We start from the raw sequence: 72089 nt of genomic DNA on the forward strand, positions 1-72089 counted from the left end.
GAAGGTCTTCGTCTAACCAAAGAGGATTAGCGTTGGAGTGATTTCTTAAAGAATAGCTTGGTTGCTTGAATTTCGAGCATTAAAGTCACCCATTCAAAGGATATTGCCTTCATTCCTTAGGGTAGAAATATCATTCTCTAAACCATTGTAAGGACTACTTTTATCTAAATTATTTTTCTTATAGAAGTGAAAATTGATGGGGGGGAATAACAGATTGCTATGTAGGTCTTTTTATCATAAATGTCAGTAATTTATATCCAACTATATTGGTTGTAAGGGTCATTTTTATAAATCCTAGCATGGGGAGAGATGTCCTTCTTAATGTAACAAGCTATATCCCCAATGCATCTACGAGAGGATCGCTTATTCCAGGTAGACCATAATTTAAAGCCATCTATGTTAGGGACCTTAGATTCTTCGTGCTCCCAAGTTTCAACAAGCAAAATAATATCAACATCATTCGAGATCCAACTTAGCTTAGGGCCTTTGTTCCATGGAAGACCTTGACAGTTCCAAGAAAGAATCTAGAACATGTCAAATTACTATTTATTATTATCTTTTTGGTTCTTATCTCGAATAACAACTTTTCTATTTCTCATTATTGCCCATTTTTCTTCCTTCCTAGCTTCCTTTACCTTTTGAACCTCCTTTCTCAATTTTTCTTGATCTTCTAGAATGAGATCTTCATTTATAAATATTCATGTTCCTTTTATACTTGAGGTTTTACTAAGTATGTCATACTTATGGTGAGTAGATCTCACCTTTATTCGGATCAGCCTTCCTTTATTCTTAGTTAGTTTTCCCAACCTTGTTGCTTCTGTGAGACACATTGTTTCACTTTGTAATCTGTTATGTAATTTTGTCCGGGCTATGGCTAAAGTATCCTCATCTACATCTTCTTTCAAACCAAAGATTATAAGGTTTAAAGCCCTTTTGTTACGCTCATGGTCTAATTCTATCAATTTTTTCATTTCATTTTAAATTGGTTTGATATCTAATTCACCTATCACACTATTTAGGGTGAAGTGGCTATTAACTTTTTCTTCTAGCTCTTTAATCATGTCCTTCATTTTAAGACGCTCTAAAGTATCAGCATCTACTTGCTGGGATATTTGGTTCATATCTTGGTTTTGTTTTTCTATCACCTGCAACCTAGTCTCCATTGCTTCCATCTTATTCTCCAATATTTCTATTTTATTTTCTATTTGTTTTTGGATCTTCTCTTCAAGAGATGTGAGTTTATTTTCCAGTATGGCTGCTAACTCTGTTTGTAGCTTGACTTCTCTTTTTTCTCTACGTTTCTCTAAAGACTCTATATACTCATAGAGGCTTTGTAGAGTAACTGTACAAGGTCTACCTTTGGTAATCTTTGGTAATTGTGGTGAATTATTCATACTTGAAAATATATGAGTAGATATGTATTAGAAAAATATAATGAATGTGTGCACCTGATATCAGTAAGCTGGACCACAAACGCATGTGCCCCAAATTGTTTTTCTAATACTGCAGAGAGATCGTAAATACATAGCCCTAAATTATTATAAAAATTAATAAATTAATAAATTTTAATAAATTTAATTATAAAAAATGATAAATATTAATAGAAAATAAATAATAATAAGTATCTTAAATTGAAAATATGGAGAAAAAAATATAATTCATGGAAAAATAATAATAATAATAATTGATTAAAAAAAATAAAAAAAAATAGTAACTAATAGAAATGGAAGTTACTAAATAACCCATCATAAGACCTCAACCAATTACCTTACAAATAAATAAATTTGAATAATAATAAAAAATAACAAAAAATGAATTCTCAATGTTAAACTATGGATAAATGGTTGGTACTAGCTACTAGACAATTGAATGTGTAAGCGCTACATAGTAGCTAGTACCTACAGCTTAGTTTAAATATAGTTTAATTAAAAAAATAACTTAATTAAACTAAAAAAACAATAAACACACAATTTTTGAATGTCATCATGAAAAATTAAGAAATATGATTAACTAATATTGTTTATATTATACTTGCGGCCAACATGGTAACTAATATTGTTTATATTAACATATATAAACTTTAATATATATGTTTATTATACACAGGCATGGTATTCCGCATTCAATTTTCCTTTGACTTGTGTATTAGTTTCTCTTTCACCCAAAAAAATGTTGTTTATCTATAGTTTAATATTAGGAATTCAATTTTTATTATTATTTAAATTTATTTAATTGTAAAGTAATTGGTTACGGTGTTATTATGGGCTCTTTAGTAACTTCCATTTCTATTAGTTACCAATTTTTTGTTTAAATTTATTTCATTTTTATTTATCTTTTATCTTTTTTATTTTTTCATTTTCTTATTATTTCCATTTTCATAAATTATAGTTTTTTCTCCATACTTTCCATTTAAGATAGTGTATTATTATATTAAAAACATATTTTAGTGTTATATATATATATATATATATATATATATATATATAAAGAATATTAGTTAATCATATTTCACAATTTTTTGTGATGACATTTAACAATACAACATTTTATTAGTTGTTTTATTTTTGTAATCAATTCTTTGTCTCTATTAATTTTTAGTTTAATTAAGTTATATTTAAGCTAAGCAACTATGTCCAAGCATGGTATTACGCATTCAATTTTATTATGTATTAGTTTGTCTTTGACCAAAAATTTATGCCATTTATGCATGGTTTAACATTGGGAATTCAATTTTTGTTATTTTTTATTATTATTTAAATTTATTTATTTGTAAAGTGGTTGGTTGAGGCCTTATTATGAGCTTTTTAGTAACTTCCATTTCTATTAATTACCATTTTTTGTTTTTAGTTTTATTTCCTTTTCATTTTAATTTTTTTCTTTTTTCTATTATTTCCATTTTCGTGAATTATAATTTTTTCTCTATATTTTTAGTTTAAGATCACGTATTATTATATTAAAAATAAATTTTAATAAATTTAATTATATATACATTAAAAAACACAAAACATATAAAAATAAAAATAAAAATGTATATTAAAATGTATATATGTTAATATAAAGAATATTAGTTAATTATATTTTTTATTTTTGGTGATGGCATTCAACAATACAACATTTTATTATTTGTTTTATTTTTATGATGAAATTGTTTTCTTTACTATTTGTAGTTTAATTAACCTATATTTAAGCTAAGCTACAAGTACTAGCTACTCTGTAGCTCTTGTTATATGTTTGTGTTTTATTTTTTATTAACATATATATATATATATATATATATATATATATATATATATATTTACCAAAAACGTTTTTAATATAATAATAAGTAGCTTTAAATAGAAAATATGAAGAAAATATTACATGTCATGAAAATGGAAATAATAAAAAAAAAAAAAAAATTAATAAAAATGACAAAGGTAAATAAAAAAGAAATAAAATGAAATGAAAAATTAGTAACTAAGACTTGAAAGTTACTAAAAAAATGAATTCTTAATGTTAAACTATGTATAACATAAAATTTTGATCTAATACCATAATAAAATTTTTGGTTTTAAGCTTTTTCCTACACTTGAAATCTCTAAACAAAATTAAAATGAAATATATATATATATATATATATATATATATATATATATATATATATATATATATTAATTATTCTGACCATTAAAAATAATATTTTTTTCATTAATCATATCATTTCAAAAATAGATATGTTATAAATTAATAATATTATTATAAAATTAATGTATTTATAATTTATTTATTGAAATCTCAACTCTATGATAGTTACTTAGATATTCCATAAGCATGAAAACAATGCAATATAAAAACAAAACAAAAAATTAAAGAATAGAGAGTTGTTATACATAAAAATCTATCATATTTATAGTTGGTATATGTAAGAAGATCATAATGAATATGTTTAAATTAGCTTGTTTATTTTGGAATAAGTTTTTCATAATTTCAATTTAATTATTAATCATTGTTAGGTGGGTGATAGAGATATAACCTTCGTGGATTATTTGGAATAAGGTTCCCATAATTTTAATTTAATTATCAATCATTATTAGGTGGATGATAGAGATATAGCCTCCGCGGATTATTCTAGAATATTCCGAGTAGTATTCCCAACTATCATATGAAATGAATTATCATTTTTTGGGCATGTGGTATTGGTAAGTCATGGTATTGGCCATGGTAATGTAAGAAAATTTATTATGATGATAGGTATGTCTATTTTCGAATAGGGATTCCATAATTTTAATTTAAATATTAATAATTAATAGGTGGATAGTAGGGATTTAACCTCCATATAATATTATATAATATTCTTAGTGGTATATAGAAATCAAAAGCTGATATTTATTTTCAGAAATTAGTTGTGTTTTCTCCCTTTTAATTAAATTCATTACTTAAAAAAAATTCATATGAAATGAATTATGATTTTTTGGACATGTGATATTGATAAGCCGTAGTATTGTAACAAAGCTCATTTAAAGATTAAAAATTTGATCCAGATTTAAGCAAGAATGAAATGAAATACAGATTCAAACTAAAACATAGATATACAATGAAACATAATTTCAAGTAATGAAATAACAATTGTTGAAAATTGTTTACGTACATAAGAGAATCAAACTAGTTCGGGTAATGGTAGTTTATCTCTAAGAATATATGTGACATCTACATGCCTTCTAAATTGTGTTACAATGAGGCTCAAATGCTTTTTCTATTATTGGGAAACAATGGAATAACCTAAACATCCAAAAACCTAACACTAAGAGATGAAGCGACACAAATTTGTCGGCCCCGTTGGGATTAATTAGAATGCCAATTTCTCGGCTTCTTAATTTTGGTGTATGATCTTTGTTTGGCACACAAGATACCTCATTAGAAATATCTATCCGAGGAAAACAAAATTTCCTAGCAAGCCCCTTCCCTATATGCTACAAGTTTGGTGCATTTTTCAGAAAATGTCGTTTAGGGCCTCAAATAGCTTCGGAAAGGACCTGAAAAACTATCAAACATAGAAAGTTGTGCTAGAATTAAGGAAACTGAAAGGAAATGTTATTGGGGATCCAAGTGGAATAGGCAAGTCACCACCAATATCCACCTAAATCAATTCTCCTACCTTATGAAGCAATGGTCCCCATTGTTTTGAGTGCCTTCATGAAATGGGAAAATGTCTATTGAACTTGGTCCCTAGTGAGCAATTTGCGTGGGTCCAAGAGCTAAACATATTTCAAAACCCAATACAGTTAGATCCTTTATTGCTGAGTGTTCTTAAGTTGTGTGTCCATGATCCAATCGGTCGTGGCATATTCAATAGAATCTGAGTTAAGCCTTGTTGGTGGCAATTCCTCAAAAATATCTGATGTGTCTAGAAATGGTGGAAAGTATGGTTGAAGGTGCTCCACATTAAACATTAGGTGCAATCCAAGGAATGGGGGAATGATGAGCTCAAAATAATTATCACCCATAGCCTTGGTGATGGTGTAAGGCCCTATTGTAATGGTTGCAACACCCTCCAAACTTTTGGGCTACACTCAAATTTTGGAGCCTACAATGGATCCTATGATCAGTCATTCCTTAGTCACTTATTGGTAAGTTGATGATTTCAAGCTCCCTTCTTCGATCTCAAGATTCATTCATGTTTTTGTCTTTATATAGCAAGTGTCATCTTTGGGCATGGGAGTTATTGCTTGTCATGCAAATGGAAGTTTTGGTTTGCTTCAAGAGGAAATATTTCTAGAAATGAGTTGTTCTCATCATATAGACATTTTTCGCACTCATTTCCAAAGTTTCATGCACTATGACACAAGTGTCGTCATTATCCTCACAAAGTCTATCATTGGAACCACACTTATCGTACGCTGCCACAAAGGTTGTTGCATTAAGCGAAGTATGTTCTCATATGTTCTGGATGATCTATGTTGTGTCACTAAGTGTCCAAGTGTGTGGTCACAATCAAGTTATATCACTATTCACATCGATTCAACTGATCCCACACTTAGCCAAGTTCTGGAGGATTCCTCGCAACCTAGCCTCATATAACCTTCCTAAACTACACACTTTTCATCTGCAACCCTCAAGATTTTTTCTTGCCTGCTAAAACTGCATAATGTGTGGAAATACCAACATCCCTTGGCATCCAAAACTATGCAGAGGCTACCTCTAGTGACCTTCCCTCAATTAAAGCTCACTGCCCTCAAGAACTAAACATATTTTTCCTATAGGCCTCTCTGCTACCTAGTCCCCCTTGCCTCTAAAAATTATGCAAATCTGTCCTCTAGGGCCTCATCCTACAAAATCCACTACTTACTTGAACTATGCATTTTTGTCCCTCAGTGGGAACTGCACAATTTTCTCCCTCAGTGGGCACTGTGAAGTCTTATTCCTCAGTCCAGCCTAGTCACTGAGCCTTCTCCCCGCTGACCCAATTCCAGTTCTGGATCAATCAGTGGATTATTCTACAATAGATTAGACTACGGGTTTATCAGACTTATGTCCTCTTGTCATGAGTGGATTACATATGCATGAATTCTACCAGGCTATGGAAATATGATCAAGAAGGAGATGAGGAAGGAGGAAATTCTACATGATACTTAAGGAGGTGAGTAGAAAAGATAGTTATTAGATAAGAAGACCAAGGAACCTAGGGTACGATAGAAGATTAGGACTGCATAAAGACTCCATCTGATTCATAACCCTTTGGAGGGTAGGTACAAAAAACAAAGCACATATTTCATTAATTCAAAATACACCTCTTAGTGTATTTTGATCCTTAGTGTATTTTCAGCCCTCATTAATGTGACCTTTCCACTTGGAACTATGCATTATGCAATAAACTTCCTCTAGGGTTGTTGATTTGCATAATTACTTAGTTTAGTAGCCTTCCTTGACCACCAAAATTATGCAGTTATGCCTCCTAGTCTACCTTAAACTGTGCACTTTCCACTTTCAATCCTCAAGATTTTCCCTTCCCTGCTAGAACCCCATAATACATAGATATCCCAACCTCCCTTGACCTCTAGAACTATGCAGATGTGTCCTCTAGTGACCCTACCTTATCTAGAGCTCAATGTCCTCAAGAACTATGTAGTTTGGTCCTCCAAACCTCTCTGCTGACTAGTCCTCCTTGCCTCTAGAAACTGTGCAAATATGTCTCCAAGGGTCCCATCCCGCATCATCCATTGTCTACCTAAATTGTGCAATCTTGAGCCCCAGTGTCCACTGTGCAATTTTCCTCCCTGGTGAGGATTGTGCTCAAAAGTTCCTCAATCAAGCCCGAGATGCGCTCTACTTAGTCTCAGTGACCAAGCTCTCTCCCTGCCAACTAGAACTGCACAATGCACAGTAACTAAGCCTTGCCTCCTAGCCTGTGACTTGTCCCAATCTCAGTTCATGGATAATAATACACCATCTTAGAGTAGTGAGTTTTCAGATTGATGTCGTCCCATCATGAGTGAATTTTTAGGAACAAGTACACTATCTAGTCATGGAGAGATGATGAAGAAGGATAAGGAGGGAAGCATGCCTAAAGAGTCATCTGTAGCTGAATGGGTGAGTGGACCTACCAAGAGCCAACAAAGGGACATAAGTTTGCAACCCCCTTTCCAAGACTGGAGAGCATTGAAGACCCTGCATCATCAAGTTATGCAAAGGAGAAGAGAAAGCATATCCAAGAACACATCAAGCACTCAGCAGCAACAGTGACTTGACATCACCACATCATCAAGAAAGTCTATATCAGGAGTATCGTGTCAAGTCATGTCATGAATTTTCATGTGCCACATCACTATTGTGGGCCATGTATATTGTAAATCAAATGTATTGTAAAGTGAAAGTCCAATGGACACACCAGAATATGAAGAGTCATCAAAGTTGAAAATTCATAAGAAGTTGAATAGTCGTGAGGATAGTCAAAGAGTCACAAGGGGAAGGCATCACCCTTGGTTAGATATACCCCCCTCATAGTATGAGAAAAGGAATTTTCACCTTGGCTCCCTTTGCAAGGCATTAGAGAGACCAGCTAGTTCTTTGAGGAGCAAGGAGTGGCTCCAATGTCCCACTACTAGGGCTCGTGATGTACATGTGAATATGTGTCTTGGAACTTTTTCTTAATAACAAAAGACTTTTAAGCCAGCACGTCCTTCATGTGTGACTTACGAATGTTTGTAAAACTATTTTGTGGACATTTTTATTTCATGTTTTCTTTCACGTGTACTAATACATTTGAACTATTTCATTTATTTTGGTGCTTATCTTATTGAAAATGTGTTGTAATGGTTTGTTATCTCATCCTTATGGAATATTTCGTAGGATACTAGACATACTTTTCCTCGCTTATCAGTTATAATGACCGTCACATCCAATGTCGACTATTCTATAGGATGTTAGATGGATCTTCCCTTGTTCATTGGTTGTAACAACTGTCGCATCTAATGTGGACTATTCTGTTGGATCTTAGACAAGTCCTTTTAGTTCATGTGTGTCTCTTCTTGGGTGGTATTATTACCTCTCACTCACAGGCTCACTTTTCTTCCCCATTTTGTAGTAAGATAACCTAGATAAAGTTACATTGCACACTCACCACACACACTCACCTTGTTCTTCGAATATACCATTACATCACTGTCTTGTCAGTACAGCTAGAGCTGAGGCAGATCCTTAAGGATTTGGAAATAGACCCTTTATACTGGATGGGACTCTTACACTAAACAGTGTGAGGTCTGATTGGGACTTCATATTGAGGAGATCCCATTGGTTGATGGATTTCTAGCACCGTTAAAAGACCCATATTAGAGCGGTTGAAGCTTTCAATGGCCTCTAGTAAGGTGTTCCTTCTGCAAATGCAACCAATCATTATCGCCAACTTGAAAATTATGTGGCACCCAATGCAGATCACGACATTGTTTGTACTTAGCATTGGCTTTATCTAGGATGTCATTGACTTTTTAGCGGATGTCTTTTGGATGCATTTAATAAATCGGGCGAATTTTTTAGCTTCTGACTAAACATGTGCATATTATGTTGGTGTAGACAAAAAAAAGATTTGCAACATCAATGAGACATAATAGTTGAAATCCCATGCCCACTTGAAAGGGGTTATGGCCACTTCAGCTATGAAGGCTTTATTATAACTATGTTTCACATAAGGAAGACTCTCATCCCATGTTCGTGGATACTTGGAGTTTCATATGTGTAGTTTTTTTCTCTATCATCCAGTTGAAAACTTATTTATGGCAATCAATCTGAGGATGGAATGCAATCAACCTGGTGAGATAGTGTCCACAATGACCAGAGACTCAATTAGAATGTGCTCAAGAACCTGCTATCTCAATCTAAGATAATTTGTCCAGTGGGATCCGAAAATTTTCCTACACTCGTTTGAAGAAGAGTTTGGCAGTGTCTTCTGCTACGATGCTCTTCTTGCAAGTCATTAATATAGCCATTTTAGAAAATTTATCAACGACCACAAATACATAATAATTACCATGTTTGGTAGAAGGAAATCAATACATATATTCCATGGAGATGCATTCCCATGGCCGAATATGTATAAATATGGTGATAGAATTGCAACTACTCAACCAATTTAATCGAGATCAAGAGACACAATTATAATATACTGATGTGCAGAAATTATTTTACAATTTAGAACAACATTCACAAACATGTAAAAATCTCATACAAAAGTACATAGATGTATCTAGGGGAAACCATATGGTAAAACCCCCTCAAGCATTCTTGCATTAATCAGATGAATAGATAATCTATTACTATTTCTAGCTCCAGCTGTGAGCTCAACCTGCAAAAGAATAATTGTTATCTCTTCTCAATGAGAAGCCCTCACCTAGACTTAGTCAATCTTTTCACAAATCCTGAGCAAATTAGACCCTCTTCTTTAATAATTTCCTCCAAAATGATTGCGCAATTCCCAAGGATTTATCATTGATGCATGCAACACTTGTAAACTCAAGACTAGTCTACAATTGACGTTATAGTACCTTGGAATCTCCACCACAGTTGAGAAATTTGAATTCCTTGCATGCATGAGCTATTTTTGGTTGATTGATCAATTAACTAGATGATCTTCGAGTTAGATGATTATCCCACTACACAACTAACCTCCAACTAGTTCTATTAAATGTTAGAACTATTTTACCCAAGTACAACTGGAAATAAATAAACTGGATTGCTACAAATTAAAAATCAACACATGCAAAATGAACTCCTATCCCTCTAACTCAAATTTAATGAGCTAACTGAGTGACAAGATCCATGTCATCTTAGTGCCTCCAAGTTGTTTGTTGATGTGTAAATTATGAATTTTCTCAATTTAACCAAGACTAATTCAAATTGAGTATTTCTTTCTACACTTCTCAACACCCCCTCTTAGCAACAAAAGGATTATTAACCACCCTTATCCTCCACCTATGGAATTTGAACTTCCCTCTTGACAAATCCTTTGTCAAGATTTTAGCATCTTGTTCCTCTATCGAAATGTATTGTAGCAACATTATCCTCCTCTGCACATAGTCTCATTAATGATGATACTAGATATCTGTTATAACACCATTTACTGCACTTGGTATATATGATGCTTTGTTTATGGCCTAGGGAAACCCCTCCTTCCAGACTTAGTCCAAATATATAAAAAAACAATGTTTTATTCACTGTACGCTACTTTGCCCTGAGCTAAAAGTGTGTACACACTGGTCAGTCAATACCCAACCCACGTATATGTATTAAAACACTTTAAAAAATTAAATTTCCTTAATTTTTGGCAGAGTTCACGAGTTTTACCTATTGATTACCTCCTATTTCTCATGGCCCAACTATTTCCAAACTAAAAAACTAATTGGGAGAGGTATAAATACACCTCTATGGGAAGGCCGTAAGGAGAGGACAAGAGATAGAGTTATTAAACTGAGGTTATCCCTAACTAAGTCTGATGAATCCATGTGCCTCATGCACTTCCCCAAGCTTCAGGAAACCCTTGCTTCCTTGATTATAGATATCCTTCCTTTTGCTTGAGATATCATAGGGTTGGTGATGGAAGAAGATTTTTGAAGGCTCGAATAGGAAGAATCCGAAGGATGGTTCTGGTTGGATCTAGAGAAAGACACAGGTGAATTCTCTCCATGTTATTTATAGCTTATTGCAATAAAACAAATGTTGTCTTGTTTCCAAAATTAATTATGTCTATGCATCAAATTATGTTTTAATTCATATATGAATGTTGTTTTGATGTATGATCAATCATTTGTTTATATGATATAAAGTCAATTTCATGAATATGCTTTACTTCTATACTGCTATGTATGTTTAAATTGAATGATTTTCAAGTTTGAAGAACATGAGGAGTTGTAGAGGGTCTGAACCCTGCGGGACCTACTCAAATGAAGGAAATCTAGATATGGTCACTCTTACGTAGTTTTATAATATAAGCATCTTGCCTGAGTTGTTTGATTGTTTCTTGTTGTAGTTTTCTTCTGCTCTGTCGGGGTTCTAACCCAAAGCCCTAGGGTGCTTTCACCCGAAACAGAATTGGCAACTCCATTGGGGATAACAATCTTGTTATTCCTGGTTTGGGTTGTTCATTCTCAATTAGGGCTTAAATTTTGGTTTTCTTACAGTTATAGTCTTATTTGGTCTACTAGAGTCCCAGTTTTTGTTTGCTTATAGTTACAGTCTTATTTGGTCTACTAGAGTCCCAGGCCTCAAGTCTGATCTTTTGGATCAGACTTTGTTTTTATTTTTTCTTGCAAATCTTTGTATACGCTCTCTACTTTGTTTGCAGCCACGTATACACGCTTGTTTCTGTAAAGTGAACTCGTGTATATATGATTTTCTTGTGTCAGGAGCATGTGTGCACGCCTCTGTGTTTGCACACAGTTGCGTATACAAATTTTTGCATTGTTTTTTCAAATCTTTCTGCCCAGATAGATTTGTTTCCTGGTCTTTTCAATCTCTATGTGGTCAATTGTTGTCTGAAGAATTTAATTATTCTGCAAGCTTACTATTTCAAAGTCTCTTCCTCATTGAAAAGATTTGGCCTAGGTTTGCTTCTTCAGTGAGTTTGTAATTTTTGTTTTGGCTCACAAGACTTCGTCTTGAAGTTATTGATTGTTCTGGTCCTCCATAACATGAGATTGTTTTCAGTTTCAGTGTCAAGCCCAAATTTCAAATCTACTTGCTTTGCTCTCCTTTGTTTTGTAGCCTCATAGATTTTCTTTCTTTATGAAAGTATTTTTGACAAATTTGGAAGTATTTCTTTCCTAGCTTCTTGGGTAGTTTGTCAAACTCTTTTCTGCTATTTGGGTCATTTTGTACAAGTTGAAGTCTTTTTGCTCAAGTTTTCGTTCATTTTCAAGTTTGTAACTTGCAAATACTCCTTGTGCTTTTTTTTTTATCTTTTGAGTTTTAGTAGCATTTTGGTCATTTCAAAAAATTGTTTTGGTTGCTTCTTTAAAAAGGAAAAGGTCTCAAAAAACTTTGTTTTTGTTTTTCTTTTTCAAAGTTTGGTTTATGGTTTATTTTTGTTGGTGAAAGTGAATTGCGATCTTTTACAATTTCTCCTTCTTGTTTGGAGAGAATTTTATGTTCAAAATTTGTATCCTCTTGAGTACTTAAGTTGGCTCACTATTAGTTATAAACAATTGCTTTTGCTTTTTGAGTGTTATTTAGAATCTTGCATCTCCATTATATCTTGCATTACAGTCGTTTGCATTGTTAAAGCATTCATAGTCTTTTAGTTTTTGGGTGTGTGAAGTGTGTTTCAAGAAAAGAAGAGAAAAAGTAATTTGCTTTCTAGAAGTTTCATACAACCCGTATAGAGATCTCTTTTCATCGAAGAAAAAATTACTACATTAATATAGTTAGTTTTTCATTGATTTATGTTGCGTCATACAAACACCATTGGTTTCAATCCCATCTTTACCCTTGACTTAAAGAACAACCATTAAAATCAAGTGATTAATTAAAATAAACTAGAACTTTTATGTCTTCATCAGAATACACCAACAAGTTTAGGTCTATTAGGGCCTTGGATTAGGTGAGAGGAGAGTTAACTCTCCAAGGTCGATCAAAATTACAAAACATAGAAGTTTTATTAATGAGCGAAATAACAATATCATTAGGGAGACTGGGAAAGCTTTGTAACTAGGACTAAAGCACGAAGGAGAGTGAAGATAAGGACGAGAGATACCCCCTCTCTTACTTGTTAGATCCCACCTCACGACTGTTCTGCTCGGCTTCTGATATGAGTTGGTGACCATAGTTGCCTATCCTAGGGATCACACAGGTGGCTGCAAAGGGGAATCCCGTGGCACCTGAGGCTGATGTTGCATCACATTCAACAGGACTTCTGGAGGGTACCCTTGCTAAGCTTAGGTGCTTGCATCGACAAAGGTTGTTGTCTGGAGGTCAGCGTAACTGACTTTGATACCTTCACTAGTAGGCCTAGGGCGTAATTACCCTAGTCTATTTTTGGAAGGCCCTTGTTATTAACTTTATTGTATTTTGGTGTCTGTTCCTAATCACCCGGAGCATAAATACTCGAGAGTTGTTTGATTGTTGATATCTTTAGGGACTTTTTATTGAGTGTTCTTTGCTCCTAGTTAGCCTAGATTTATAATTTTTTAAGTCTCTAAGTAGATCGTTTAAATAATTCAACGTGGTTGATCGACCATCTCGACGGTCTAGAAGACTTCGTAGGCTATCACCTATGAGTCCTGAGCCTTCTCCTAGAAGGCGTAGGAGAAATTCTGCCACTGGTTTTCAACCAATGGTAGCAGGCGCATCGGAGATTGATCCTCTACTTCGGGTCATTAATTCACAAGATAGATGTGACACGAGTAGAGAGTTAGAGGGGAACATACTAGTTCTTTCTCGAGTATTTTTTCAGTTAGAAGATAATATCGAAGTTTAATAGCTTTCAGAGTTGGTTGTGGCTCTGAATTCTCCTCTTCCTCCTAATCATCTAGACGTTTTATTGTACATTGGAACCCCGACTCATAGGCCTTCGAGCCCAGGCTTACACCCATCTATTCCTTCGATGACCACTGCTAGAAGCATGGCATCTACGATGAGTGTTGAGAGTGTGCAAACTACCATATCTGTACAAGGAGGAGGAATTATTTCCATCCCTTGTATTACTCCAAGCACGACTATATTTGGGTCTACTTCTATTTCATCAACAAGTGGAAGTTCTCAGGCTACTGCATCCGGTTTTGGATTTATCCCTTATGGAACGCTGTCTCATGGGATTCCTTTAGTTCCTTTGAACATACCACCGCCTACACATCCATGATGAGTGGATCGACTTATTTTTAGGGTTTCCCATTTGGAAGTGGTCATATACGACACTCAAATCCCACAGTAGGGTTAATGCCCTTTTCCTTTAAAGGTCGAGGTAATAACTCGTTCCAGAGTTAAACAAACCCTGAAGTTAGTGGGATAGGAGCTGGGAATCAATCTTTTTCCATCCAGCAAGGGAATATACCGTATTCTTCAGTTAATTCATTTCAAAATTTTCCACCCTTTGCTAATGCATGGAATCCTTATTAGGGGCTATTAGCTCCTTTTAACACTTTGTTAGGGGGTAACTTCACTAGGTACGAAGGATTTTTGGCAGGAGTTGGTCAAACTCCGAATTTTGTTGGACCACAAGGATCACCTTTTGGTTCGGTAGGCTCTACAAGTTACTTCGAGCAACCTATTGTTTTTCAAAATCCAAGTCATTCTTTTCAGACCTTTGGGAACCTCGCCTACACTGGATGGAATTCCCAAGGTCCACAACAACTCCCTTTTCTAGACACGTTGAACCTTCCAAACTTAACTAAATTGACAAATGATCTGATTTGATACAATCCAGCTTGTCCTCCAGTTCCAACTAAACTTCCCTCGGATATCCCAAAATTTGAAGGGAAGAGTGGTGAAGATCCAGGAGACCACGTAACCACATTTCATTTATGGTGCTTATCCAACTACCTGATAGATGATTCGTTCAAGTTGAGGTTATTTCAGCACACCCTAACCTGAAATGTGACCAAATGGTATATAGAGTTGCCAGGGGCACCTATACTTCTTTTTTATGATTTGGCTAAGGTATTTTCGAACCATTTTCAGTTACATGTCTGATATGAAGTCGGAACTGAAATTCTGGCTAACTTTTAGCAAGACACCACAACTCACATTTCGGATCACATCCAGGAATGGAGGAGGAGGAAAAGACTTATCAAAGTTGAAATCCCATTGGAGTTCCTTCTCAAATGGTTTCTCAAATCATTACAACCTGAGATCTCAAAGTACGTGTCTCTCTCTGGTGTTTATATGGAAGAGCAAGCCATTTTTAGAACTCGGCAATTGGAACTGATATATTCTCAGTCTAGAGTTCTTCAGAAAATTGTATCTAATGCTCCTAGATCTAATATTCATTTAGCCAAACCAAAACCAGGTCCCCATGCTGATGGTATAGTCGGATTGATTGATGTTAATGCAGTGAACCTATTGAATCAATTACAACAGTTGTCTCTACAAACTTGTTCTTCTAACCAAGCAACATTGTTTGTACCTAAACCTTCCCAACCTACCTCTATAAACATCATCCAAACCACTATCCCCAAAGGAAATCAACAATTCAATGGGAAAAGGAAGGGACGAGGTAAGAAGAAGAACTAGGAAAGAAAAGGCAATGCAAACAAACTCGGAAATGACGCTAGAGATGGTAGGAAAGAGTCCAAGAAAAAGGTAAAATTTCCATGTAAGTTATGTAATGGAAATCATCTGACTCACCTCTACCCTAAGATGTAAGATGCTCAGTGCTTATTAATACAGCAAGGGTCCTCTAGCTCCCAAGCTATTCTGACTAACCCTTTTCCCCAAGGGCAACAATTACTTGTTGGCGTGAATTCTAATGCTGGTACCTTCGCCGGGGGCAACTAGGAAGGAGAAAATTTGTCAAATGTTTATATGATGAGCTCTCATATTGACTTCACTATCCGAGCACGTGATTATGGTGAATCAGAAACATCTAAGGTAAAATTTGTTCCCAAATCCACAAAACCACTTCGTATTGAGCGGCTCTCTGTTGAGTCTATACGTCGGATACCGAAAGGCTCTGCAAAGTGCTTGACTATTAACCCTAATGCTAGGGTAGGCCAAAACTACTTGATTGTAGAAGATCTAGCTCAAAGTCCTTGTGCTATGTCAGCATTGGAGGTACTCCAGTCATGCCCTACTTAGGGAAGTGCTTTACTTTCATCAATCGGCACAGTAGACCCAAAGAATTATTTAGTGCTCACTTTTGATATGTTGAATAACAAAAAGAGACTTCCTCACCATATGGCTTTCCAAATAAATTCCACATACCGAAAGACAAATATTTTTCGAACTATTATAGATGAAGGAGCTTCCACATGCGTGATGTCTATGTCATGTTGGAAGGCCATTGCATCACCTTCAGTTGTTCCTTCACCGACTCTTTTGACGGCATTTGATGGACATTCTCATAGGCCGCACGGGATTATCCCAACCTTTCCTATCTGTGTTGGGGAAAAGGTAGTGAATATTGAGGTAGAAATTGCAATGCAAACCTGGATTATAACCTTCTCTTAGGCAAGAATTTGATTTACGAGATGGATGCCATAGTTTCATCATTATTCCACATCCTATGTTTTCCTCATGAGGGGAGGATTGTTAGAGTTGATCAGTTAGATCTTAACTTCAGATTCTATTGTTCCATTGGTGGATAATCCTCATCAACCTATTGAGAATTTAGGAGTTGGGATGTACTCTTTGTTAATGGGTATATTCGACCTCCCTACTCCTACAGCTAGAATTAATGTGATTTCATCCTCTAGGGGACCTTCTCAAAAAGAGTTCTTTCGAACTCATTATTTTTCAGACACTTGGCCCTTACCTTCATCTACCACCACATTAGATGGAGGGCAGGTAGGTGGAATGGAATTTCCCATGCCTGCAGTGGAACTCACTTATCAATCTATCGTTAACTATGTAGACAATCATCCCACTCGTTTTTGATGAAAAGGTAGCCTTGGATATTACCCAAAATCCCCTTTTCTTAATAAAAATCGGCCCTTGACCTGTGGTAACAACCTACAGGCTTTATCGGAAGCGCTTAAGGCTTTAAGCCTTTTATGACCATGGACATATGAGGAATCAAAGCCACCTTTTTATCGGCGCTCTTAATCACCCATCGGAAGCCACCACCCGAGCTTTAAAGCTCGCAAGCACCATATTACATGAATCGGGAATGACCCATCATAAATACATGGGAATCATATATATATAAAACCCCTTTCTATACCCGTGCCCACATATATATAAAATATATGGAAACATACAAAAGCCCGCCCTTTTTTTAAAACGCCTAGACTTCAAATTATATATATACCTTTGCAATTTTTGGCAGGTCCGATATCGGCTGTTACAACCATAAACACATGTCGCGGTCCCGGTGACCCCGATGAGGTTGCGGACCCGATCTCCACTTTGCCACAGTTAATGCTTCTATCGCATCCGCCTCCGCCCAATAATATTTCATCGGCGATCGGCGATCGCTCGACGCGCTATACACATATATGTGTCTGCCGATATAGATCTGGACCTAATCTAGCAATTCAACCCGATATATATTATATTGGGTCCGCACTCATCGCTTAAAGGTTCCGATATGATATCGCTCTGTCATCGCCGATATGCCGATGCGATGGTAATTCCGGACCCGACTTGGTCCATAATCAATCTGTATAATCTTTCAAGTCCGCCAGTACTCCACTAAGGGGGTTCCGGCGTCAATTCGCTGTGTAAATGGGCCTTTCCGTTCACGGACTCTAATTAACTTGGATTTGCTTTGAGCACAAGAATTATTTACAGTTTATTAATAACAATACAAGCAGATCGCATTGTATGGAGATCAAAAAACAATCAACATACAAAGCCTTCACGGCCGCATAAACAAAGCATTGCACAAATACTGGATTATTTCATATATAAAATACAGGGTCTCGGCCTTGCCAGATTACATTGTAATGATGACCTCTGTTTTGATATAATCCAAAATACACTTTGAGATTTTCGCTCCACACCAAGCCTCACTCTCCCTCCTGTACACGATTATATTTTCCCCTTTTTAACTCCATAATTTCTCTAACAAAATCTAACAATAATATTCTATTTCTAAGAGATCTAACAACAATCTTCTATCTCTTAGCTTTCATGCACACATAAGCTAACAAATCTTATCCCCAATCTAAATAAAACAATGCCTTATTTATTACAATAACTAACAATTTGAGAAGTCATCCTTCTCGGTAACAGTAAATGAATTTAACTGTGATTAGCCACAACATGTGGACAATCCTCCACATTGTTGGCTAATGTCGATGCTCCTGCATCAGACTCCCGGGGAAGAAAAGATTTGTCCTTCAAACCTTCAGGACTCACTCCATATTTTTGTAGTTCAGTTGTTGTCAACCAACTGGAATCTTCCGCTGGCTGCTCCTTCCACTTGACTAGATATTGGAAATATGTCTGCCCTCTGGTTTTCTTAGATACTCTTCGGTCTAAAATAACTTCAACTTCTTTTTGAGATGATTTTGGTACTTGTTCCTCCCAATCCACAGTTTGAATTTCATCACCTGTGACTTCTTTCTGCAACTCTGTTTCTACCTCTTTGAATGGATACAAGTCTGCAATATTAAAAATGGGGGATATTCTGATCCCTTCTGGTAGCTCAATCTCATATGCATTAGCTGAAAATTTCCTTTTGATTTTACAGGGTCCTATTTTCTTCAGTTTCAGTTTATTATAAGTCCTGGTAGGAAATCTCTCCTTCCTCAAATATGCCATGACTAAATCTCCTACTTGAAATTCTTTTTCTCTCCTTTTCAGATCTGCTCTCTGTTTATATCTTCTGCTGCTTTCCTGTAATTTATCTTTGACTTCTTCTTGTAGCTTTTGCATTTGTTCAGCAAAATCTTCAGCACTTGCACTTCTGGCTTCCCGTTTTCCCAAATCTCTAAGTTCATATACTCCTCTTGGATGCATCCCAAAGACAATTTGGAATGGGCTCATTCCTATACTCCGGTTTGGTTTGTCATTGTAAGCAAATTGAGCTTGAGCTAATGCTAAATTCCAATGTTTGGGATTCTGCTGAACCAAGGTTCGTAATATATTTCCCAAGCTTCTGTTCACAACTTCAGTTTTTCCATCGGTCTAAGGATGGTAGGCTGAACTAAAACTGAGTTTAGTTCCCAGCTTCTTCCAAAGTGTTCTCCAGAAATGCCCTACAAATTTTGTATCCCGATCTGATACAATGCTCACAGGTAAACCATGCAATCTTACAATCTCAGAAAAGAACAAATTGGCTATGTGTGTGGCATCGCTAGTCTTCTTACAAGCAATAAAATGGGCCATTTTTGAAAATCTGTCTACAACAACATATATAGAATCATTTCCTCTCTGAGTTTTTGGTAAACCCAGAACAAAGTCCATACTCAATGCATCCCATGGTCGATCTGGTATGGGCAATGGCTGATATAGACCTGTATTTTGACTCCTTCCTTTGGCATACTGACATACCCTGCATTTCTCAACAAACTTTTTAACATCAGTTTGCATTTTGGGCCAATAATAAAAATCATTTACCTGAGCGAAAGTCTTGTCTTGTCCAAAATGACCAGACAATCCTCCACTGTGCTTTTCTTTAATGATGTTTTCTCTCATTGAACATTTAGGAATGCATAATTTGTTGCTCTTAAATAACAGGCCTCCTTGAATAAGGTAGTCCATCCATTGACTTCTGTTATGGCTCATTGGATTCTGCACTGTCGTGTAGATATCCCTAAAATCCTCATCATCATGATACATTTCTATCATCTCATCAAAACCTACAACACCCACTTTGAATTCTTGCAAAAGAAAACTTACCCTGCTCAACGCATCTGCCACTTTATTAGACTTACCGCTTTTGTGCTTTATTACAAAAGTGAAACTTTGTAGAAATTCTACCCACTTGGCATGCTTCTGATTTAACTTTGGCTGATTATTAATGAACTGCAAAGCATGATTATCTGAATATAAAATGAATTCCTTTGGCAGTAAGTAATGCCTCCATTTTTTTATCGCCTGCACAATAGCGTAGAATTCTTTGTCATAGGAAGAATACCTCCTTTTCGCATCATTTAGTTTCTCGCTAAAATATGCTATCGGTCTTTGCTCTTGGCTCAACACCGCTCCAATTGCTTCCCCACTTGCATCAGTTTCCACTTGAAAGACTTTCTCGAAATCTGGCAATGCTAGAATAGGCTTTTCTATTATTTTTCTTTTCAACAAATTAAAATTCCTATCGGCTGCTTCTGTCTATTGAAATGGCAGATTGACCTCCGTGATGGTCTCAAGGATTGGTGCACAAACTTGACTGAACCCTTTTATAGACTTCCTTTAAAAACTAGCAAGTCCATGGAAACTTCTTACCTCGAATACACTCCTGGGAGTAGGCCAGTTTCTGATTGCTTGTACCTTTTTCGGATCCATTTTTAAACCTTCTCTGGAAATCACAAACCCCAAATATACCAGCTCCTCTTTCATGAAACTACATTTCTTCAAGTTAATTAGTAGTTTTTCCTTCTGCAGTGTTTTCAAGACTAACTTCAAATGTTCCAAATGTTCCTCTTTACTTTTGCTGAAAACCAGAATATCATCAAGGTAAACAACAACAAATTTACCTATATATTCTTTCAGGACCTTGTTCATTAGTCTCATGAATGTGCTGGGCACATTAGTGAGCCCAAAAGCATCACTAACCACTCATACAATCCACTATTTGTTTTGAATGCTGTCTTCCATTCATCGCCTTCTCGAATTCTAATCTGATGATACCCGCTTTTTAAATCTATCTTTGTAAAATACCTGGATCCACTTAAACAGTCCATTAAATCATCCATTCTGGGCACAGGAAATCTATACCTGACTGTTATCTTATTGATAGCTATGGAATCGGTGCACATGCGTCATTCTCCTCCCTTTTTTGGACTAAGCACCGTTGGCACAACACACAGACTCAAACTTTCTCGAATCAATCCCTTGTCCATCAGCTCTTGAACCTGTCTTGCAACCTCTGCATTTTCCTGAGGAGTTAATCTATAGGCAGCTTTATTAGGTAGACTTGATCCTGGTATTAAGTCGATATGGTGACTTATACTCCTAATCGGTGGTAATTCATTTGGCAATTCATCTTCAATGATATCCATGTAACTATTTAACACAGATTGAATTTCTTCAGGCAAATCATTTAAATTGGTGGAGGTTAAAATTACCTTTGGCCTTCCTACGATAGCTAAATGCACCTCTTTGCTTTTATCAACCTCTTGTAGCAGTTCCTTGCCACTCATCAACATAATACTATTTTCAGGCAGCTCTTTGTCAACATCATTCTTTACTGGCAGCAACGTAAGTTTAACTCTGTCCTTCTCTATGGTATATGTATTCCTTCTCCCATCATGAATCGCCTTCTTGTCAAATTGCCACGGTATTCCCAATAACACATGACATACATCCATGGGCATTATGTCACATAAGATCACGTCTTTGTACGTGCCGATCTGCATTTCCACATTACACTGCTCTGTCACAATGACTTTATGACCCTTCTGTAGCCAAGATACTTTGTAAGGTGCAGGATGCGCTTTCCTTGTTAATCCGAGCTTTTCCACCATCTCTGTAGACACAAGATTGTCAGTACTCCTGCTATCAATTATAACCTTACAGCACTTACCCTTTGACTTGCACGTAGTCATGAACAAGTTCTTCCTTTGCGCAGGTTCTCCAATCTCCTTTTCTAATCTTAACAAAGTTCTTCTAAGCAGCAATGCTTCACCTTCTTCTAGTGGTTCTTCTACAAGTCGAGGTGGTTCCGGCTCTGCCTCAGCCACATTTGCACCCCTCTGGCTTGCTGACTTGTTACGAGGACAGTCTCGTGACATATGTCCCCATTCTCCACAGGTATAACACCTAACATCTCTTCCTCGCCCTCTTCCTCTGGGCGCAAATCTCCCTCTACTAGATTCACCCATCTGTGGTGATCTGCTGCTTGAACTCCCTGTGTCAATTTGATGTTGTGTTCCTCTAGATCGGCCAGCTCCTCTACCTCTTGCTGAGCTCTTTCCTCTGTTCCTTTGACTTTGTTTTCTTAATATCTTCTCTTCTACCTTCAATCCTGCTTGATAGGCATCCTCAACAGTTTTCAGACTTAACAGACCAATCTCATCTTGGATCTCATACCTTAGCCCATTAACATATCTAGCTACTTTTTCCAAATCATCCTCTACGTGGCCTGTTCTGATACTTAATCTGTAAAATTCTTCAGTATATTCTTTAACAGACATTCCTTTTTGCTTCAGATTTTGCATCTGCTTAAAAAGATTCAAATGATAATCTTTCGGCAAAAACTTGGCTTTCAGTTTACTTACCATTTTATCCCACTGCTTGATCTTAGATTTCCCTTTTCTCGTTCTTGATTTCTGTACCTCGTCCCACCAGATGGTTGCATGACCTTTCAATCTAGTGACTGCAAATTTTACCTTCTTGTTCTCTTCAACCTCTTCATAATCGAAGTACTGATCTATGGATCTGATCCAATCCATGAGCTCTTCGGCATTCAGACTCCCTTCATACATAGGAATCTCCATTTTAGGTTTTCCTCCAACCTTTGCCAGCATCTTCAGATTTTGATATTTTCATTCTCTTCTTCTGCTTCCACATCTCTATCAGATTCTTCTGCAGGACTCTCAGCTCCCTCGTCAGGCGCTCTTCTTTGGGCTGTCTCCATTGCCTCCATTCATGCATGCAAACTCCGCACTTCTTCTATCAAAACTGCATTTGGTTCTGGTCTCCCTCGACCAATTCCTCTCCTTGGTGGCATCTTTACTGTAAACACTATCTCTTCTGCTCTGATACCAAAAATTGATGAAAAGGTAGTCTTGGATATTACCCAAAATCCCCTTTTCTTAATAAAAATCGGCCCTTGACCTGTGGTAACAACCTACAGGCTTTATCGGAAGTGCTTAAGGCTTTAAGCATTTTATGACCATGGACATATGAGGAATCAAAGCCACCTTTTTATCGGTGCTCTTAATCACCCATCGGAAGCCACCACCCGAGCTTTAAAGCTCGCAAGCACCATATTACATGAATCGGGAATGACCCATCATAAATACATGGGAATCATATCTATATAAAACCCCTTTCTATACCCGTGCCCACATATATATAAAACTATATGGAAACATACAAAAGCCCGCTTTTTTTTTAAAACGCCTGGACTTCAAATTATATATATACCTTTGCAATTTTCGGCAGGTCCGATATTGGCTGTTACAACCATAAACACATGCCGCGGTCCCGATGACCCCGATGAGGTTGCGGACCCGATCTCCACTTTGCCATAGTTAATGCTTCTATCGCATCCACCTCCGCCCAATAATATTTCGTCGGCGATCGGCGATCGCTCGACGCGCTATACACATATATGTGTCTGCCGATATAGATCCGGACCCGATCTAGCAATTCAACGCGATATATATTATATCGGGTCTGCACTCATCGCTTAAAGGTTTTGATATGATATTGCTCCGTCATCGCTGATATGCCGATGCGATGGTAATTATGGACCCGACTTGGTCCACATTCAATCTGAATAATCTTTCAAGTCCGCCAGTACTCCGCTAAGGGGGTTCCGGCGTCAATTCGCTGTGTAAATGGGTCTTTCCGTTCGCGGACTCTAATTAACTTGGATTTGCTTTGAGCACAAGAATTCTTTACAGTTTATTAATAACAATACAAGCAGATCGCATTGTATGGAGAACAAAAAACAATCAACATACAAAGCCTTCACGGCCGCATAAACAAAGCATTGCACAAACACTGGATTATTTCATATATAAAATACAGGGTCTCAGCCTTGCCAGATTACACTGTAATGATGACCTCTGTTTTGATACAATCCAAAATACACTTTGAGCTTTTCGCTCCACACCAAGCCTCACTCTCCCTCCTGTACACGATTATATTTTCCCCTTTTTAACTCCATAATTTCTCTAACAAAATCTAACAATAATATTCTATTTCTAAGAGATCTAACAGCAATCTTCTATCTCTTAGCTTTCATGCACACCTAAGCTAACAAATCTTATCCCCAATCTAAATAAAACAATGCCTTATTTATTACAATAACTAACAATTTGAGAAGTCATCCTTCTTGGTAAGAGTAAATGAATTTAACTGTGATTAGCCACAACATGTGGACAATCCTCCACATTGCTGGCTAATGTCGATGCTCCTGCATCAGTTTTTCACTAGAGGTGTTAGATGGCGATGTGGGTCCGACTTGGACCCTCGATTCTACTTCAGCTCTGGATTGCTTGGATACAGTCTTACCATCTGAAGAAGAAATTTTGGAAGAAATTATGTGTGTGGATCGACCATGGGATGATTTACATCATCGTTCATATTTTCTCCCTTCATTGCGTGAAGTTGAATCTAGTTTGTCCAATCTGTCTACTAGTGATGTTTATATAGTTTCAAACCCTTTGGCTCTGACACATTTTTCTGTCGAAGGTAACATGTCGGTTATCTCACGAACTGTACCTGTGAACACCTCTAGGAATCCTAACGTGATCAAAAATGTCTTCATCGGAGCTGACTGTTCCCCTAAAGAATTTCAAATCTACACCAATCTCTTCAAAGAATTTCAAGATGTGTTTGCTTGGTCCTATGAGGAAATTCCTGGAATTGATCCATCTATAGTCTAGCATGAGATCAAGACATATGAAAATGCCAAACCTATTTGTCAAAATCTTCAACCGGGCAATCCTCGGAAAGCGGCAGCTATTAGAGCTGAAGTTGAAAATATGCTTAAGGCAGATTTCATATTCTAGGTTCCTCTGATTGAGTGGGTTTCCAACCCAATCCCGGTAGATAAGAAGCAAGGAACAATCCTAGTATGTATCGAATTTAGGGATTTAAATAAATCTTGTCCAAAAGACAATTACCCCATGCCTTTTATTGATCAAATTTTTTATGAATGTGCAGGTAATGAAATTTTTTTGTTCATGGACAGATTCTTTGGTTACAATCAAATTACTATCTGTCCAAAGGATCAACACAAGACAACCTTTATTTGTCCTTGGGGCATGTTTGCATACAAGAAGATGCCTTTTGGCCTTAAAAATGCTGGAGCCACTTTTCAGTGGGCCATGTCTTATGCTTTCCACGACATCAAACATGTTATCAAAGAATACTTGGATGACTTAGCTACTCATTCTTGCAAGAGAATTGATCATCCCAGGCACCTTTGATTAGTACTTGAGAGATGTCATTTTTATAAAATCTGGTTGAATCCAAATAAGTCTGCTTCTGCGATCACATCTGGATAGTTGTTGGGATTCATTTTATTGAATAAAGGGATTTGAATTGATCCTTTCAAAGTTGAGGCAATAATTCAGTTGCCTCCCCTGTCTTCCATTCGTCAACTTCAAAGTCTCCAAGGAAAGGCAAATTTCTTGAGGAGATTTATTGAAAATTACACTGAGATTACCAAAGGATTTATATGTTTTCTTAAGAAAGGAGTTCCATTTTTGTGGGACGATTTCACGCAACAATCTTTTGATGCTTTGAAAAAAGCATTAACCTCTACTCCATTATTGAGTCCACCATATTATGGCAGAGATTTCCTTTTGTATCTCGTTGCAACAGAATCAACCATCGGTATGGTTCTGGTTCAGGAGGATGATGCTCTTAGTGAGCATGTAATCCACTACTTGAGTCGAGGCTTAGTAGGACCTAAGATACACTATTCTCCCATCAAGAAATTGACGTTCGCAGTTGTCCATGTTGTTCAACAGCTTCGTCATTATATTCTGCTTCGTAAAATGTTCGTCTTACTGGCTATCAATCCTTTTCAGTTTGTCCTCAGTAGGCGAGTGATTGGAGGCAAGTATAATCGATGGATTGTTATTTTGCAATAGTTCGATCTTGAATTTTTGTCAGCTAAATCTAAGAAGTCATTAGTTTCTGCGGAATTGATTTCGGAGCTGCCTTGTGAGGAAGCTATTTTTTATGAGGAAACGTTTCCCGACAAACATTTATTCCTCATATCTTCACAGGATCCCTGGTACGGAGATATCATTATATATCTCTAGACTTCGTAGTTTCCACCTTCCTTCTCCAAAGATGAGCGTTGAAAGTTACGTCAGCTTGCCAAAAACTATGTTATTATTGGTGATACATTATATCGTAGAGGGGTTGACTCAATCCTTAGGCATTTCTTAACTTTGGAAGAAGCCAAGTCGGTACTTAATGATTGCCGTAGTGGAGCTTGTGGCAGTCATCTATCAGGGCTTGCAACAACCCATAAAATTTTGTGAGCGGGCTACTTTTGGCCTTCAATTTTCAAAGACTGTATTGAAGCAGTCAAATGTTGCCATCCTTGTCAAGTTTATACTTGGAAAACGTCCACGCAGCCAACTCCACTTTTTCGTGTTATCACTATCGGTCAATTTACAAAGTGGGGCATTGATTTTACTACTTGTAATCCACCTTCGACAGGGAATCACAAGTACATCATTGTGGCCGTAGACTACTTTAAAAAGTGGGTTGAGGCCATGCCTACTTTCAAAAACGATAGTGAGACAGCAGCCTTGTTTCTCTTCAACTAGGTTGGTATCCCAAGAGAGATTGTCACTGACCATGGTAGTGACTTCCAAAATCAATTGATGACTGAATTGGCTCTCAAGTTGGGCTTCCAGCAGGAGAAATCTTCTCCATATTATCCTCAGGCCAATGGGTAGGCTGAAGCTGTTAATAAGTCCCTTAAGATCATCTTGCAAAGGACAATTGATAAAACTCGATCCAATTGGCACATCATGTTATATCCAGAACTTTTGGCATACCAAACCTCAGTTAAGACTGCCACTGGTTTTACTCCTTTTCAATTAGTTTACGGGTTGGAACCTATCTTCCCTATCAAATGTGAAATTCCATCGCTTAAGCTATTTGTAGAACTTCTTTCGGAGACATCTAGTCTCGAAGAACACCTCGTTCATTTGGAACATCTTGATGAGCAGCATCGAGATGCAGCCATAATAAACTAAGCCCATAAAAAGAGGATTAAAACTCAATATGATAAAGTTGTCCATCCTCAGGTTTTTTCTGAAGGCAACCTTGTCTTAGTCTATGACCAAGACAAAGACGCTCTGGGGGCAGGCAAGTTAAAATCTATGTGGTATGGTCCCTTTATAGTCAAGCGTGTTTTGAAAAAATGGGCTTATAAATTAATTGAATTTGAAGGGGACAAGCTTGTGGAGCCCAGAAATGGGCTCTACCTTAAGAAGTATTTTGCTTAGGCTTCGGCCGAGCAATTGCTTGTTTGTATATATTGTATCTTTGTACATATATGTTTGGAATTTTTTGATTGATACTTTTTTATCTTCTTTGGCAAGTATTGATGGACGATTCGATATATTTCGGATTCGTTGATGGTGCGAATCGGCACACTCGGAATCTTGCTTTTGTGGCTTGGGTGATTTATTATCCATCTAGCCAGTTGATGGTGTTGAGGGGAGTATGTATTGGCCATGCTTTGAACAACATTGTCGAATATACTGTCATTCTTAATTTACTATCCAAAGTAATATCTTATGGGATTGATTCATTGGTAGTTTATCTAGACTCAGAATTGGTGGTGTCGCAGTTAAATAACACTTATCGGGTTCGAGATCCTTATTTATATCACCAATTTTTGAGAGTGAGAGTGTTGCAACGATCATTTATTTATATCACATAAGTTCACGTTCCACGATTTGAGAATTCATTACAAAACTCTATTGCTAATCAAGCATTAGATTGGCACATTAATAATTCATCAAATTAAATAACATCAAAAAAAAAAATCTTTATATATATCATAAAATCGCTTGTATATAGATGGAGTGTTCAAAAAGTAATATACAAAATTGGGACAAGATTCCCTTTAAATTTGTGCTTATGCCCATAATCATGTCCAGTCATACATTGATCTATCTATCAAGTTGGCTCAGGATGAGCAGTTAAAAAGTTAACCACAGCGTTGGCTACACGCCAAAGTATCTGAACCCAGTCCCGTGGTACCCCTACCACACGACATTGCATCTCCTCAGGAAGATCCTCTACAACTATCATAAGTATCGGGTGAGTTAGTCTCACCAAGTTTCTCTAAATAGAATAAAGGACTCTCTCTGTCTCGACTGCCATCTCTTCAGCCCCTCTTCCATGACCCCTATGCCTCGGAAACCCATTAGGTCTCACTAGACCCACATCTAGAACATGGTCATTAAATTTTGTCAGTATTTCGTCTCATAAAAAATATTTGTTAAGTTCATTTCATATTACAAAATCCATGTTTTTTTAAAAACTCACAAAAACTTAAAAATTGTTACCTATGTCTCGCCATGCCACATTTGGTGGTAACACTAGTCTGGATCTCCTCAGAAATCCATGCCGGCATGGGTAGTCATCGACTGCGATGATCTGTTGATCCCACCAAGTGAAAAACTCATCATCAAAGGTCGTTCTGGGCACGTCACCACCTCCAAGGTGCTTCATCAGGTTCGCCATCTACCCATTCATGGATCTCTAGGGTTGATGATGGACACTGATACTTTGGGATGTAGCCCAGGTACCTTCTCGAAGAAGAATGAACATAATATGATTCCATATCCAAAATTCTTTGTTTCACCCTTCTGTATAGAGTTTAATTGACTCTTCATGTTAGTCATAAGAGTCGTGCACCAATCAGATACTATGGTAAGACATTCCACTACCAGGGTCATAGATACTCGTGACACCAGATGCAGGGAAGCTTACCCATTTACCCATGCAATGGTAAATAGAAAAATCCTCAAGGATAGACTTTCCACATGTTTGATTGGAATTTGACTCCCAATATTCTCTCGATGTCTAGGACAATATATATGGACATAGTCTTCCACCGAAAGACTATCTCTCATCCTGCATGTCACAACCTCCCCTCCTCGAGAGAGACTGGTAATGAAATAGATATTTTTTACCTCAACTATAGAGGCATCTGGTCGATCATGAAAGCGTCGTCCTTTGCGCTCCAGTATTGGATCAAAAGTTCTAGCAAGCGTGTATTGGCTTTCATATTTGGCATTTTGAAGAATTTGAGTAAGCCACAGCCTCTCAGAGCATCCAATGCATTTTGATCATTCATTACCTCATTATCTATGGTGGTATGTTGTCTTTCCCTCCAAGTGATAGTCATCCTGCAAAAATTAAAGTTTCAACCATTAATTTATATGTTAAAATTTTAACTTGCATACATGCGGGTTCCCTTTACACACAGTCGCGTGTAGGGACGTCATATACGCAGGTTACTCAGATCCAACCCACATGTATGCAGAGTTGAATTTTTGGGCATAGTTTCCCACAGTCAAAACTTTGAAAAAACTTTTAAAAACTATCATAAAGCATTACAAGTAGGATTTGAGGATTACCTAGAGACTTTGGAGTGATTCAAATGGTCCAATTGTTCATAGGAAGGCTTGATTAGTTTTTCTCCACAGCTCTTTTCTCCGAACAAAAATGAAAAAATTGTGAGTCCAAAATTCATTATATAACTTTGAAATTGCAAAATATTTTTTCAAAATTTGATTTTTGTCTCATGGATTTTTTGACCTGTGGGCTTGGATTGTCAAGAGTGGGTTGTTTTTACAGGAAATTTTGGAGACTTCTTCGAGATGTTGTTTTGGTCTCATGACCATTAACCCATCATGGAAAGTATCATTCTCTCACTGGAATTTAGGTTAGGGAAAACCATTTTCCGTTGCATCTTGCATACTAGCCTCCATGTTGAGTTGTGTTATATTCTTTCCATGACTAGCCCACGTAGTTAACCGGGGGGTTAGAGGGGGGGCAGAGCCCCCCTTCGTTGCGTTGATTGTGTAGCAGGGGGGGTCACAGGGGGTTTGAGGTGTACTTGTAACCCCACTTTATGGGGTCTAGGGTAGTGCCCTAGAAAATTTTGGTTTTGGACCCTATGTTAGGTTAGGCAGACCCACCTATGGTTTTGTGCATGATTTTCGTACATGTTCTTTTAGGAAATGATGGTTTTCGGTCCATGGTATTGGACCTGATGGTTTTCGGTCCATGGTATTGGATGCTTCGACATGTATAAATATGTATTATAACATTAAAAGGAACATAATCAAAAATCAATCTTGTAATCCCAATTTTGGGATCCAGGGGAAAATCTATGTGTATATGTGTTTTATGTGTTATGCTCTTGCATTGTTTATTTTTTGTGTTTTAGAATTCGTATGCAAGTAATTTCTGTACGGGGTTAAAACCTACATTTGGTATCAGAGTTGTTTGGGCTTCAAGGGGATGCCATTGTTGCTGAGGGGTTTTACTCGGGCCTGTGGTAGACCCTGTTCAGTGGGAGATCTGCAAGATCAATTCTAGTGGTGAAAGAAGATGGCAAACAGTGGAAAGATAGAGATCGAGAAATTCAATGGTTAGATTTTTGAGTTGTGGAAACTCAATATGGAGGATCTGTTGGTGGATAAAGATCAGTGGATCGCAGTAGATCCAGGTACTAAACCAATGGGAGTGTCTGATGAATAATGGAAGAAGTTGTATCGGAAGCCAAAGAGCACAATATGATTATGTGTCTCATATTTAGTATTGTTGAATGTATTAAGGGAAGCTACGACGAAGGATTTGTGGGACAAGTTAGGGAATTTGTACCAATCTAATTCTCTCGTGAATAAACTGTTCCTGCGGAAAAAGCTGTATAACCTGAGGATGAAAGATGGAAACTTGGTGACAGAGCATCTGAATGCATTTAATACTATGGTAACCCAGTTAGCATCTATTGATATTAAAATTTTAGATGAAGATAAGTGCATCAGTTTGTTGTGTTCTCTACCAGATTCGTGGGATATTCTGGTTATTGCAATAGGTAGCAATGCAACTATCTTGCAGTTTGATGAAATAGTCTCAGCCTTGCTAATGGAGGAGATGAGACGGAAAAATATGGAGAGACAGAATGGTGATGCCTTGTCTGTATGAGCACGGTCCCATAACAGAAACAAAAATAAGTCATCAAGTGGGAGATCTAAATCTCCAGGAAAACCTTTAAAGGTGGTGTGTTGGAAATGCGGAAAGGAAGGCCACTTTAGGGACTGTAAATCTAAAGCTCCTGATAAAGGAAAGGGATCTGATGAGGCTCCTTTTGTAGAGGCAAAAACCACCTCAAATGAAGGTGGGGATGTGTACTTGGCTACTTCAAATACACATGTAGATCATGAGGCATGGCTGATTAACTCAGGTACATCCTTTCACTTCACTCCCCATAGAGAGTGGTTCTGCGAGCATGAGAAATATGATGATGGTGATGTCTTCGTGATGTCTTATTGGGGGATGGCAAGAAGGCTAGAATTGTTGGTCGCAGAAAATTAAAGTTGAAGTTGCAAGGTGGAAGGGTTAGAACACTTCCAGGTGTTCTACATATTCCTGCATTAGCCAGAAATCTAATTTCTGTAAGCAAGTTGGATGTAGGTGTAAAAAAAGTGTTTGAGAAGGATACCTACAAAATGGTTCGGGGAGCACTGGTATTGATGTGGGGAGTTCGAATTGGAACTCTGTACAAGCTGCAAGGTAGCACTGTTATTGATGGGTGCAATAGTTCTACGGTTCCTGAAAGTGGAGCAGAAAATCTAGTGGTCTCTGGAGAGAAGACCATGTTGTGGCATCAAAGGCTTAGACATATTGGAGAGAAGGGCCTTCGAATACTTCATGGTAAAGGCATGGTAGAAGGTATGAGTAATAGCTCTCTGGATTTTGATTTCTTTGAAAATTGTGTATATGGGAAGCAAAATCGGGTGAGTTTCCCTGTGGTAGTAAGAGGGTGAAACAAATATTAGAACTTGTGCATAGTGATCTGTTTGGACCTGTGAAGGTTCCATCATTGGGGATGTTTGTGTACTATGAATCATTTATAGATGACTTCTCAAGGAATACATGGATATATTTCCTTAAGAAAAAATCTGAAGTGTTTGACATGTTTAAAGAATTTAAGGCTCTCGTGGAAAATTAGACAAAGAAGAAGATAAAAGGTGCTGAGGACAGATAATGGTGGAGATTTTTGCAGCAAGGAATTTGAAGAATTTTGTAAGAAGTGTGGTATAGCATGACAGAAGACTACTCCATATACACCTCAGCAAAATGGAGTTGCAGAAAGAACAGTGGTGCCGGGTTAGGAGAGGAATTCTTGGCAGAGGCGGTGGATACTACATGTTACCTGATCAACAGGTCACCTACATCAGCGTTGGAGGATAAGATCCACAAGAGGTATGGACCGGTAAGAAACCCTCTCTTTCACATCTGAGGGTATTTGGATGTGATGCATATGTACATGTTCCAAAGGAGAAACGAACCAAGTTGGATAGTAAATCCGAAAAGTGCATATTTATTGGGTATAAGGATGGTTTAAAGGGTTATAAGCTTTGGAACCTAGTCACACGGAAGGTTGTGTATAGTCGAGATGTGGTGTTCAGAGAGGTAAAAGATGTTATTAAACATGAAGTCCAACCAAAGGAACTTAAGAAGATAGAGTTTGAGCTTAAGGAGGAAGAATTAGACTGTACAGCAGAGGAGGAATCAGAAGATGAAGATCCACAAACTCTGGTTGTGAGAAGATCAGTTCAAGAAAGAAGGCAGCCAAAAAGGTATAGTCCATCTGCTTTCTGTTCAAATTTTGCTTTATCTATTACTAACAATGATCCTAGAACTATGAAGGAAGCAGTAGATTCAGAGGATGGAAAACTCTGGAAAGAGGCCATGGTTGATGAAATGGCATCTTTGCACAAAAATGAGGCTTGGGATCTGGTGGAGTTGCTAGCTAGAAGGAAACTCATTGGCAGCAAATGGGTGTTCAAGAAGAAGACAAATGCAGAAGGAAAGGTGGAGAAATACAAAGCTCGGTTGGTAGCAAAAGGTTATTCCCAGTTGTCAGGAATTGATTTTGGTGATATTTTTTCTCCTGTTGCCAAGGTAACTTCTATTAGATTACTTGTATCTGTTGTTGCTGCTTTTGATTTTGAGGTAGAACAAATGGATGTGAAGACAACATTTCTTCACGGGGATCTGGAAGAGGAAATATACATGAAGCAACCTGAAGGCTTTGCGGTGAAGGGTAAGAAAGAACTGGTATGAAAGTTAAAGAAGTCTCTATATGGATTAAAACAATCACCAAGGATGTGGTATTAGAAATTTGATACATTTATACGGGGACTTGGCTTCACTAAAAGCAAAGCAGATCACTGTGTGTATTTTAAATTAATTGGTGACCATGTTATTTATCTAGTCTTGTATGTGGATGATATGTTTCTGGTTGGAAACGACAAAGAAATTATCCAGGATTTGAAGACCCAATTGTCCTCCCAATTCAACATGAAAGATATTAGTGCTGCAAACTATATTTTGGGCATGGAAATTAAAAGAGATCGCGCAAAGAGGAAGCTCTGGTTAAACTAGATGAAGTATGTCGAGACAATACTACAGAGGTTTATTATGCAAGATAGTAAACCGGTGAAGGTTCCTATTCCTATAGGTGTGAGGTTATCTGCTGAACAGTGTCCCAAGACACAAGAAGAGGAAGAGGACATGTCTCATGTTCCATATGCAAGTGCAGAGGGTAGCTTGTTATATGCAATGGTTTGTACTAGACCAGACATTTCACATTCAGTGGGAGTATTGAGCAGGTTTATGTCAAAACTAGGGAAGGAGCATTGGACAACAGTGAAGCGGGTTTTCAGGTATTTGTGTTGCACTAGTGATTATGGTTTGTGCTACCAAGGAACACCAAGATTGGACAGAGTGTTGGATATTTGTGGCTTTGTTGATGCAGACTGGGCTAGAGATTTGGATTAGAGAAGATCTACAAGTGGGTATGTGTTTAACTTATTTGAAGGTGTAGTCAGTTGGATGAGTAAGAAACAATCTGTAGTGGCACTATCAACTACAGAGGTAGAATACATGGCAACCACTCATGCAAGCAAGGAAGTAGTTTGGTTACAAATATTGTGTTCAAGTATGGGGTTAGTACAGGAAGCTATAAGGATAGAATATGACAGACAAAGTGCAATTTTCTTGGCAAAGAACCCCACATATCATTCAAAGACAAAGCATATTGATGTTTAGTATCACTTTGTGAGGGATATGATAGAAGACAAAAAGGTGTTGCTGGTAAAGGTGGACACTTTAAAGAATACTACAGATGCGTTGACAAAATCTGTGAGCTCTGAGAAGTTCTCTTGGTGTAGAGAGACAATGAGCATTTCAGGGCTAGAAAAATGACTAAGCTCTCTTGTGGCCCCCAGTGAAAAGAAAACAACAAGTGGGAGAATATTGGGTTGTGTTATATTCTTTCCACGACTAGCCCACGTAGTTAACCGGAGGGTTAGAGGGGGGGAAAGCCCCCCTTCGTTGCGCCAATTATGGGCGGGGGGGGGGGGGGGGGTCACAGGGGGTTTGAGGTGTACCCATAACCCCACTTTATAGGGTCTAGGGCAGCACCCTGGAAAATTTTGGTTTTGGACCCTATGTTAGGTTGGGTGGACCCACCTATGGTTTTGTGCATGATTTTCGTACATGTTATTTTAGGACGCGATCGTTTTCAATCCATGGTATTGGATGCTTTGGCATGTATAAATATGTATTATAACATTGAAAGGAACATAATGAAAAATCAAGCTGGTAGTCCTGGTTTTGGGATCCAGGGGAAAATCTTTGTGTATATGTGTTTTATGTGTTATGCTCTCGCATTGTTTATTTTCTGTGTTTTAGATTTCGTATGCAGGTAACTTATGTACGGGGTTAAAACCTACACTACATTTAGAGATACATTAGCCATAGGGTCAACCCCATCATATCTTGGTCAGCAAACCATTTTAACTCGTCGATTTTTTATAAATCATGATGCGATTGTACAACCATCCTTTACATGGGCATCTTAGTTAGATCCTCGCTGACATTCATTGCCCATGTTGCTATATTGAGTAGGCTCAGGATTCATCTTTAGTCCCACCATGACTGATGCATTGAAGACACATTCTCCTTTCTGTCGCGCTAATTTCTAGCCTTATAACTTAGAGGCTCCTTTGTGTTGAGTTGTACTGTTGCATTGCATTTTGAATATTTGCACCTTTTGGCCTTAAGCCTGTTTCACTTGGACTTGTGTTTAAGCCACTTATTTGACCATGTCTTCTACAAAGTCAACCATGCAATCACTTAGCTTCTGCAACTTGAATCATCCTTTTACCCGTGGAAAGAGCATCCCTTTGAGTGTTCTTGACTAGCTTCACCTCCCTGCATTGAGCATGGGAATGTTCCCCTCCCAGGAACTATATCATTTGTTTCTCTGACACTCGTTCTTTCCACTGTACTATAGCATTATTTTATTCTTTTTCCAACTTAAAGAAAAAGACAAAAAAATTATATATTCCAAAAAGAGTGGGAACGGGATGAAATTTCCATATTTTGTTGGCAGCTAGAGTTAGTCATGTCGCCCTTGAACAAAGCACTCAAAATAAAGTATCTTCTCCATTGGGGTGGGATTTAGTTTGAATTAGGAGTGCCTTAACCTTGTTATTGAGTCAGTACTCCTTTGATTAGTTACCTCTTCCAGTCATATGGATAGTTTTCTTATGCCTCTTGCATGACAAATTTATACAGAGTTATCATATGCTGCCATATAGTCATCATTGAGTCGTGCTTTTGTTCAAGGGAAGTAAACCTAAGTCGGCCTCTCTGCGGTGTCTCTTGACTTATTTTCTAGTCGATCATCCCTGGTTGTCAGTTTCATGTTTGTCATCACATCAGTTATATTAGTCCTTTGCTCATGCCGGTTTGAGAAGGTCTCCATTGACTTATTGCTAGTGGGTCTTGTCCTTATCGACTACAACAAATTGCTCTGAGGGTAGATCTAGAGCCGCACCTTGGCCCTATTTTCATTTTTGATAGGTCACCTTGTGCTCATCATCGATCAGTATCATGGGTCCTTAACTGAGTGGTTTCCCTTGTGTTCAACATCAGCTTTCATTATCACACATTGGGATTTGTGCAGTGCCTTGGTTTCCATTTGACCCTATTGGTGGATTCCTTGCCTCTGTGTCAACGTCCATTATTGGTTGGTTCAGAGGGTTTCTATCGTGTGCTAGCTACATCTTGTGTACGCCAAAAATGTGCTTCAGTTGGGTTACTACATCTTTTTCATCCGATTCCTTCCACATTATTGGCCTATAGGTTACACTCGTGATAGATTAATGAAGGACGCCTTAATGCATTCCTTCTAGCGGACTTTTTCCTATCGACTACAACTCATTTGCTCTGGGAAAAATATCTAGAGTCCATTTGGCAGTACCTTGGGGTTTGCAGTCATCAGTGGCAGATTCCTTCACTATCGATAGCGGGAAACCATCATTGTCTCCTGATTAATAGATTCTTTCAAGTGTTCAATTTCAGCTCATTCATTTGCACTTGTTAGATTGTATTAGGTACCTTGACTCTCATTATCATTATCGGTGAGTAGTCTCACGTTTGTTAACAATATACATCAATGAATAGTAATCAAACGATTTGTCACATGGTCAACTCAAATCATTCATTCCCATTGTGTAGAAATGTACCGTAGCGGTCGGTGAAGACCTCGGGTTATATCAACATGTTTTGGTTCACTTGTCAGTTACTCCTATTGCTGCTAAGTTCACACCATCCACCTTATATGTTGTAGTTCTTTGCAACGACATCTTACATGCTGGCATCTGAGTTGCGAAGTATTGTCATTTTATTCCATCATGTTAATTTCATACTATTGGGATCAGTTTTTGACATCAGTGATCAGCGTCATCCTTTAGCATCATTGATCATCTTCTTATATGTGATATTAGTCATGTACTTTTTCAATCATGATCAGATGATCCATTATATACTTTCAATTCCTTTATACCAGTATACATATTGGATCCGCTTATACTTGATATGCCGACATGCTTTACTTTCTCTGAGCATGGGTATGCCCACCTCAAACAGTAGTTTCTTTCTGATCTCTTTTGATGGCTTATCAAGCTAAATTCTGGTGAAGTCCTTCTCAGTCTCAGCATGATTCTTTCCATACACTTAATACATTTTGGCCATCATGTACCCCTTCTGACCTCATATATTAGGGGGCATCTGTTATATCACCATTTACCACTCTTGGTATATATGATGCTTATTTTATGGCCTAGGGCAACCCCTCCCTCCAGACTTGGTCCAAATATATAAAAAACAGTGTTTTATTCCCTGTATGCTACTTTTCCCTAAGCTAAAAGCGTGTACGCGTGGGTCAGTCAATACCCAACCCACGTATATGTATTAAAACACTTAAAAAAAATAAATTTCCTTAATTTTGGGTAGATTTCATGGGTTTTACCTGTTCATTACCTCTTATTGCCCGTGGCCCAACTATTTCCCAAATAAAAAACTAATTGGGAGATGTATAAATAGACCTCTATGGGAAAGCCTTAAGGAGAGGAGAAGAGATAGAGTTATTATACTGAGATTATCCCTAACTGAGTCTGATGAATCCCTGTGCCTCATGCACTTCCCCAAGCTTTAGGAAACCCTTGTTTCCTTGATTATATATATCCTTCCTTTTTCTTGAGATATCATGGTGTTGGTGATGGAAGAAGATTGTTGAACGATGGGATAGGACGAATCCGGAGGATGGCTCCACTTGGAACCAGAGAAAGACTCATGTGAATTATCTCCATGATATTTATAGCTTATTGCAATAAAAGAAATGTTGTCTTGTTTTTGAAATTAACTATGTCTATGCATCAAATTATGTTTTAATTCATATACGAATTTCATTTTGATGTATGATCAATCATTTGTTTATATGATATAAATTCAATTTCATGAATATGCTTTACTTCTATACCACTATTTATGTTGGAATTGAATGATTTTCAGGTTTGAAGAACATCAGGAGTTGCAGAGGGTCTGAACCCTGTGGGACCTACTTAACAAAGGAAATCCGGGTACAGTCACTCTTACGTAGTTTGATAGTATAAGCAGCTTGCCTAATCTGTTTGATTGTTTCTTGTTGTAGTTTTCTTCTACTCTGTTGGGGTTATAACCCAAATCCCTAGGGTGCTTTCACCTAAAACAATATCTATAGGCTTGGATCGATCATGTAATACCAACTTCTCAAAGAGCTTAGTGAAACTTTGATTATCACAATAGATCATAGTTGGATCCATCTCCTGACCAAATAGTTGCACAAGTATACTTCTCATTCAGATCACCTCACATGTGGCTTGACTTGCAACCATGTATTTAGTTTCTGCTGAGTTGAGCGCCACAAACCTCTGCTTCATATTATACTAGATAATTGTTACAAACACAAAACTGAAAATTCCACCTATTGTACTCTTTCAATTGGATGGACTCGTTGCCCAATCTACATCTGTGAAGCCATACAAATTCACTAACTATGTCTGTTTGTACATAATCCATATTGAGTTGTGCCTCTGAGGTACTGTAAGACATGTGTTGTTGCCTTCAAATACAATTTGGTCGACCTAACCATGGCTTGGCTCAGCTACTTGAATGCATAGCACATATCTGGTTGATTTTTCAGAAGATATATCAGTGAACCCACTAGCTACTAGTAAATGGTAGCATCAACCTCTTCACCTGAAGTTGTATTCTCCTTCCTCCTGTTGATCACTAGAGGTGTCTCCATGGGCTTACAACTCTCCATGTGAAATCTCTACAGTATCTTGGTGGCATACTTTCCTTAAGACACAAACAATTCCCCATCACCTTTCCATACTTCTAGACATAGGAAGTAGTGCATGAGACCCATGTCTTTCATCTCAATTTCCATTGCAAGGTCCTCCTTACAAGAGCTGATCAACTGCTCATCACCTCTCAATATTAAATCATCAACATATAAAACAATGATAAGCAATTTACCTTCTACCAAAATATGATAAATTTTTGTATCCTCTTATCTTTTGATGAAGCCCAATCCGATGAGATAACTGTTGATCCAAGTGTACCAAGCTTGGGGTGTCTGTTTGAGACCTACAATGCTCACCTAAGTCTTCACAGATGGGACTCTCGATCAAAGGTGTCAAAACCTTCTGGTTGCTCGATGTACACATCCTCCTTAATAACACCATTGAGAAATGTTTTTTGTACATGCATCTCTAGATATTCCTCCCCATCTATGCAACCAATGAAAGAATTTATCTAATGGATGAATACCTTGCTATGGGAGAAATTTTTTCCTCATAGTCAATTCCATCAACTTGAGAGAATCCTTTGGCTACAAATTTGGCTTTATGATTCTCTATTCTTTCATCTAATGCATGCTTAACCTTGAAGATCCAACTTGAAGGGACTAAGTTATCCTATAGAAATTGTTATGTATGTGTTTTAATGTTTGTTGGTGATTGATGCCTATCCACATTACTAGCCATTTAATTTATATGGTTACATTACTTACAACGAAATAAACAAATTATACATTAAATTAGAACTCACATATTTTAATTTATTTTATAACTTCCATTAACAGTGAATAAATACAAATAATAGTTTCTAAATTTATTTATTTTTAAACATATATATTTAAAATTAAGTCAACTAACTTCTAAAACTCTTTATAACTAATAATTACAATTTTTCAACATACATTCCAAATTATTTTATTATGATATATTCAATTTCCAAGTTAAACAAAGTATGTATATTACCATTTTCAATATTCTCACATAACTGATTTATTGTATTAGTTTTTTCATTCAAATTCCCATACAAATACTTGTATTTTCATTCAAATGAATTGGAGAGTTAAGCGCCTCTCCATGTATATCCAACTGGCATGTTATTAGACTATGCCAAGGAAACACTATAGAAAATGATTTGACTATTGACCACTAATAGTTTAGTGTTGGAACAAGAAAACATTTGATGTTTAACTTTAGAAATAATTTATATATATATATATATATAAGTTTGAGTGTCTTATTTCAACTTTTTTGACATGTGTCCCATGTCACACATGAAATTAGGTCACTCTGATTATTCGATAATTTCCATGGAGATCATTGTTAGCATCTTGTAGTCAAAATAAAACAAATCAATAATTTAAACCATTTTTTATTAATTAACTCTTTGTATTGACTAAGTGTAATACAAACTTAACATAACATTAATATGATTCTATTAAGTATCATTATTATTCAAAAATCTACATGTTAAAGAATCAAATAAAGAAAATATCATAATTAAACAATTTATATTATTTATTTAAATAAAATTAGTGGATATTACTTTTAATTAAAATTAAATTGGAGAAATATTACTAAACAAAAATCATAATTATAAACAAGTAACATTATGGATTTATAAGCTCAAATAATTATACATTTTTAAAGTAAATAAATGCATGAAGTTATATATGATATATGAAATTTTAAAAATCATGAAAAAATATATTTAATGTAAATAACTAATTGTAAATACCAACATAACATAACGTTAATAAAGTAAAAAAACTTCATCTTAATTCAATGTAAAAAAATCAATTATTCAAACTAATTTTTATTAATTAACTCTTTGTATTAACTAATTGTACATATAAACATAATGTAATGTTAATATGGTTGTGTTGAGGTAACATATATTTGTTATTTATAAATCCACATGTTAAATGATCAAATAGAGAAAATATCTTAATTAAAATATACATGTTATTTATTTAAATAAAAAAAGTTGATATTACTTTTGATTAAAGTTAAATTAGAGAATGATATACTGATGAAAAGAATGTAATTATAAACTGACATCTTGTAACCAAATTAAAACAAATCAATAACTCAAACTATCTTCTATTAGTTAACTCTTTGTATTGACTAATTGTAAATACTAACATAACATAATATTAATATTATTGTGTTGAGTTAACATATCTTTAAAATCAACAATTCAAACTAACTTTTATTAATTAACTCTTTGTGATTACTAATTGGAAATACCAACATAACATAACATTAATAGAGTTGTGTTGAGTTAACATATATTTATTAGATCCTAAAAATTAATAACTATATATAAATAAAAAAAATTAATGAAATTAATATAATGCTTACACGATTATAAAAACTAAAAATTATCATAATAGTTATTGGTTATACAAGTTATATGTAAACAAAACTAATAACTAATTATCATAATAGTTGTTGGTTATAAAGGTTATATGTAAACAATGTAAACAAAACTAATAACTAATTATCGTAATAGTTGTTGGTTATAAAGGTTATATGTAAACAAGGGCTACATAGTAGCTAGTACTGGTTGATTTGTTTAATATAGTTTAATCAATCTAAAAGATAATAAAGTTAAATATTTCATCACAAAAATAAAACAACTAATAAAAATTGTATTGTTGAATGCCCTCACCAAAAAGTAAGAAATATGATTAACTATTATTGTTTATATAAACATATATACACTTTAATACATATATGTGTGCGCGCTTTTATATATATATATATAATTTTGTATAATTAAATTTATTAAAATATGTTTTTAACATAATAATAAATCATCTTAAATAGAAAATTTGGTCAAAAAAACTATAACTCGTTAAAATAGAAATAATATATATATATATAGATATATATATATATATATATATATATATATATATATATATATATATATATGAAATAAAACTAAAAACAAAAATTAGTAACTAATAGAAATGGAAGTTAGTAAACAACCCGTAATAAGACCTCAATCAATCACATTATGATAATAATAATAATAATAACAAAAATTGAATTCTCAATGTTAAACTATGGATAGGCTGCATAAATTTTTGGTCAAAGACAAACTATTAGGAAATGAAAGAAAAATTGAATGTGTAATACCATGCTTGGTATAATAATAAAGAAATTAATAAAGTTAGGAACGAAAAGCTTAGGAGATCATAAAAGTTAGTAACTATAAATAAATACAACTATTTTAACAAAATTAGGAAATTAATGTTCACATGATTATAAAACTTAATAACTATATAATAACATAATGGTTATATAAGCTCAAATAATGATACATTTTTAAAGTAAATAAATACATGAAGTTATAGATGATTATATGAAATTGTATAGTAATAAATTTTAAGAATCATGAAAAATTATATTTAATGTAAATAACTAATTGTAAATACCAACATAACATAACATTAATATGGTTGTGTTGAGTTAACATATCTTTATTATTTAGAAATATACATGTTAAATAATCAAATTATATATATATATATATATATATATATATATATATATATTTAAATAATTAGTTGATATTAGTTTTGATTAAAGTTAAATTAGATAAAGATATACTAAAAAAATTATATAAACTCAAATAATGATACATATTTAAAGTATATAAATACATGAAGATATAGATGATTATATAAAATTATATAATAATAAATTTTAAAAATCGTGAAAATTTATATTAGATGTAAATAACTAATTGTTATAGCAACATAACATAACATTAATATGGCTTCATTGAGTTAGCATATCTTTTTTAATTAGAAATTTTCATTTTAAAGAATCAAATAAAAAATACATATATTATTTATTTAAATAAAATTAGTTGATATTACTTACTTTAGAGAAAGATATAATAAAAAAAAACTGTAAAGATAATTTTTTTGATAAAGATAATGAAATAAAGAGAAAGTGAATTATAAAATTTAGAAAAAAAAAAATTGTTAAAATGATTGTTTCTCTAGTTTTGTTACATTCGTTGATATCCTTCCACAACGCATAGATCTCTTCCCTGTGATACACAAGATGGTATAACCAGAAAAGACAAAAAATCAAATCAAAATGTAGTTGTGTTAACTCGCTCGAGTCTTATCAAGCCATGAATAAGAATACAAAAAACAATTTTATACGAATAATTAAACAATTCTATCAGTGGTTATAAATAATTGTGAATGGGAAGTGTGATCTTTGTCGGAAAATTTTGAAATTAATTTGTAGGAATGCTTATAGTCCTGGTAGAATTTAACATTATGATTAATATTTTAATATAATAAGAGTTTGAATTTTTTTTATTAGTGAATCTTTCCCTACCCTTGTGCTTTCCCTTTATTGATTTTACTATATTTTTAACAAAAAATTCCATATTATCATTATGTTATTTCATTATTCTTTCATTGCAAGGATTAGGTGTGGTGAGAAGACTCGGCAGAATGTTCAAATGCTTATAGTCCTAGTAGAATTTAACATTATGATTAATATTTTAATATAGTAAGAGTTTGATTTGTTTTTCATTAGTGAATCTTTCCCTACCCTTATGCTTTCCCTTTATTGATTTTACTATATTTTGTAACAAAAATTCCATATTATCGTTATGTTATTTCATTATTCTTTCATGGCAAGGATTAAGTGTGGTGAGAAGACTCGGCAGAATGTTCACACATAGAGGTAGTCAACCAATTCTGCCAGAGTATCGGATTCTTTCTCTTGTGTGGAGTGCCCGCCATTTTGTATTCTTCTCGATTGTTGTAGGATGCGGTCCTTTTCCTTAGTGATATTGATTTCAAGAACCATACATATGTTCTTAATCTTTACAAACATTTGCAAACATTTTTAAAGAAAATCTAGAAAAATTTCAGTGTAAATATTTTTCAAAAAAATATGCTTGCAATTGTATCTTCAAAAATTTCTCCAAATGTTCACCTTATATATTTATTTACTAGTAATGTTTTCTAATATGCCTACATTTTAATTTATATTATTCCTTTGCAACTTTTTCTTAAGATAATAATTTTCTAATCATGTTTTATTTAATAAATAATTTTAATTCCTTACTTCTTCATCTAATTTTCATTTATTTAATTTATTTTTTTAAATAAATAATTTTGATCGTGGATCTTCTTTATCTAAATTCTATTTATTTTATTTTATAGTTTTATAGTTTTTAATTGTTACAAATATTTTGTTAACATCGGCGGGATTTTTATATATTTTGAGATTTGATAGCAACTTTTTATGTAGATGCATCATTTGAATCAAGATTTTATTTTTATTAAGATTTATAAAGTTTCTTGATTTACATGCAAATTTTCTACATATTTTCCTTTTTTTATATGTTCTCTTAGACTCCTAAAATTGTTTAAATTTGTAAGTAATTTTTAATTTGCTTAAGATGTAAAAGAGTTAATGGTTGATGCAAACAAAAATGTTTCCTCATAGGTAAATGAAAATTGTAGAGTAAATCTAATTTTTCAGTGGACTATTTTCATCATAACTCATAGGCTATGTTTTCAGTGTGAACAAGTAATAGCTAAAGTAATGATGAGATAAAACTACAATTTGATATACAAAACTACATATTTTGTTCAACTAGTCCAACTCTTTATATTTTTTAATAATATCTCATGCCTTTTGGCTTCAAACTTGTGTCTAAGCTTGTAATTATTATTTATTGCTCAAAAACCTATAATTATATCTATAAAACCTATAAAGAAATAAATAAAAAGAAAAACTCATAAGCATAAAATTATAACAAGAGTTAAATTAAGAATTAATTCTGAAAACATAATTTGTTAAAACAAAAACAAAAAAACATGAAGTTACATGTATTTTCGTGTATGCTTTAATCCTCTTAAAATATGTGGTACAATTATAAGTTAAGAAATACCAATTGTAAGTTAACTAACACTAAAATATTCATTAAAATTAAGAAAGAACTTAATATTCTATAAATGTTTTTAATATTCCTCAAAATTGTATTACTTATCTACCGAAGTCTAAGGTAAAATTGATCCGGATTTATAAAGGAACGAGATGAAGTACATATATAAATAGAAATACAAAGCTACAGTAAAAAAAGTAACTCCAATTCATCAATAACAAAGTACTGAAAACAGTTATATGTAGAATGGAAATAAACTAGCACGAGCGATGGTAGTTTATCTTATAAAAGAGATGTGGTAGCTACATTCCTTCTTAACTATGTTACAATGAGGCTTGGAGGCCTATTTATTATTGAGAAATGATGTAAAATCCAAAAACTTGACCCTAGGAGATGAAGTGCCAAAAGCCTATGGGCCCTGTTGGGGTAAATTGGTACATCAACTTCCTAGGTTAGTAACTTTGGCATATGATCTTAGTTTGATGTATATGATACCTCGTTAGAAAGATTTATTCGGGGAATACCACAAATATTCTCCACGAGCTATTGGTTTTCTCATTTTCAAAAAAACCAATGTCCTTTAGGGCTACAAAATGGCTCCAAAAGTTCACGACCCAAAAAAATGTCAAAAATAGTAAATTGTGCTACAATTAAGGAAACTGAAAGAAACAATGTTGGGGGTCCAAGTGGAAAAGGTGGGTGGCCACCAATATCCACCTCAATCAGTCCTCCCTCTTAGGAAGCATTGGTACATATTGCACTTAGTGCCTCCATGAGATGGGAAAACTTCTACTGAACTAGTTCTCTAGTGATCCACTTTCCCTGATGTGGGAGTTGGTCAACTTTAACAAATTGATATAGTTGGATCTTGTGTTGGTGAGTGTTCTTGATTTGTCTATCCATGATATAATTAGTTATGGAATGTTCCATGTAGTCTGGGTTGAGCAATTTTGGTGTTATTTGTTCTGTAATGTCTTATGTGTCCAAGAATGGTGGAAAGTATGGTCAAAGGTGGTCCACATTGAACATGTTAGGGTCCCACCGTAACCCCCTTATTTATGTAGTAGGATTGAGTCATTGTTATAGTTAAGTAAGGAGTCAATAAAGCCCATATTAATAGTTGTAAGTGGTTAACCTGCAATTAATGATGGTACCACAGTTAGTTGCAAATGGGCCATGGTATTAGATAGATGGTATTAATAAGAACCATGTTATTGATCCATGGTATTGCATGTATGAGTCATATATAAAGGATAGAGACTCCCTGCGAGGAGCATCGTGTCTTATTTTGTAATCGAGCTCTGCTCTATTGGAGGTTGCCCCCTCGAAGAGGCAAGTGAACATTTCTTTCTAAATAATAAAATACTTGCTCTTGTTTCTCATTATTCTATGTTCTGGGTATATTTCTTTGCATATTTGATGTTCTGGTAACTGTCTTGCAGGTTAAGAGCATAACAACTGGTATCAGAGCACTTTCTAGGGCAGGTGGGATCTCCATTTCTTAGCAAAAAAAAAATTTGGCTAGAGACGTGTTCCGGCGTCTTTAAACCACGGGATTTGTCGTTGAGCGCATAAACCTGCAGATTTGGGGAGGCATGCATGCAGGAAATATAAGAGGTGGTCACGCTTGTTGGACTCCCTTGTAACCCCTATGGGTACCCCTTCGAGTAGTAGCACATTAGACAAGAACCGCGCATGGACTGTCTTCCAAGTACCCTCTGGGTATATCGGAAGCCCCCTAGCTCCTTTGAAACCTCGCCATAGATAAACCGTCGGCCATCTTGCTGCTACAGTACATCGAGAACAGCACTTAGAGAGATTACTCGCCCATATGATAGGGTAGTCAGGTTGTATGGCTAAGGATACGGTTGATCCTCCTTAGTTAGAGCCCTGAAACATTAGGCCGAGTACTACTGTCAGACCCTTATGTATATTGTGATCTGTAGCACCTAGCACTCCTCGAGACCATAGTTCCCTTTTCTATCTTGGGATCACGCATAATCTCTGCCATATCAGATCTCGCAAGGGGGTTTGCAGTAGCAGCAGACATCAGTCTCGCAGTTCTGAGTTAGCAGACCAGCCTTTCCGATCTATTAGATCCATCAGATCCACAGCAGCAATCTGTTCGCTGATCAGAGCTATTCGATCAACCATTCAAATCTCTCAGATCCACCAGATCTGAGTAGTTGTGTGGAGTTCCTATACCGGGGCGTGATTTTCGCAGGACTTTTGGCAGCATTGACATTTTGAGGATTCGGCTACTGCAGTATTCCTAAGGAAGGAGTAAAATTGGTGATCTAGCCCATAAGAATTAGGACGACGAGCTGAGCAAGGTGGTACCATTCAATTTTTAGTGAAAAAAAAAAAATCGGGCGGTCCCAAATTTCAAGTACATCGGATCAATGCATGGTAGAAACTAGAGCTCAAGCTATGTCCAATGAGAAGATCGACAAACTTGAACAATCCTTGCAAACCATCCAAGCTCAGCTTGACCAACAAACGGACGTACTCTCTAAGGGCAAGGAGGAAGCCCGCGAGGAGGCGTATATTGGAAATGGACACAGTGAGGGTGAGTCTAGCCACTCTCTTCACCGCTAGGGCACCCACCAACAATCCCGTCCGCGACCTCCCAAGCTGGATATGCATAAATTTGATGGTTCTCACCCGACCGCATGGGTAGCACAAATGGAGTAGTATTTCAATCTGAATAACATCTTAGATAACGAGACTTAGCTTATGGTGGGGAGCATGTACTTGGACAATGAAAGATGGCAATGGTGGGAATGGCATCAATGTTGCAATGGAAGTTTTATGACTTGGGCCACCTTAAAAAAAGCTCTTACAGAGCGCTTTGACTAGGAATCTTCTTTTTTAGGTTGTCTCACTAAGCTCCGACAAACTGGCACAGTGGATGAATATGTTACAGCCTTTGAGGCCTTAGCTTTCTGCACTAGGGATCTCCCAGATGCATTCTACATTGAATGTTTTATCAGCAGTCTTAAAGAGGCCATACAAGCCCACGTCCGTCTACACCACCCTCCCACATGGTCGGAGGCTTGCAAGGTAGCCTGTAATGTGGAACGTGTGTTAGCAGCCCAGTCCATTCACCCAAATTTCACCGCCAAGGGTCGCCCCCCACAGGCTCACAGCACGAATCAAACACTTAAGGTTCAAAAGGTGTCACCTGTAGAAATGGCTGAAAGAAGAAAGCAGGGATTATGTTACTACTGTGATGAAAAATACTCCCCAGGTCATAAATGCAAGGAGCCCAAATTTTTTCAAATTGATGCCACTGATTATAGCTCATCGAAGGAAGCCCCACCACTTGAGGAACCAGAGGAGCTAGAAGAGGACAACCAGAAGGACAATGTCCCTGATGAACCAGTTATTTCGCTGCATGCTTTGGCAGGGATTTCTTCACCTCAAACTCTCAGAATCAGAGGTTTCATTAAACATCACCCAGTATTAGTCTTGATTGATAGTGGAAGTACACATAATTTCATCCATCAAAAAGTCGTGGAAGCAATGCATTGTTTTGTACGAGCAGTTTCTAACTTCCAAGTCCAAATTGCGGATGGGGGAACAATGAAATGTGAAGGCCATTGTGAAAATGTCAAACTTCAAATGCGGGATTATCAGTTGAAAACCCACATGTTTGCCATAAACATTGGAGGGTGCGACATTGTCCTTGGTGTTGAATGGCTTCGCACTCTTTGACCAATCACAATGGATTTCCAGGAGTTATATATGAGCTTTAAGCAGAACAACTCCACACATACCCTCCGTGGACTCCAAGCGGGAGCTCCCTCTATCATCAGCTCACATAGGATGAAAAAATTGCTAAAAAATGGCCATCATGGAGTTATAGCTCAATTTAATGACATCCAGGCTGTCGAACCCAATTCTCTGCCAATTCATCCTGAGATGCAACAGATTTTAAATAACCATCTGCTAGTCTTTAACAAGCCTCATGAGCTTCCACCCTCGCGAGGGGAACATGATCATAGCATCACCTTGGTTCCAGGGGCCCAACCACCAAATGTGCGCCCATATAGATATCCATTCACCCAAAAGAATGAAATAGAAAAAATTATCAAGGAACTTTTGGAAACATGTGTCATTTGTCCCAGCATTAGTCCTTATTCATCACCGGTGGTCATGGTGCTCAAAAATGATGGGGAATGGCGGATGTGTCCAAACTTCAGGGCCCTTAATAAGTTGACAGTCAAAGATAAATTTCCCATCCCGGTTGTTGATGATTTTCTAGATGAACTCAATGGGGCTCAATTCTTCACTAAGTTGGATCTTCGCTCAGGCTACCACCAAATTCGCATGAAGGAAGTCGACATTCCAAAGACTGCTTTCAGTACTCATGAAGGCCATTATGAGTTCTTGGTCATGCCATTCGGTCTTTGTAATGCCCCATCTACTTTTCAGAGCCTTATGAACCACCTTCTCAAACCATATCTCAGGAACTTTGTCCTTGTCTTCTTCGATGACATCCTCATCTATAGTTGCACTTGGGCTGTACATCTTCAGCATGTCGATCTGCTCTTGCAACTGCTCCACAAGCATAAATTATTTGTTAAGATGTCCAAATGTTCTTTTGGCATGGAAAAAGTTGAGTATTTGGGCCACATTATGGAGCATAAAGGTGTCAAGGTGGACCCCAAAAAGATCCAGGCAATGCAGGATTGGCCTCAACTAAGACCTTGAAGAGCCTGAGAGGATTTTTGGGTCTCACAGGCTATTATCGCAAATTTTTCTGCAATTATGGTCGCATTGCGAAGCCCCTCACTCAACTCCTCAAGAAAAATTCATTCTTCTCGAATGATGATGCACAACAAGCATTTACAGCTCTCAAAAATTCCATGTGTTCCACTCCAGTCTTAGCACTACCTGATTTCACCAAATCTTTTTTCATTGAATGTGATGCTTTGGGTACGGGTATTGGGGCGGTCTTGATGTAGGAAGGTCGACCCTTTGCCTTCACAAGCCAACAACTAAGTGGGAAGAATCTGGGACAATCTACCTATGAGAAGGAAATGATGGCCATCTTACATGCAGTAGATACCTGGTGACCTTACTTACTGGGGCGACGTTTCCAAATCTGCACAGACCATCACAGTCTTAAATATTTTTTGGAGCATCGCCTATCCTCCCCACAACAAAATAAATGGCTCGCAAAAATGCTGGGATATGATTACGAGATCATTTATAAGAAAGGGCGCGAAAATAGTGTCACAGATGCATTATCTCGCTAATTTGAGGAGGAAAGTACCCTGCTCACAATTTCCCTTCCCATTCCAGAATGGATTGAAGAGGCTCGCAAGGAATGGTTTTCACATCCCTGGCTCTCCCAACTCAATACTCAATTGTAGGTGGATCCAAATTCCACCAAGGGCTACTCGTGGCAGGATGAGATTCTTCTCTACAAGGACAAAGGCGTAATATCACCAACATCCACCCTCAAAAGCGACAATTTGGCAGAATTGCACTTATCCCCCATTGCAGGACATTCAGGCTTTTAGAAGACATATGCTCGCACTAGAAGATCATTTTTCTGGACAGGCATGAAAAAGGACATCCTTACTTTTGTAGTGGAATGTGATGTCTATCAACACCACAAAGGGGAGACAGTCAAAGCACCAGGCACATTACAACTGTTGCCCATCCCGGAATTTATATGGACAGAGGTTTCTATGTATTTCATTACAGGTCTTCCAAAGTTAGGAAACAAGTCCATCATCATGGTGGTTGTGGACTGACTTTCTAAGTATGCTCATTTCTACGCCCTACCCCACCCATTTACACTGACTTTGGTCGCTCAATCTTTCATGGATTAGATCTTTAAATTGCATGGCATGCCCACTTCTATTGTGTCTGATCGTGACCTGATACTCACTAGTAATTTTTGGCAGGAACTCTTCAGGCTACAAGGCACCCAACTAAAACTCAACACTTCCTATCATCGACAAACGGATGGTCAAACTGAAGCCATCAACAAATGTCTGGAAACCTGCCTTAGGTGTTTCACTTCAGAAAAGCAACATCTATGGGTACAGTGGTTGCCTCTAGCTGAATGGTGGTATAACACCAACTATCATGCCACCACCAAAGTGACTCCCTATGAAGAAGTTTATGGTCAACTCCCTCCTTCCCCTACTTCTTATATCAAGGGGTGCTCAAAGGTACAAGCAGTGGATCAACTCCTACAAAATCGCACAACCATGCTCGCCCATCTTAGAGAGAATCTTCATCAAACTCAAAACCACATGAAGCAACAAGTAGATCAGCATCGCTCGGAGCGCCAATTTCAAGAAGGGGATCAGGTATTTTTGAGGCTTCAACCATATAAGAAAACTTCACTCAAAGACAAGGGTTGTCATAAACTATCTCCAAAATTCTACGAACCATATCAAGTACTTCAGCGCATTGGAGAAGTGGCCTACAAGCTAGCTTTGCCACCCACTACAAAAATCCATCCAGTTTTCCATGTCTCATGCCTCAAGAAAGTGATTGGAAACAATTGCAGAATTCAAACCAGTCTACCTGAATTGGATGAAGAAGGGTCAATCTGACTCCAACCTGAACAGGTCCTAGACACACGAGAACGGCACCTGCATGGCCGCATGATCAATGAAGTCCTCATCAAGTTGAAAGACACCTCTCTGGAAGATGCAACCTAGGAACCAGCCACTATTCTTCAGCATTTTCCGCAACTCCAGCCTTGAGGACAACGCTATTCTTAAGGGGAAGGGCATGTTAGGGTTCCACCCTAACCCCCTTATTTATGTAGTAGGATCGAATCATAGTTATAGTTAATTAAGGAGTCAATAAATCCCATATTAATAATTGTAAGTGGTTAACCCGCAATTAAGGACGGGACCACAGTTAGTTGCAAATGGGCCATGGTATTAGATAGATGGTATTAATAAGAACAATGGTATTGATCCATGGTATTGCATGCATGAGTCATAATAAAGGATAGAGACTCCCTGCAAGGAGCATCGTGTCTTATTTTGTAATCAAGCTCTGCTCTATTGGAGGTTGCCCCCTCGAAGAGGCAAGTGAACATTACTTTCTGAATAATAAAATACTTGCTCTTGTTTCTCATTATTCTATGTTCTGCGTATATTTCTTCGCATATTTTGGTGTTCTGGTAATTGTCTTGCAGATTAAGAACATAACAGAACACTAGGTGCAAGTCGAGGAATGGGGGAATGTTGAGGTCGAAATATTTGTCTCCCATAGCCTTGTTGATGGTAGAAGGCCCATATCAGAGTGGTCATAGCTTCCAATGGGATTTGGTAAGGCATTCTCTCTACAAATTCAACCAAAATTTGTCTCCCACCTTAAACTTATGTGGCATCTAATGTTGATCATGTCATTGCTTGTAGTTGGCATTAGAATTATCCAAGATTTTGTGCACCTACTAAATAAAGCTTGTTTTCTTATCAGCCTTGGACTGTACATGTGTAAATTATGTTTATGTAGTAGCATGAGGCATGACAAGATCAATCAGACACAGTGGTTGAAATCCTATACACACATGAACGGGTGTGTAACTAGCCAAGTTATGGAGAGACTTGTTGTAATTTTGTTGCACATGAGGAAGGCTCTCATCCTAGGTTCGTGGATTCTTAGAGTTGTACATATGTAATATGTGCACTATTATTCTCTTGACGACCTATGTTTGGCTGACAGTCTAGAGATGGAATGCAGTTGACTTGGTGAGCTTGGTGTCCAATAATGTCCAAAGTCTAGACCATAATCTTCTTAGAAACTTGTTATCCCTATCCGATATAATGGTTTGTAGGATCACAAAATGTACCCAAACTTGTCCATAGAATAGTTTCTAAGTGTCCTCTATTGTGATACTTCTTACAAGTTTTCAATATCGCCATCTTAGAGAATTTTTCCAGGACCACAAATTCACAGTCATTACTATGCTTGGTATAATGGAGGCCCGACAAATAGTCCATGGAGATGGATTCCTAGGACTTGATGGGAGTAGGCATAGAGCGTATAAGCCATGATTCTTGATGGTTGGCTTGGCGATGACACAAGAAGTGCATTATTTGATACATTTTCCAATGTCTTGTCAGAGTTTTGGCCTATAAGAATACTTTTGTTAACACCCTCCCACCACATCCACCCAAGTAACAATGCCAACTGGGGTAAACATGAGACGAGAGGCTACTATGACCATATTAGACCTCCTATTTAACCTTAAGGAAGTGGAATCAATGGAACATAACACACAGTCATCCAACATCATCAACAAAACCCTTAGGAGACAAGTCAACCACTCAAAAAGCCTATTCCTGGGTCCTACTATTGTTATGGATCTATTAGGCCATAGTCACTCTCATGCTATGAGAAAGGGAGTGACCAACAACCTAAAGTCACTCTAACAGGCTTGCCTACCAGAGACTAGGGACTAGAATTTCCAATTCTATGTTAGCAACCCCAGGATTTAAGCCACTTTTTCAGGCCCAAAGCCCATACCACTTCCCAGAATGGAGTGATAGCTTGAAATCATTAAAAATACAGGGAAAAAATGATGTAAAAGAAATAATTTGAACAAGACCATAACCAAACCCCTACTAGCCATGCCAGTCATTTCATCAAACATATCATCAACATGTAACCTACAAGTGTAAATAGCAGAATTAAGTGTAGGGATCTCATACTTATCTGAGAATTGTTACGAACCATTGTTCCCTCATTTCATTTGTTGAATTATCATCTATTAGGCCACAGATACACTATCCATTCATTTATAAGTAAAAACATGATAAGATCCATACATAGATGTTGTCATAAAATACACATATAGGCATCATAATAGGAACATAATTACCATAAACATATCATCCGACAAAATCCACATATACATCAATACATTTACACATAAAAATCAAGGGAATGAATTTCCCGTTAATGAATGCAATGAACCAACTGGAGATGGGACTACCACATTCCAGCCAACCATAGAATGGTTGAGCCAAATCTCTCTTTATTCATTCACCCCTGTGCCATATTCCAAGCATAAATGTGGGTTTCAAACCAAAAGAACCAACTAGGGCATACAGAGGCTGAACCACCTCACCCTCATCAATAGAAACCAAGGTTTAGCGTAATCCATCCCAGATCACTAGGCCAACACAATGAACACATCATAGTAGGCTTTACTATGATCTCCACCCGATCACTAGGCCAAATAAGCATGGATGCCACCATATTTCTCCACCTACGTCGTGAGGAATTGTCCTGCCTCCTAGTCTCTCGGGGTTTACTGCAATCCAAACCTAAATCACTAGGCCTTAAATCAAGACCGACTCTCCAAGCTTTACCGCATATCCCAAACTTGAGATTGCTAAGCCTTGTTATCACTTAGATTTTCCCTTAGAAGTTATCAAAAGAAGGTACACTCCGAGGTAACCACAAGGCAATCTTTTAAGTACAAAATCTAGCCAATCTGTACTCAAAGAGGGCTCTCTCTTTATGATTTAGCTTTGTTTCATGGGATATTAGGATAGTTATGAAAGCTTGTAGGGGATTTTTGGTTGGGTGGTGGAATTCTAGGAACAGATGGATAGAACAAGGCCTTCAAGCCATTGGGCTATGGAGTCAATCGAATACTGGCTTAACTAGATCAGATCAATTACTAAAGGGAAAACTCACAGGGCAAGGTAGTAAAACAAAAGGCAAATGTCCAAGTTCAGGTGGATGAAATGGTCTTAACCAGGGAGAAAGGGCAATGAAGAATCCTTTAACCAGGGTCAAGATGAGGAACAGAAGAGGCCTATCAACAAAGGGAAATTAAGAATACTTTGTTCAATTGAGCCAATGGGATAAACTACGAAGTAAGGGAGCATTCAAGAATTCCCTAACTATGATAGTCTAGCAGAAAACATTGATAAGATAAATAATTTAAGACAAAGTGCAGTAAAGTAATTTCTGAAAAATCATTACTTGTTTATCATTTAGGTTTCATGAAAACACATATGATTATTAATAAATAGAGAAAAAACAGTAATAAACAAGAGATATAGAATACTTATTTGATTTTTGTTTGACACAAGTATCCCGTGAATAGTCTTTACTTTATTCCTTGATCCAGCAAGCCATACAAGTCTTGGTATAATAGCATTTCAATTCTAGAAGAAAATGTCTATAGAAATGTCTTTGAATCCACACCTAATACTTCGAATAAAGAAGTATTATATAAAATTTACATCAAAATATCTCATAAAAATGAGATTTATTCTAGGAAAATAAAATATCTTTTTACACAAATTTAAAGATAGATGGTCTCCAATATAGTGACAAATAATGAACCAGATAATGAGCTAATTTTTGTTGTCCCTGTTTTTGTTGAAGGAGATGGAGGCATGCTCTACAAATCTACATCTTATTTTTGTCTTAGTAACTCTGTGCTGGACATTTGATTTGATCTTTTTAACTGATACTTGTTTACCTATAACTGATACTCTTTACATGTTCACCAGCATTCATCCTTTTTACCAAAATTTATTGTGGTAAATATTTCTATTTACCTCACTGTTTACCATGGTATTTCATAGGATGTCAGTCATGTTGGTCCACTAATCATCCTTTGGTATTCTTGTCCTTATCAGCTTCCTGTAGATTTCATCTGCCTCTGTATACTTCACAAAATTGGGATGTACTAGGAATAGGTGCTTTACTTCATGTTCAATAAAAAAGAGGTTCTCTAAACCATCATAGAGCACTTTTCCTGTTGGTAATGCCTTGGATGAAGATGAATTAGCCTGACTGTCGGCCTGTTGATGTAATTTTTCAATGTACTCAATCTAAACCATTAACTTATCATTGATAACTAAAGGACTGGGGAGCCATTTCATTCTTAATATGTCAAATTTCTTCATGAAATCATCTATATCTTCCTACATGCTTTAATGTCTTCATTCCAAGCCTTGCATCAGATTCCTTTTGGTCAATACTTTCTTTATTTCGAGGATGGTAGCAGTCCTATCCTCAATATCTAATTGTTCCAACTATTGCCTGCTTTTACTATTCAGAAAGTTGATTAATCTGATAGCTTCCTCAGGTTTTCTACCCAGCTCTTCTTTGGTTTTCTCAATTTCTTCAAGAGCAAGCTTTACTAAATCAATCTGTTCAAAAATAATTTGAATTGATGACCAAATATCATTGATGGAATTAATGATATTGGTCCAAAATATTTTCCTGATGTCTGTCAAAGGTTTTTCAAATGATAGATCCTTCTCCAATGCTTTAATTTGTTGGGTCATGCCTTTGTTTTTCTTTATTTCTTCTACATAATTCATCTTTGATATATCATATTTCTGCTCCAAAGTAGTGAATTTCTCTTTTACTTTTTGTAGCTTTGTTATTTGGAGTTTCATTTCCTCCATTGACTTATCAAGTCCTCTATGCTCTGTGTTGATGTGCCTGCCTATGATGTACCTGCTGCTTCCATGGGTGCAGCTGTTGCCAAAGGAATGTTTGGTGCTAAAATAGTTGCCAGTGTGGAAGGGATTGCTGTTGAAACTATTGGCACTATAGTTTGAGGCTATGTGTTCGACTCGCTCCGCCTTAACTGCGCTGATTTTTCCAATCCCTGCTCTATTTCCTTCAATTTCTCATTTAACTTAAGGACCAAGTCCATAAGTTCTTCTTCATTTTTCTTTTCTATAGCCTCAGCAGTTTGAGGGTGAACGAGTGGTGGCAACTTCAACTGTTTTCTAAGTGCAGCTATGTCTTCACTCTTTTTCTTGATTAAGCTTTCCGCTACCTTAACATCTTTTGGGTCATGACCCAATTCAATTACTAACTCTTCTAATGATTTTATTCTGTTATCTTTTGCCTGTGAGGAGGCTTTCTCCAGCTGCAATTGGGTTGTAGTGTTGCTCAATGAATTTTGCAATCTATGAGCCATCATTGCTTTGTTGGTCAATGTTGAATAAACCATCTCACCTATTTGCTTGTGTAATTCAATCTGATCAATAGGGTGGATGTCTTTAGCCATAACTTCAAAGTCAGTTTTGAGAAAATATGCCAAAGATTTTGGCTGTAGGACTGTGGGCTTTAGGAAACTCATTTGCATTTTGCCCACTTTGATGTCAAATGCTAACATCAATCTAGTCTGGTTTGTAGGGGCCATTTTTAAATATTGAGCATAGGCTTTGGCCTTCATTTGCTCATTCTTTGCCTTGATCTCTTTAAATTTCCCCTTTATATCTATAATCTTCTTAGAAGAAGACCTAAGAGATTAAACTTCTATGCTCTGTTGCCTTTCCAGTTCCTTCCTTTGTGAACTTGAGGGTGTCCCACCTATTGGGAACGTTTGTAAACTATCTGTTTCTTCCTTTCTCAAGCTCTCTGTATTTTCTCTAATGAATTCCTCCTCTGAGTATGGATTCATCCTTTGCCTCTTAGCAAAGGGTTGATCTGTGGGTATGCTTGGAGGGGTAGCTACTTCCCTATCTCTTTTCAAGTTCCTTTCCTCATTTAGAGGGGTATGTAGCACTAGAGGATTTCCCATATTAATCTGAGTTGGATGTGGCTGTGGTGGATCTAACTCTACAGATATTTCAGGTTGCTTTGATTTTTTTGGTTGTTCTGTTGTTTCTGGTTGTTCTGATGTAGATGGACTTGTTTCTTGAGTTTGCCTCTGTGAAGGCTCTACTGTGGGAGCACTGGATTCCTGGGCTAGCCTTTGGGAAGAATTTACATGCACCTATACAAAGGAATCCAGGTCAAGTCTCTTCTCCAAATCTTTCATTACATTCTCAACTTCAACTTTATCACTATCTTGCTCTATCAATGTCCCTTCCCTCCATTCATTCATATTGGCATATTATTCTATTTTGGGGATGCTGTGATGGATATAAGGTGATAACTTGTGTTTTATCCTTCTATCACAGATGAAAATATGAGGATCATAGGCCCAAACAAAACTTTTCTTTAAATGCATATTCCTCTCTATGATTTCTTCTACTTCTTTCCCTGCTTTTCTGTTGTTGCACACAAATGGGCCTAAGTGGTCTTTGATCCTCAATTGGGCTTTCTTCTTTGCTTTTATGAAGTGGATTTGATAAGAGTTGATTATTTGCCTATAGTACTCCAGGGCAAATAATCTCATGGGGACATATTTGGGCAATTTGAATGGAGGCAGTTCACACCCATAGACTCTGATCTCAGTATGATTCTAGTATAAGTACCAGTCACCTATCCTATACTGCTTTGACAACTGAAGGATTCTTTTGATATCATCACTGATTCTAGGAGGAGAACTTCCTGTCAGCATGGTAGTTATAGGATGGAAAAACTGATCAATGAAATCTATATATGAATAGGGAGAAGAGGGCCAATGGTGAAAAATAGAGGTCCAAAAAATGACTGACCTAGGGTTACCTTTGGTATCAAGCTTATGCACACAGAATGGGAACTTGTTAATTTAATAGTAAAGGAAGAGGTGATACAAAACTGTAGAATACTTGAACACTCTCTCATTTTCTAGCCTCAGGAATTGGTCATGGATTTTGTCTGCTATGAATGCAACATAGTCATGTTTGACAGCAAGAGGCTAACCAGGGGTGAAGCTACTCATGAAAACTAGGGTCAATTCATCAACAAACTCACTAGTATTGAAACCCATAATGGCAGCAATCATATTAAAAATATCTTTGCCTATATCAGTTAAGAAACATGTTAGGTAGGGAGGGGGATATTTGGGTTTATGATTCATATAAATGAAAGTATGGCAAATACGACTGACTTCAGAACTAGACATCTTGGTGGATCTTTCTAGTAATTCTCCGATGGAAATGGGGGTGAGGTTCTGGCCCGGCTAAAGCTGTAACATTTCGTTAATTGAATCAGTGGTAATGGTAAATAGGACTAACTGGTTGGGGGCCATTACGGCTCTGAGTTTAGGGTTATAATTGGCCTAGCATTGGTGGATAATGTCTGAGAAAATGTGCACAAAAGGGAATAAGTACTTTGGGAGATTTTTTTGCCAAAGTCCTATGGTATCCAAATTGTTCATGTAATCGTCTCGGCATCGAAAATATATTTTCAGGGGGCATTTATCAAGTTCAAGGTCCTTTATTTAGAAGTCTTTATTTGCTAATGGAAGGTAATCCAAGTCTTTATGGGGAGCATTGACTGGAGGTACATTGAGGGCCACGGGGGTTTCCATCCTGGTTCTTGTGTTTTTAGGGAGGAAACTGGGATTTCCAATGAAATTGTCAAAAACAGAGGTGTCTGGGAGTTTTTAACTAAGCTTATCAACTCAAATATCCTGAAAATTTTGGGTTTTAAAGCAATTTAGAGGAATTTTCAATATATAACAAGGTTTCCAGGAGAAAGTCTAGTAAATACCTGTTTCTGGGCAATTGGCAAGGATGTTCACATTCACAGGATGCACACAGTGGACTGGAGCGGCGTTGAAGGGAAGCGTTCAAGGTGGTTGACAGTTTGGGGATGAACTGGTTGATTTGGACGTACTGCGTGCATGCATGGAACTATTCTGGATAAAGGACGAAGAATGGATTATAATTTCTTTTTATGCAAAGTCAATATTTTGGCGGGTTTAGTGACAAGGAAAGGGGGCGTCATCTTGACGATGTGATGTTTTATCGTTTGTGGGAGGCGGTAAGAGGGTTTCATCACACTACTTATGGGAGGTTGATAGTATTGAGGGAGGTCCACATGATTCCACTAGTCAGTTGACACGTATCATCGGCGCTTTTGGGAAAACCGCTTATATCGCGTGTTCAATGTCTGACCAAAGGGCCCACGCAATATTAGCGATAGCCACCAGATCTGGGAGATCTGATCGGACGATGGACAAGGGTGGGAAGTGACTTAATAGTTAATGGAGGGGGCCCAACGTTTAATTAGATACTTTAATTACATCGGGGCGATGTGATTGGTCGAAAGTTGTTAATTAATCCAAACGATCAATTAACCCTTTATTTAGCATTGCGGGGGTCGGGGTTCTTAATTAGTCATGGGTTGACTAATTAATCCCATTACCAAACATTATTAAGGTTATATTGCAACCATGAAGTGGGATATATAACTTATTGGGTTTGTAATAATAATACGGGTAAGGGGTAATTTATTTTCAGGAGTTAAATAATAATATTAATTAGCAATTAATATGACCTTGTGGGGTATCAATATGTGCCAAGTTAATAATGTTTATGAAAGTGTATTTCATCATATAAAATTTAAGACTTAGGCTAAGTGAATCTGAGGGTTTATATGGAGAATGTTTTAATTTGCCTAAGTAAAATAGGATTTTACTTAGGAAAAACTTTATTAAGGGAATGAATGATTTTATGGAGGGGAAAATGTTGATGAAGGGGATTTAAGTACTTTAGGTATTCCAAATTATTGGGCCGAGGGTCCAATCCCTCCAAAAGTCAGAGAAATGCTCTAAGCCCCTCTAATTTGTTTATGGATACCTTTAGCACTTAGGGGAAATTAGTGAATTTTTTAGGGAAAAATGGAGTAAGGAAGTTAATTAATTTGACTTTGTTTCCTTGATGAGTTATCTTCAATGTGAGTTATGCTTTGTCCAAGTGGTAAAAGAAAAAGATTTAAGCATCAAACTTTAACCATTCACCACACATTTATTCTACAACCATCATCTACTTACCCTACCTACTTTATCCTAGCATTTTTACTGCTTTATTAGGGTGCACTTAGACTAGCAAACCCTTTTCACACTTTCTTTTCTTTTACATAGTGATATCTATCCAAATCTACACAATTTTATCCAAGGGCACATATTAAACTATTGAGCTCCTTTTATTCACTCTACCTATCTACTTATCTGCCAAGATTAAACAGTTTGGTCAGATTTTATTCTCTATCTCTAAGCATGAAATTCAAAACATGGAATAACCAATATTAAACTTTTTGGTTACTGTTACCACAAAATCATGCCCCTGATAGGCTGCTGATCAGGAAGACCTTATGTAACTCTTTCAAACCAACTTTTGGCTGAGGCTTAGCCTCCTCAACCTGAGAGGGCTCTCTCAAAGGTTAATAATTTTGATAAAGATTAGATGGCTAACTCTATGAAACAAGTGAAAAATATGAATGGTTGAAACATGATCAGTAAACATCCATTGGGCTTATGGAGTCAACAACACCTCAATATAACAATGAACTCAACCTTACATGGAAGTCAGGGCATTCAGCATTTAAACATTCAGAACATAAACTCATATGGGACCACACAGTTCATAAATGTATACAGGAAGTCAGAGCACATTCAGTGAATTCTGAGTGATTATACATCCATACCACTGTAAGAATTAAGAAAAGGACAACATCACATATTCTGAACATAAAAAATCCTTCATGAATCCTGAGAAGTAAAGTCAAGCATGTATTACTGAAAATGAGTCTTACATAGGCCAAATACAAGCTTTTCCATAAAATTTCCAACCTTTTGTACATCAGATGTTCTGCTATATATAGAGCTCTTTACATGCTTAGATTCCTCTTCTAGGAAGAGGAAAATTTGAATTCTACCTGACCTGACACCTAATGACACTCAAAACTAACTATTAAATTCAAATGACACCTAACTAGCAGTCCTAGAGACCTAATACAACTAGGAGTGTAACTCCTTATTATGATTACAACAACCTTATCTAAACATTTAAAACATTCTTTGACACCTAAAACTCCATGAAGTCGAATTTTATGGTGCTCATAACCTTCCAGCTGGCCCTTGATGACTCATCCTTTTGGTGTTCCTAGAAACTAGGAGACTGTCCCTTGCTCTGTTTCTGGCTGAAAAATAGGTCTTGGGACAGAGCTCATAACTTCTCGTAAAAAATGTATTTGGAAAAACTGAAGGAGGCTTTTGTGAAAAAATCCATGCTTAACAAAAACCTCTCTTGGTTTTTTGAAACACCTTTCCTACCGTCCAGAATACTTCTTTGAAAAACAGGTGTCAAACAGAGAAATATGCATGTGGAAAACTTGCACCTACAACAGTTTCGTAGCGCAAGTTTGATAACAACCATTGCCACTGTGTTGTTGTCTGCAATTGTATGAAGTTGATCTAGATTTATTTCCCAACCCCTTTCTGGAACTAAATCATGATGCCTTGCTTCCTTTTTCTTGCATTGCCAATATGATGGTAAGTGAAGATGACATGAGATATAAGCTTCTATTCTGGCTGAAAAATAGGGCTTGGGACAGAGCTCATAACTTCTCACTAAAAACGTATTTGGAAAAACTGAAGGAGGCTTTTGTGAAACCATCCATGCTGAACAAAAACCTCTTTTGGTTTTTTGAAACACTACTCCAGCTGCCCAGAATGTGTCTTTGAAAAAACAGGTGTAAAACAGAAGATGAAAAACAGCACCTACAGCAGTTTCGTAGCGCAACTTTGGTCATTAATTTCTCTCAGCTCATAATGAATTTGAGGAAAATGGAAGAGGTTTTTGTACTTCAGTATCTTAGGAATTAAAAACTCTTTCAATTTTCAGAGATGAGTTTTCAAATGTTCAGAAACTCTTCTAGAAGCTGACTAGTAAAAATAAGGAGACAAAGTTCCTCATTTTTAGAGTTTCATTCTTATGCTTGTCTTGAAATCCTTCTGCTGACCATGTTGTCTCTTTAACCACATGAAATGCATTAAATCAACCATATACCCTGCTCAAATACTTGTGCTAAGACAAAAATTCTTTAATGGCGCCCGGAGCATTATGAACCTTACATGCCTTGCTTGAACCTTCAAAGAACTCTGATGTATGCTGACCCTGAGTTTGCCAAGTGCTTCTTATGCATGAAAGGAGCATGAGAATGACCAAGACCAATTCTCCCTTACCTTACCCTTTTCCTTTGAAATCTTTTCAGTGATAACAGTGGCTCCACTTGGGATAGTGTGCCCTTGTGGTACACTAAGAACTCGCAGGTCCAGTGCCTTATCCTCTTATGATAAACGGAAATTTGTTTGACAAGCATCCCCTTTAAGTTTCTTGGGCCTTCACCTTGGGCTTAAACTTGATGATCATTGTGAGAGAAAGAAATCTACCACTATTGAAAAAAAAATGCTCAGTCAACCTTGAGCTTATTTGCATTTTCCTACCTACCTACCCTATCAGCTGCAAGCTCCACTTGTAGCTCAAGCAACATGATATTTCCAATAAAGCCAATCAATTATCCTCTCTGATATTGGAGGCTCTTGACTGCATTCAACCTCAAAATAACCATGGTAGTGAGATGACCAAATCAACCTATAATGTATATGATCTTCATAATGCAAATGAAATTGAAATGCTGATGTGCAAAACTTTGCCATGTATTCATTTATAGGGTCAAAGAAAACATGGTTATTTTGATAATCATCATAACATTCTATCTCTTTAGACAACTGATCCTTAGCCACACAAAATTCCTTTGATGTGCTATCCAACTGCCTTTCTGCATGATTCCCATAGACAATGTAATTTTCCTCACTATTGTGATCATTCTTTGATGTAAGCTGCTGCAAGGAATCACAAAAATGAACAACCTTTTCTTCTGCCTGAGGATTATAAAAAATTTCTTCCAGTATTTCTTCTTGGTGTTTGCAATCAATTTCATATTCTTTATGATCAAAAGACTGACAAATCTGCTGCATCTTTTCATTCATATCAAAGGATGAAACATGGTTTTCACAAATAAACCCCTGCTGATCTTCATGCTGCATTTCATGAGATGTTATACTTTCTTCTTGGTGTTGAAATGCATTGTTATGAAGAGCCTCTAAAATTTCTTCATCCATAAATTCATCATCATCATAACAATCCTCCAAATATTGAATAAAACTCGTAGAATGTTTACAACAATCTTTGACCAGCAATAAGGAGGGATGACATTCTTTATACATCTCATAGAATTCATCATGAAAATTAGCAAGCGAATATATTGAACCATTTTCCAAACCTTTATACCAAGACCATGCCTTTCCTTCTAAAGTGGTCATAAACATCTTCATGAGACAATCTTCAAGGAAATGAACCTTAAGACTGCGTACATGCATATGGAACCTAACCAAATGAAGAGAAGCATTGTCCTTCTTTTCATCTTTGAATATTGGAAGATCATCTAACCAATCAACCTTTGGCATAGGATTTGGAAAACCAGGGATATGAGACCGATTCATAGGAGCATACCTGGCATTCATTCTTGCAGTGGAATTCATCTTGAAACTTCATCAAGCTACTGATCTTCTAGCAGTGGAGTCACCTTCCAATTTCTTATTTGATGTGTGGAGTCGCCAAGGTAGTTTTGCAGCCTCAAATAGATGTCTGAGCTCCTGCTACCTTCAGAAGTTCAACCTCTTAATTTCGGGAATGAATAGACTTCAGGCTCCCGGCAGACGCACCAAAATGTTATCACAAAATCATGCCCCTGATAGGCTGCTGATCAGGAAGACCTTATGTAACTCTTTCAAACCAACTTTTGGCTGAGGCTTAGCCTCCTCAACCTGAGAGGGCTCTCTCAAAGGTTAATAATTTTGATAAAGATTAGATGGCTAGCTCTATGAAACAAGTGAAAAATATGAATGGTTGAAACATGATCAGTAAACATCCATTGGGCTTATGGAGTCAACAACACCTCAATATAACAATGAACTCAACCTTACATGGAAGTCAGGGCATTCAGCATTTAAACATTCAGAACATAAACTCATATGGGACCACACAGTTCATAAATGTATACAGGAAGTCAGAGCACATTCAGTGAATTCTGAGTGATTATACATCCATACCACTGTAAGAATTAAGAAAAGGACAACATCACATATTCTGAACATAAAAAATCCTTCATGAATCCTGAGAAGTAAAGTCAAGCATGTATTACTGAAAATGAGTCTTACATAGGCCAAATACAAGCTTTTCCATAAAATTTCCAACCTTTTGTACATCAGATGTTCTGCTATATATAGAGCTCTTTACATGCTTAGATTCCTCTTCTAGGAAGAGGAAAATTCGAATTCTACCTGACCTGACACCTAATGACACTCAAAACTAACTATTAAATTCAAATGACACCTAACTAGCAGTCCTAGAGACCTAATACAACTAGGAGTGTAACTCCTTATTATGATTACAACAACCTTATCTAAACATTTAAAACATTCTTTGACACCTAAAACTCCATAAATTCGAATTTGATGGTGCTCATAACCTTCCAGCTGGCCCTTGATGACTCATCCTTTTGGTGTTCCTAGAAACTAGGAGACTGTCCCTTGCTCTGTTTCTGGCTGAAAAATGGGTCTTGGGACAGAGCTCATAACTTCTCGTACAAAATGTATTTGGACAAACTGAAGGAGGCTTTTGTGAACCAATCTATGCTTAACAAAAACCTCTCTTGGTTTTTTGAAACACCTTTCCTACCGTCCAGAATACTTCTTTGAAAAACAGGTGTCAAACAGAGAAATATGCCTGTGGAAAACTTGCACCTACAGCAGTTTCGTAGCGCAAGTTTGATAACAACCATTGCCACTATGTTGCTGTCTGCAATTGTATGAAGTTGATCTAGATTGATTTCCCAACCCCTTTCTGGAACTAAATCATGATGCCTTGCTTCCTTTTTCTTGCATTGCCAATATGATGGTAAGTGAAGATGACATGAGATATAAGCTTCTATTCTGGCTGAAAAATAGGGCTTGGGACAGAGCTCATAACTTCTCACAAAAAACGTATTTGGAAAAACTGAAGGAGGCTTTTGTGAACCAATCCATGCTGAACAAAAACCTCTTTTTTATTTTTGAAACACTACTCCAGCTGCCCAGAATGTGTCTTTGAAAAAATAGGTGTAAAATAGAAGATGAAAAACTGCACCTACAGCAGTTTCGTAGCGCAACTTTGGTCATTAATTTATCTCAGCTCATAATGAATTTGAGGAAAATGGAAGAGGTTTTTGTACTTCAGTATCTTAGGAATTAAAACCTATTTCAATTTTCAGAGATGAGTTTTCAAATGTTCAGAAACTCTTCTAGAAGCTGACTAGTAAAAATAAGGAGACAAAGTTCCTCATTTTTAGAGTTTCATTCTTATGCTTGTCTTGAAATCCTTCTACTGACCATGTTGTCTCTTTAACCACATGAAATGAATTAAATCAACCATATACCCTGCTCAAATACTTGTGCTAAGACAAAAATTCTTTAATGGCGCCCGGAGCATTATGAACCTTACATGCCTTGCTTGAACCTTCAAAGAACTCTGATGTATGCTGACCCTGAGTTTGCCAAGTGCTTCTTATGCATGAAAGGAGCATGAGAATGACCAAGACCAATTCTCCCCTACCTTACCCTTTTCCTTTGAAATCTTTTCAGTGATAACAGTTACCATGGATTGTGGCATAAGTAACAAGTTGCACACGATCTTTATTGTGCATAAAGTAAATAGTAGTGGCATTTAGGCTTGCACACTTTCATGGTCTTCTCTTTTTTGTTGGGATTCATTTTCTTTCATTTTTTGACCTTTTCTTTATTCTTTTCACCCTTTTATTCCTTTTCTAGGGCATATCCTCTTTACATTTTTTTAATTTCTTGTTTTTCACAAATATGGAGAACATTTGCAATAAGAAAAGGTATGAACATATTTTAGAGTTAAACCAATTCAATCATGATATATGACACCTATTGGTATAGGGGCATAATAGTCCCAATGGAGAGCAACCCACAATCTGGCTCAGGGGTTACCAAGCCTTGTGTTCTATCATTTTGGAGATCCACCTCACTCCTCTTTGAATCCATTTGGGAATCCATATCAACCTAAAAATGAGAAGCTCATCACACTACAACTATCCAGAAATGGAAAGGCTAGGCTGAAAACACTCTCACACCTAGAAAAAATCCATGCCATGATAGAAAAGAACCACATGCAATCCCACGCATGCCAAATCTATCAAGGAAAATACAGATGCAAGTTGATACATATAATGAAGCATGTTGTAGTTGCTTGATCGTCCCTTTCCTTGCTTGATCTTTGCTCCCTTTTGCTTTCTTTTCCTTTCTTGCTCCAATGCCAAAATTTCTCTAAGAAAGTCCAACAAGTATGAGAGAGAGAGATAATAATGAGAGAGCTCCAAAACTCAACTACCAAAAGGTTACCAACTAATCCTTAGAAGTCTTTTTTGTGAAAGAGGCCTATATTTTCTTTATTTTCCATTATTTTCCTTCTTTTTTCTCGTCACATGCAAACTGTAACCTTCCACCTCCATTTTCTCCTAATTTCCATTATTTTCATAAATAATTGTGCCAAAAATGTTGTTTTTTCCTTTCCAAAGCCTTAGCCATTGCCTTTGACAATTTCCTTAACCATAATAAATGAAATGAATACCTGCACTAGGATGTCTTGCCCAACATTCAACTTGGAATAAGTGTCCCATCAAACGTGGTTATTGTTTTCAACTTTTCTTACATGGAATTTTCACGAGGGTTGTTACAGAACCCTCCCCCTTTGGGGACACCGTACTCAGTGTTCAATCACACATATACCTCACCAACCTGTTGAAAAAAGACACACTGCTCATGGATCTTTATAACACATCTTGATGCAGTATTTACAATGAAAGAACTGCTCAAAAGAAAAACATCATGACAACATGACAACCTACTGCATAGCAGAGCTTTATAACACAACTCATTGCGGTATTTACAATTATCGTATTGTTGAGTGCCAATCCACATGGCATCATAACATCATGATAAAATAACCACATGATAGCATAGTAACATGACAACATAATCATAATAACATGACAACCATACCACATAATGGAGCTTTATAACATAGCTCATGGCAGTATTTACATCCATATAACTGTACATATAGAAACATTACCACAAATATATACCAAAACATATATCAAATCATATACCACAAAATATATCGAAGCATATACTAAACACCATACCTAAGCATATATCAAAACATCATATAGCATATACCACCATAAAGCATATACCAAACCACCATAAAGCATATACCAATCTACCATATCGAAGCTACTTTGCCTCAACTGGAAAAAAAGGAAGTATACATAGCCCACATCTAATCCACCATCTCCCATGCAACTTCATCAGGCCCAAAGTTCTTCCATTACACTTTAATTTGCTTGATTGCTCGGTTCCAGAGTAGGAGCACCTTTTTCTACAATATACACTGAGGCTCTGGCTAGAATTCTCCACCTAGTTCCACCTACAATATAAACCAATCAATCACGCGATCAACATCCTTAACATACTTCTTAAGCAAAGAGACATGGAAGACATCATGGACTTTCATTGTCAGAGACAGTGAAGGTTGATAGGCTACTGGCCCAACCCTCTCAATGATACTGAAGGGTCCACAAAACCGTGGTGTCATCTTAGCGCATGATCCAATCCGCAAGGAGATATTCTTTGGTTTGATGTGAAAGTACACATATTCCCCAACCTAGAACTCCTTGAACAACCTATTCCTATCTACATAACTCTTATGCCTATCATGTGTTTCCTTTAGATTCTTCCTAATCACCTGCATTTCCTATTCCATGTCTGCCAACATATCTAGACCAATCAATACCATGCTAACAGGATCACTCCAACTGATGAGAGTGTTACAACTCCACCTATACAATGCCTCAAAATGACTCATCCTCAATGACTCTTGATAACCGTTGTTGTATGTGAACTCTACCAAGGGAAGATACTCTTCCCACCTCCATTGTCGATGCACCACATACGTCCTTAACATGTCATCCAATATCCTGTTGACCCTCTTTGTTTGTCTGTCTATATGTGGATGATAAGTTATGCTAAGCGAGAACTCTATGCCCAAGCTTGGAAATAACTCCTTCCAAAACATGGAAGTGAACTTCACATCCCTGTCTAACACAATATTCTTTGGAACACCATGTAGTCTAACCACATATTTGATGAATACCTGTGTCACATCACTAGTTGAGAATGAACTTCACAACATTTATTCGTATTTGTTAATAATATTAACAATGATTCCATCTAGTGATAAATACCTGTGTCACATCACTAGTTGAGAATGAACTTCACAACCTTTGTTAATATTTTGACAATGACCATGATGGAATCATGCTTCTTCACTGTCTTAGGCAATCCTATGATGAAATCCATGGAAATAACCTCCCATTTCCATTCGAGAATTGCAATCGGTTGTAGCAGTCCACCTGGATGTTTACACTCTACTTTCACTCGCTAACAATTGAAACACGTCGCCACAAACTTTGCTACATCCCTCTTCAAATTCAACCAATAATAATATCTCTTCACTGTTGTTAGTGTCTTTTGATAACCTGGGTGACTTGAAAAAGGTTACACATGAAACTCCCTCAATATCACCTTCTTGAGCCCACTATTATCTGGTACATATATCTTGTCTTGGGACCTAACAAATTCATCCACTATATGACAATAATCCATACCCTATGTACCTACACCTATACATGTACTTGTACCTGTGCATGTACTTATACATGTACCTTTAACACTACATGTACTTGCACCTGTACCTCCACATGTACCAACATCCTGTGGTAACTTGCGCACAATCTCCATATACTTAACATCTTGTTGACCTACCTAGAAAATCCTATCCTATAAGTCTGTCCCATAGGATATCATAGTTGCCAAGTGATTTACATATACCCGCCTACTAAGAGCATATTCCACCCTTTTCTCTTTACCTTTGATGTACCTAATCTTGAAATCAAACTCGTTCATTGTGGGCAACCATCTAGCCTACCTGGAGTTCATATTCGGCTAGTCAAAAAAATACCTGAATCAAATGTGATCACTCATAAGTACTAACCTCTTGCCAAGAAGATAGTGCCTCCACATCTTCAATGCATGTATGATCATTGCTAACTCAAGATCATGTGTCGGGTAATTCTTCTTGTGCTCATTTATTTTCTAGGACTCATAGCATACCACTTGTCAATCCTACATAAGGACTCCACCAAGCCCTCTCTTACAAGCATTTGTGCATACCACACACTCTTTGTCCGAATATGAAATCTGTAGCACTGGTGCATGTGTCAAACACTCCTTAAATTTCTTAAAGCTAACCTCGCACTCCTCTGTCCATTTGAACTTCTTACCTTTCCTTTGCAATGATGTGATGGGATAAGAAATTTGTGATAATTTCCTTATGAACCTCCCATAATATCCTACCAGACCCATGAAACATCTCACCTCATCTGTACTCTTAGGAGCTGCCCACTCCATGATGGCCCTTATCTTCTCTGGATCTACTGCAATGCCTTCCTTAGAGACAACATGTCCCAAGTAGTGTAACTCAATCTGAAAGAAACTACACTTATTGAACTTAGCATACAATTGATGCTCCCTCAACAACCTTGACACTATTGCTAAATGCTCGGCATGCTCTTCCTCATTTTCAGAATATACTAGTATATCGTTAATGAAAACAATAACAAACTTATCCAAATATGGACACAACACACTATTCATCGAGCACATGAATGTAGATGGAGCATTAGTTAAGCCAAATGGAACAACAACAAACTCATATTTCACATACCTGGTCCTGAATGGAGTCTTGTATATGTCCTCTTCTTTGATGCATACCTAATGGTATCTAGATATCCGATCGATATTTGATAACATCACTACTCCGTTCAGTTGATCGAACAAGTCATCAATCCTTAGCAAAGGGTACCAATTCCGGATAGTTACTTTGTCCAACTTCCTATAGTCAATGCATAATCTAAGAGTACCATATTTCTTCTTTATGAACAATACCAATGCGCCCTAAGGTGATACACTTGGCCTAATGTATCCCTCATCCAAAATTTCCTTCAACTGCAACTTCAACTCAACCAACATAGGTGTGCTCATCCTGTAAGGTGATTTTGATGCTGGAGCTGCCCCTGGCACTAAATTGATAGAAAATTCTACCTCCCTCTGAGGTGGCAACTCTGTAATTTCCTCAAGGAATAAATATTGAAACTACTACAAAACTAGATATCTTTTCAATACATCTACCTCATCAACCTCCTTATCCTTATCACTAGAAATGTCTACTGCAAATTGCTTGCACCCTTTCCTGTGGCTACACTTTTATTGCATAGATGTCACCATCCTAACTGATGTGGATTTCTTCTTAACTTTGCAATACTCTTGGTTCCCCATTGTCATAAACACACACAATAGCTTTTCCATATTAGTCTACCTTGGTTCTATGAAGATAAAACCAGTCCATGCCCAATAACTTATTATATGATCCCAACAGTAACACATTCAAATGTTCTACTGTAAGCATACCATTTAAGTGAAATTCACAAGCTCTTACCCAATGATTAACTCATTTCTTTGTACCTGTAGCCAACTACACTAACTAAGACTCTACATGTATTTCCTTACTTAAAGCACACTTATTCACCGAGTCAGGACTAACATACCTATAATTAGATCTAGGATCTATCAAAATATAAATAACTTGATCACAAAGCTTATCTTCCATCTCAATTATAGATGCCAAGTGTTAGTGCCTAAATCTACCTCAGGCTGAGAAAGGTAGGATCTAAGATAACATCAAACCACACTTAACATAGTAGCTAGCCCTACCAAGTCGGGAGAGGGCTCTCTCCTTGTCAATTTCAGCAAAATATGATCAATGAGGGCTTGAGATGACTGATGTAATGACTGATTTTAGGCTAGGTATATGTACAAAGGTGTTTGATTGAATTTGATGATGTTTTGTTGGCTCAAATGGAAAGGCAGATTTGGGTCTGGGGAATGAGGCTCAGTTTTGTAGAGATCTCTATGGGGCAAGGTAAGCAACTGATTTGGCACTTCAAATTGAATGAAATGGAGAGAATTAGATAGGTGAGGAGTTGAAGAGGGCAAGAAAACCTTAGGGATCCTCTTCAAACAGCTAAAAACATCAATAACTAATCAAACCCTAGGTAGAGCACTGCAATTTCAATGGATTCTACCTTTATCCTTGTTTTTTTTTTACTTAGGAAGAAGCAAGAGAGATGATGGCATACATAAACACATATAAACTTAAAATTTACAGAAGAAAACACAATACCAAAGCAAGATTCCACATGAATCCCATAAAGTGCTGCAAACCCTGGTCTATTCCTTAGCCAAAACTGCTGAGATGAGTATACAATGAAGCTCCAAGCTTTCTCAAAAGTCC

Source organism: Pinus tabuliformis, chromosome Q, assembly GCF_031772625.1.
Source record: "Pinus tabuliformis cultivar Carrire ecotype Pingquan chromosome Q, CPIR1, whole genome shotgun sequence".
Classification (NCBI taxonomy): Eukaryota; Viridiplantae; Streptophyta; class Pinopsida; order Pinales; family Pinaceae; genus Pinus; species Pinus tabuliformis.